Source organism: Lichenostomus cassidix, chromosome 2 (assembly GCF_008360975.1).
Source record: "Lichenostomus cassidix isolate B80296 chromosome 2, HeHo_3.0, whole genome shotgun sequence".
Taxonomy (NCBI): Eukaryota; Metazoa; Chordata; class Aves; order Passeriformes; family Meliphagidae; genus Lichenostomus; species Lichenostomus cassidix.
In genome coordinates this window covers 119,434,405-119,506,493 of record NC_139482.1, presented here as the reverse complement: position 1 = coordinate 119,506,493, position 72,089 = coordinate 119,434,405, and the positions used below count along the sequence as shown (strand labels likewise).

The following is a 72,089-nucleotide window of genomic DNA, read 5'->3' as shown; positions in this document are numbered from 1 at the left end:
ATATGTCACACATTTACAGGTAAAGTGGTGATAAATATGCCAGTACTTTTCCAGTTCCTTCCATAGAAATCAGGTAATCTGATCTGAGAGGCTCTGAAGAGAGGAACTCCAAGGACTGAAATCCAAATATTTACTTGGCAAATGGATATGCCAGCATCAGTGCAAGGTCCTGTTGGTGCTCATGCAACTCTGTTTTCCTGAGTAGACCTTTGGAGATCTCTGATTCTGCAGCACTGACAGTGGGCACACGCTGGCCTTCAGCTGCCTGCTGAGGCTGGCAGAGAGAACAGAGGTTACAGCAGGTTTTCTAAGCTGAAGAATGTCTCAAATCATCCACCTTGCCCACAAAGGCTGCAAAATGTGAGTTGCAAATAGCTCTCAATATAGTTTGATCCTAAAGTCAAAGAAAGGAAATGGCTTAAACCTGGAATCAACACTGCAGGATGACAGTTTTCATTGTAAGTACATTCAGAAAAGCGTAGTGAATTCTAAAACACCATCCATCAATCAGCTGGAGGAGGTTCAGCTTGAGTATGCCTCAAACAAACTATTTGGCTCAGTTTAAATATCTTGAAAAAAAATAAATAAAGCCAAGTATGAATGTATCTCAATTTCTAGCTCTATACTTCCACTTTGTGCCACTTTTTACTTGCAATGAAGGTGCAGAGATAAAACCTTGGGGTGGATCCTCACTGTTATAGTCACCACATTCTGAATTAATCCATTTTCTACTATGTACCTGCTCAGTTCTTAGATTTTGACTTTTGCTCTCTACCAGACTATGGAGAGGCATATTTAAAAATAGGGAGCACATGCTCCTTTTAGAAGGTTTTGATACAAATTTGTCAGCCTGGCTTGCATTCTTTTAAACATCTCCCTAACAGGTTTTTCCTGTATTAATATACTTAAGATTTTATTTGCCTTTCAAGGGCATCTTGAGGTCTCAAGAGTTTACATTAACCATGATATAAACATCATTTGGCAGACAGACCATGGCACAAAACATTTTAAGTTAACAAGATAGAAAAAGGATAGGCAAGAAATGAAAAAAGAAAATGTACTATTCCAAAATGAAAAAAATGTGGGACAGAAACACAGGGAGGTCAGACACCTGTCCGAAACCACCCAGGAAGTATGGCAGAATCAGAAATTAAATCCAGGTCTTTCCCATTCAGATCCAGAAACATGTGAGCAGGCTGACTACCATAGCATATACCATAGAATATAAGATTTTAATGTGACAACTTCTGCCAATGCTGAACATTGCACATATCCCAGCTGACACTTCCTGGGAGGTGTGCTCACATGAAAGGGAATTTTGCATCCTTTCACCATATATTCTAAAAGAATTAATTAAGCAGGCTGTATTTCAATCGTGAGTTTGCTGCTGTGCACAAAACAGCTTAGGCTGTCCTCTCATAGTTTATGATGTCAACAGGCCCCTTGATTAAAATACAGCCTTGAAATCCACCTCTTTCTTCCAGACTCCGGTATATATTATTTTTGTAGTTTTTGAAGACAGCTGTGTGAATTAATGAACTGATCTGAGAATCGAGGTTGGCCAAGAGCACCATTTAAAAGTCATGTAGATGACCTCATAAAAACTGCAAAGAATGCTTACAGCTTGCTTGTAAAACAAATCTATTCCTTAATAACTCAAAATGCCCACGTAATTCAGTACACATTTTAACCCAAGTGAGTGCTTCACAAGAGAAGATGAAAATTTCCCATGAAAAAGACATTTAACCGGTACAGGCAACTATAAACTTTAATTGATATTTCACAGTATGTACAAGTTTGCTCTCCAGGGAGTGTAGAATATCATTTTTGCACCTGCACTCCAACTGCAGTCTTATAGTATTTCAGCCATTAAACATTTTTCATTAAAGCACTTCATATAGAATTAGTATAATCTGATTTTAACAAAAGCATTCTATATATAGTTTTTTTCACACCATATTAATGCAGAACTGTTAGAACTGGAGAAGCAGTATTGTGCAGGGAAACCCCAGGTTGCTATACATGGCCATTAGTTAGGGTGGTCTGTACTCTGAGCACCATATTTGTAAAACATATTTATGATAATGTACTTGACTGTATCTGAAAAGAAAGGTATTTCTTATAAATTATGGGTTTTTCCACTTTTTTGGGGGGCTAGATTTCCCCAAAGAAATTGTGGAATCTAGTGAAATAGCAGTTTATGGTATAGCACAATGGTATCACATTCTTTACAACTTCCATCCTTGGCAGTCATAAAACCTAACAGTAGAAAGGGTGTTTGCATATTGGGCAGCAGAGGGAATATTTTTGGATGGCTATAACTTAGCAAATCTGCAGAAATATTTGTCTTATGGCTTGCATTTTATAGCTGTTATCTAGCTGGCAATCAGAGGTGAACAGCTGTGCAGTTTTAAGATGTATGATTTTAAAACAATGAACTGGAGGCCTTGCTAAATGGTTCAAATTAGATGTGGGTAGTAGCTAACATCACAGGACTTTTCACCTTGTGTTGGAGACAGAGACTGAAGTTGAAAGTGCTCTACAAAGTCAGTGAAGGTAGCACCTCCTTAGTCATTTTTAAATGACTCTGGAGAATATCTGCAGGTTTGCTAGAAAATTTTTTGTGAATCTTTAACATGCTGTTTCCCTCTCATAGTTCTCACCCCCGAAACACTTTACCCTTGCAGAAGAGCTAAACTTCATAAGCATTACTCGCCATACATTTGATAACTATTTTCATGTTTGAACAAAGGTCTTAGCTGAAAAATGGAGAACATAAGATACGTAAAAACTTGTAGGGATACACATCTTGGTGTCACATATGCCAGTAGATTACAGAGTTTCCATCACATGCAATGTATGATTTGCACAGGGCTGCAGGGAATCGTGGTTTGCCTATGCCTGTGAAGAAAATATGAGACATCATTTGTGTTTAATGGAGGTACATGGAAATATAGTTGTTTTGTATAAAAATAACTCTCTCTATAGCCCAGAGACTTGCAGAGGTGGTGTATGAAAGTGTGACTGATTGACTTGTGATAACCAGCTTTAGACCACACACAGGAATTGCTTTAGTCAAGGCTTTTTTTGGCCATAAAACAAACATAAAATATGGTTTAGGATTCACAACTGTCCAGCAAACAGTAGGCAAACACTGCAACAAAAAGGTTTGGGAGGATGGTGTAGCACAATTTCCCACATGAACATTTCTGCCATCACTTTTCTTCAAAGAACACCACTTTGCTTGTGATGGGGAACTGGTCAGATCTATGCTTAAAGAGCTAATTATTCACAGATAATTTAGGTATTCTTACTTCCCTTGTCTTGAAGAAGAATGTTTTAACTTTCACAACCACAAAGACAATGAGTGAGATCAAATTCTGCTCTGGATTTAGCATCAGATAAACTGTTTAAAATTTACAGCTTTCAGGTGATCTCCCAAAACACTTTGCAACAGAGATCTGTACCACACATAAAAAAGTACAGAAACAGCCCATGGGGTTGCAAAACTGAGCATTAGTTTTGATCTTTTCAATGTTTTCTCCCTGGCCTTGTCCTGTGCATGTGAACACTGAACAACCTTCTCCTTCCCTGTGAGTCTCCTCCTGGTGCACGAGCCAAGGTTTTATGGCATTTATACTTACTCTCACAAGATATTTATCCTTCAGGAACATTAATACCGTGTGACTTTTCACATAACATTTTTAATAATGAGTGGTTTTCTTTTAATTGAGCTTTTAACCAGTGTGTTAAAAACTGTGATCTTGCTAGGAACATAAGAAGTCTCTTCAATGTGAGAGATATGTAGAGTTAGGGGATGACACACATTAGCAACCACAGGGAGAAGCTATGCTTCAAAGCAATCCCAGTACTGTACACCACCAGTACAATTTCACACTGATCACTTCATTGCCCAGGAGTTGCTGGATTTTTCCCCTTGTTTTCAGCAGACTAACAGAAATGTATCATACTTGTGGGATTTTTTTCTCTTGTCTCAGATGGTTATTTCCCTCTGTGGGACAAGGTGAGGTTACCTATCCAAAGCTATTCTGAGGCTCACCCAAACAAGATCTCTGGGTCTGAAAGGTGAAGTGGTGACATGATTGATTGCTGTTCAGAAGAGGGGATTGCTAGGTGCTTAAGACTGGTTGTTGAGTGACACTTACTCCATCTGAAGATAACATACTCCTCAGAGCAGGGTGAGGAGAAAAGACAGGAACAGAACTAAGTTGGGGCAAAAAGCTCTTCTAGCATTGGTTCTGTGAAAGTGGGCCTTTTTGTTTTAATGCAATAAATCTTGCACAAAAGAGCAGTTAAATTTATTTTCTGGTTGAGGGTCTGATGCAGTGGTTAAAGAGGCTGGATGGGACTTGGGAAGCAGCACAGCAGGAGGCCCCCACTGCTCTCCTCATTTGGTGGTGAAAGTCCCACCCTTCAGATGTGTGATCAGACCAACTCACCATGGAGTTTGTGTGTGAGGGTTTAAGAGGGTTCTAGTACCTGGGAGCCCAGGCAAACACTCCTTTTATAAATATCACTTGTAAGGAAAGGAAATTACTTCCACTGCTCACAGAATTTTCAAACAACAAAAAATACAAATGTTGTCAAGCAGACAAAACGAGTCATATGAATATAACTAGCAGTGCAGCCTGTGGCAGCCTTTGGGAGATATTAAATTTGGGGAATTTTGTTTTGTTTTGTTCTGTCTTCTCTCTCAACCCAACAACTACAGATAAAACTAGTTCCCTAGAACACCACAGAGGAAATAAAATGTGCAAGAAAAATTCTGAAGCTCACCACTATTTATTAGCTCTTTTTCAGACAGTATCTGCTTCTGGGAGTAGCTTAAAAGTATTTTTTGTGGAAAAACTCAGATGCAGGGCAAAAAATCACAATAGCCATGGCAGCAAAATGGGATAGAGAATGTTAGGCTGTATTGCATGATCTTCAGCAAATCCCTCTGCTGCCTCTGTAACTACAATGACCTCAGTCTCCTTTGCTTAGGAAGATGATAATAGATGGAAATGATGGATTTCCAAGGCTGGATGGTCTGTCATAGCAGGTAGAGCACAGAGGGGTTCTGACTTCTGCTGGCACATCTCGGCACTAGTGCCATGTAAATGCTCATTATGTCAGTAAAAATTCATAGAGAGACTGCTGTGGAAAATCTTTAGTCACAGAAGCTGATGGAGGATGACTAAACTTCCTTGACTTCAATGGAGTCAGGATTTTAAATTTAAAATTTAATTGTTAATTGGGTAAAATATTTAAAAAGAAACTGACTTCCTTCTTAACATGGTTTAAATCTTAAATTGTGCTCCAAACCAGAGGTTAGTGTATGCAAGTCTGACTGTCTCTTGTTGCTGGCACTTATGTCACAGACCACTGTATTATCCTTTTCATGCTTTTGTGAAGACAGAGACTAGCATAGTATTCTCTTACTGTGTTCACAGACTGTCTTGAACTTCACTTGCTGATATTCCTTGGAGCAGCAATAGTATATGGATAATGTAAGGTGATCTGTGAATAGTAAAAGGAAAACAAAAAGTTAAGGAGAAAACAAAGTGTTCCTAACAACGTTTTTCTTTTTACTTGGGACACCTTTTTAATTGCATTTCTCATGCATCAAGAACAACTTTATTATTATGCTTGAAACTGAATTGATTATGTACTTATTCCCATATTTCAAATGTTAATTTTTCTTAATTATGTGTGAAATGAGTTTATCTATGGAATAATCAATCAGTTCTGTCCGTTTGTACAGTTCACATCTGTGATGGTAGCCACTTTTATAAATAAGACACAGTAAATTCCATAATCTGTGAAATAATTTTAGCCCAAATGAGCATTTTGTGCCCTTCTTTCATGGAGATTGTTTAAAACAAGGCACACATGTTTCAATAGTAACTGTACCCGTACTGAGAGAGACAAGTTTTGCATACTCTCTCAAATCAATCATTCTTGCATATTTGAATAGGACTGGGTACAGCAAGCTGAGAGCTAATTTAAGTCTAGCTCTTTTTTTTCTCAGGATCAGGAACTTACATTTTCCCCTTTACCTGATTTTTTTTTTTTTTTTTTGGCTTTAGCCACAAGTTCCTCTAACATTCCTTACAGAAATGCAGCTGCTATCTATTGAAATATAAGTCATTGTTCATGGATCACATTTATAATCCACCCTACCGGTGAGATACATAATTGTATTTGCCATATGTGAAAGCAATTAAATACTTTGTACAGAAGAATTGCCTTCAAGTGTCTGCTTGGCTAAGTAAGCCTAGCCCGAGTTGTGTATTGGGGAACAAATCTATATTTTCTTCAAAGTATCTGTTGATTCCCACTAATGGGCCAATATTGAGGACTTTAAGTGTGTGTACACACAAACAGGCTTTTTGCCATGCTGGTTTTCTTGCTACACCCATTTTTTTCCATACCAAGTTTTTGGCTTTTAGCTGACATAATTCCACTGATTCCAGGAAAGATACATCAATCTATTTCAGTTACAGGTCTGAACTCTAATACTCAGATTATATTTTCCCTCTAAAAAATTAGATTTTTTTCCTTCTGTCCTTGACTCAAGTCTTATTTCATTCTTAAAAGATGAGCTCCCTATTGATACGTTTTTGATGAAGGCTACTTGTCAAGCTCTGATCTCATTTTCTCATGGCATTTCTTAGCTTGAAGATTAATTCACAGGCTTTCCTGTAAGTAGCTATACAATTTTAAAATGTCAGGAGAAAACTTTCAAAATTATCTCTTTCTTTATTTACAGAAATTCTTTGCTCAAGTCCTGTCTCAAACTGACAGGGAGTGTAGCACATGTCATATTCAGTGTAAGTAAGGGTGAGAGTTTTGATCCTCTACTCTTCTCTGCTCTTTTGGAAACAAATATTCCATAATAACACTTCTAGGGATCTTTTGTTCACTGCTTTGTAAATCACCTCGATCTTTTTAATAGGATTTTGATCACATAACTTAATACCAGAGAACAGCTCTCCTATGCTAAATATGAGTAGGTCAAGGCTTTACATTTTAATGCATCCTTTATGCTTGTTCTGCTCCACTGCTGTAATGATTCAGGGCATTAATATATCATGTTGCCACCTAACCGAGTATATGAGAACAGCTTTGTGGGGCTGATGTTTTGTATTATTCCATGAATCAAAAGAGATTGCCACAGTCTCTGCCATTCGCTTAGGGTGAGTTGGAATTAGATTCTCCTGGGCTTTAACCTGCGGAGTGTTGAGGAGCTTAAGCATCCAGTGGGAACCCACTGTCCACCAGAGGTTAGCAGAATGAGGCTTTTAGTTTGTTCCTGTGACAGAGTGATTAGACAGTATTAGACATAGTCCTGAGGGGGCTTCAGGTTTCCATCTATTATCTCTTTAGTTTTGTATTCAGATTAAACAATAATGATGAAAACCCTTCCCAACTGCCTAAAAAGTATTGCAAGAAGGAAATATTACTTACTTACAAGATTAAGATATATATTAGATATACTCTTGTAAGTGAAAAAGGATTAAAAGTATATCAGAAATCTATTGAATATATTTTTAAGACCTACCCCTAATAAAACAGGGCATTCTTATTTCCTAGCAATCTTTAAGACAAGCATGCACAGTGCTATAGAGAAGCTTTGTGTCAGTATACTTATGTCCTACTCATACCCAAAGAAATCTGCATTTTCTAAATCTGAGAGGCAAGAAATTAACTTTTGCTCTTTTCAAGAAACTGCATTTTTTAAAGCAAGCAAACTGCATATCCCTAGATGTGCCTCACAAGGTTATTCAGGGAGGATGAGGATGAGAATGAAAGACAAAATCACAGAGCCACAGAATGGGTCAGGTTGGAAGGGACTACTGGAAGTCATCCAGTCCAACCCCCTGCTCATGCAGTGTTCACTAGAGCTGGTTACTCAGGATTGTATCCAGTTTTTGAATATCTCCAGAGCAGGAGGCTCCTCAACCTCTCTGGGCTACCTGTGCCAGTACTCTGTCACACTTACAGTAAATTTCTTCCTCATGTTCAGGTGAAACTCCCTGTGTTTCAGAAGGTGAGTTTTCCATATTGTAAAAGATATTTTGTTAACTAAAATGACATTGAATCATTATTTCATCAGAAACCTTCTTGTGTTTGTATATTTTCATAACAAACTGTTTAATGTGTACATGCAAAAGCAGGGAGTTTTCAAAACTGGCTTGTCAAGTTACTGATCCAATTTTTTTCCCAAAGACTGACATCTGTCAGAGATCACCAAAGACATATTATGATCAGCGTATTATGAATCTCTCTATTTTGAGGCACAGCACTTAATTTGCCTTTGGATAAACTAAACAAATAACAGATAAATACTGTAGGATGAAATGTCTTCAAGCTATCAGAGTTGTGACCACAGGGTTTAATCCACATCAGAAGTGAAAAAGAAAAGAGAGCTAAAAATTGTGACAAAAGAATTTTATTTGTTGGTGAGTTGGCAGTGAGAGATTAATGCCACTGTCAGTGGGCATTAGAAGGGCTTTTCGAGAGGAAACACTGCAACTGAAGAGCTTGGTTTAAAACACTCCGATTTCTTCAAAGAAATTATTTAATGAATGTTTGTGTCATAACTAAATTAGAAGCATTTTTTACCTACATTTTCACGGTGAGCATAGTACAGGCTTCCTCCGACTATAACAATACACTGTTCTATTGCTGGACAACAGTTTGCTGCTGTGTTGCAGTTCCAGACAAAGTCTGGCATACAAATGCACTTGCAACACTGCTGCCATTTTAGTGCACAGTTGCTGCCATATCTGCAGAGCAGATTCCTCAGGGGAACAAACAGCCTCATTTTATCCTTAAATTTAGGGTCCTGGATTCTTCAGAGATAAATATTCTAAATTAAATCTGAGGAAGCCACGTGATTGTTTGCATAACAGTAAATAATTTTTAAGCTGGCAGTACTTTCAAGGCTAGTCAGCCAATTACTGCATAAAAAGGAGGCTTTAAAAAAGACTCAAAGGAAAACATAATGTTAAGAAATCTATTCTTCTCATCCATTGCAAAGTCTTGTTTACTGTTTTTAGAGGTTGATACAGTGAGAGTGGAAAAAATATGAGAAGCATGGACCTACAGAACACTTCATTCAATACGTCTGGAGTCTCTAGTGACTTCTTTCAAAAAGACTGAGAATAACAAAAAAACCCTAAACAAATTTAAAAATTATTGTATAGTCAGAAAATGCAACTATTTCAAGTTTTAAAGAGAGTGACTAATTTCTTTCTGTAAGAAAAAAATGTTGTTTTAGAGTGGATGTCTTTCTTCAGAAATTGGTTTCATATTGGAATGACTTGCAGTGGTCTGAAAACTAAAAGCTCAGTTTTGGCCGTACAGCTCTGAGTAAGGAATGCGTGTCCTGTCTCCTTGAGAAAATGCTGACAGAAAATTAAAAGGGGAAAGACAATCTCATAATAAAAGTTACCCTGGGAGCGTGAAATCTGGGCCAGGTAGAGACAGTTTCTATCCCAATCTTGCCGTTTGTTCTGCAGGTATGCAGTGTCTGGTCTGGCGTGTTGCAAAGGCAATGGTGGCTCTTGCCAACAGCCTGGCTGGGATGTCCTCACTCTTCAGACAGGGAGGATCTCTACACTGGGAGCCCTGTGCTCTCGTTTGCAACCTCGAATCCACACAGTCTGAGACAAAACCTGCTCTGGTGGAGCTTCTGCTTTCAGAAATGAAATGGAATTTGAACATTAACTTCAGTGATAGCCTGCATACTTTTAAAAATGCTTCTTTTTTGTGGACTCATTTGCTCCATCTAAAACTGTAAAAGGGTTCAGCTGTATGGAGTTCTTTGCACTAAGCAGTCTTTTCCTCCATGCCTATTAAAAGAATAAAGATGTTTTCTTTGGCCAAGAAATTCTTGGTCTTACTTGTGTGCTTTCAAATACTTTCAAGGTCAGTTCAGGCTGGCTTGTCTGAGCTCACAACAAATTTTTGATTAATTATCAGAATTCCATTTAAAGATGTTGCTAGTAATTGGTAAGGACAAATTGTATCTTTTTAAAGGAAAAATAACTACACAGCTAAAAACAGAGAAACATTTACCTTATTTCACTGAAAAATAAACTTTATGCTTAAAAAAAGCAAAAGGAAGAAGAGTGCTTATTTATGCAAACTTACGAATCTAAAAATCAAAGACTTTACAAATAATGGAAGAAAATCTCTTTGCAATTTGGTTTTATCTCATATTTTTGTTATTTTAGTGTTTTAGGCTCTATAAAACATTACAATAACCATAATTATAATGAAAATTAAATTTTGAACTGTTTCTGATAAAAAGCAGATAAACTTCTAAACTTTCATTGTCATGAAGGAATTTTGGTTTGATTGTCCAGGTCTGTTTCCTGAATTTCCCACACCAGCATAAATGCTTAAACTGATAATTTCTCAATATCAATTCTTTATGCTTATATTTAAATTTAAAAAGATCTGAACATTTTTTGTGAAGCTCAGAAATATTTAAGCCATTTGGAAGGAAAAAAAAATCATAGAAATTAACTGAGCTGAGACCTTTGGTCCCAGCTCTCCTCATATCTTTTGAAATCCCGTATTTTTAAGAGATTTATATTCTGAGACTCTATAAAACATAACAACAGTTTTGTAAACTTGATGGATTTGGTATGCAAAGGCAAATAAAGATCACATTGAAAATGTTGACTTTTACCATCTTAGGGAAGCCTGCTTTCCCATTTCTTCCTCTGCCTAATACATCAAAAGCAAGAACTCTATGTTAAATATGAATATACAGGATTATTGATAGACATAAACTGGGATTAAACAAAATCTACAGACTGCTTCTCAGCATTGCAATGTGGAGACAGCTTGAAAACAAAGTATGTGCAAATCCCTGGGTCTAATGAGGTAGAGTACTCAACAGCATTCCTGGATATATTGCCATCCAGACAGGATGCCTCTGGCACTTGCATGCCAGCCAGGGACATGGTGGTTGGAAGGAATAAGCCCCCAGAAGCATCTGCCCTTGCAGAAGTAGGAAAATGATCTTGCAGGATCCTACCTGACAGCTACAGCAGCCCTGTGAGTCTCAGTCACTCTCTCCCTGCCTCTTGGAGAGGGTGAGCAGTCTTCCCAACCTTATTTTCTGCCACCACTACCATGCTCTTACTGCTCCAAACCAAACTGGACATGCTTACCCATGCTGAGTGGCAATTTACTTCAGGTGGGCTCCTATTTACCCCCATGAGCAATGATTTTAGGAACCTTGTATCCATCCTTTGAAAATTATGACCCTATAGCACTCATAAATCAACACTTCCTATCCTACAGCTTATTTCTAAACATGCTTTTGGGAATGAGGAAGAAAACAGATGTCCAAGATAACCAGTTTATGGGAAAAAAGCAATTTTATCAATATCTCAAAATATTCCTTACATGTGAGTAGACTCAATGATTTTCCAGTCTTAGTGGTTCTACAATTCTGTGAATGTAAAGAAGATTTCTGAAAGCTAGTTTAGTCTACTCACACAAAGTTTACATCCAATATTTCATTTAAATAAGATCTTCCCTGCTGTACATGTGCTTTTAAGGACAGAAATCTTCATTCCCCTAGAGTGTTTGTTCCATTTCACAGAAATTGCTGCAGAAATTTATGCCAGAAGAAAGCCATTCCCCTACCCTGCTGCTTTACTGCCTTACAGGGTTTGATTTGGTTTATAGCGACAGGATGAACTTAGCCCAGATGAACAGAATTATTTACACAACAATTCATATGCTATAACACTTTTTTTTTTTATTGTTGTCATATCTGTAGCATGTGAGACATTTCTCTTTTATATGATGTCCCAACAGCACTCTTAAAAGTCAGCTGCCCCCCCAATTTCTTCTATCAAAGACCAGTGACGATACACACCATATTGAGAGCACTAAGGAGGTAAGAATATTGCTCTTTTACTTTCTTTCATATTATTTGTTCACTCCTTTGGGTGTCATGATTTCCTGGACAAATACTCAGAAAGCCTTTTTCCTGAAAGCACCTTATTAATCTTGCCAGTGCTGCACCTCCCTCACCTCTGCCAAGCCCAGCTTAATTTCTGGTTAGTGTTGCATTCCTTACAGCAGTCTTTCACTGCTCCAAGCCTCACCTGTGTGGAGAGTGAATAAAACTGGTACAGGTTTTTCACAACTTCCCCAGAACTGCTGGCAAGAGCACAGTAGAGCTGTTTTCTCTATCCTTGGGTGATGCTTTATGATAACTGTGAGCTATTGCTTCAGTAACTATGGTGTAAACAGGGGGATTGTTTGACACATTTCAGGGTTACTTAACTTCTCACATAATCTTCTGTTATCTTGTGACAGCTTCCTCTTTCACTTGGACAGCTGTAAATTGAGAGTTTTTTCTATTTTTCAATAGTATAAGTGAATAAAGTTTGACATTTCTCATACCTGGCTTGACTAATTCACCAACCTGGTTTAGTCTTGCACCTGCTGATGTTGAGGAATCTTCTGCGCCCATATTGGGTCATCCACAGGCACCACTGTGGGCTGGATGAACATGCTTGCAACTGGCTACCACTGCAAATCTTATCTGTCTGTACAGTAGGCAGCATCTGGCCTTTGCAGGAGGGATGGCAGGCTCACTGCTCTGCTTGATGCTGTTGCCACCATGCCAGAGCAGAAACAGCTGGAATGGTCTCCAAGCTGGGCAGACTTGGGGGATACAGCTCAGCCTCCTGTTCCTGTGCAGCCCTGTACACACAGCAAAGGGGCCTTTCCTACCTCACCATTTATATTCCTCTTTCAGGACCAGTTATACCCAGTTTCAGCAGTACTTTCAGTGGAGAGGCTGTCATGTGTTGACATATCTAGAGAAAACCAAGTTCACCTGCTTGGTGTCGTTCAGAACTCCTCTGGAAAGATCACAGGATTACACAGAATCACAGAATATTCTGAGCTGGAAGGGATCCACAAGGATCATTGAGTCAGCCTTTTAAGTGGCCCAGACCTTGGTGTCATTAGCACCATGCTCTGACCAACTGAAAAACCTAACAGCTACTCAGCATCTTTCCACAGATTCCAGGGGCCTCTAATCTCCCTGTGTTTGACTTTTTGTTGTCTGCAGGTACTAGTATCCATCTTGGGGATCACTTTACTTGGTCAATTAGTCCCACTGATTGAAAGGGACTAGTGCTAGCTCTCCTCAGCAGAGAATAAAGTCTCTGGCCATGCACAGCCATGTAATTTAGGTCCTTCTCAGTACTTTCCTTACATATTAAGCTTTAATAACCTCAGTGTGGCAGGATTTCAAATCTACTAGCTTTTAGTGTCTTTCTGAATATTAATGTCCATTTCCAGCCCTGCTGCACAGGAAAATATCTGGTAAAAATGTTAACAATTTGCAGTTGTACTTTCTAATGCATCAAACCCCATCAGGTTTTCTCGGCAGCTTTTTAATTTGCTTGTTCATGCACTTTTCATTAAGAAAATCTTCAATATAGATTTTGGTGTGTTTTTTATTCCAGTCACCCAAGATGAAATTTTGAAAATTTACAAACATCAATTCTAAAATGTACTCAGGGGTCTCATTTGCCTGCACATAAATGCTACAAATACTTTGTAAAAGCGCAGAACAGTTTGGAGTTGCACATGTGTCATTTATTGTGAGGCAGCAAGTAGGCAGTCTAAGAGAGGGTCAAGCACAGGCATGGAATCTATCCCTGCTGTGATTTTGCCCATAAATAAAGCCCATGCTGAGTTCCGTAAATCCATAAATCTTTGCATATCAAGTGGTGTACATTATGATTGATGCCTGACAGGCAACATGAAGACAAAATGAGAAATGCTACAATGAAATTAAAAATTAAATCCAGAGCAACCCTTTCAGAAGTTTTTCTTGTGCATTTAGTCCTAGTCAGATTAGCAGGCAAAGAAATGCATTAATATGTTTGCTTTCATGAAAGAACAGGAAATTTGTGATTCAATTTAAATCCACAAAAGCTAAGGAAATAACAATATAAGTCAAATGAGGAGCTCTGTCTATAAAGCTGGAATCCAGATATGAATTTTAACTAGCCTAAGCTGGCACTCAGGTGATTTTGATCTGATGCATATCCTGAAGGGAGATTTTCTGCCCCATTTATGTACACAGCTGGATTTAAATCTACACTCAGACATGCAACTCATGGCCATTTTTACTATTAAACCTAATACTCTGTGATCACTTTTCATTCATAGATTACTGTCAGTATCTCTTGTGTTGCCTCTACCAGATTCTTCATTGGGATTGGATCATGTTAATATATCTTATTATACATAAGGTATACAGGCATACATTATTTAGGCATATATGAATCTCCTATAGACATCCAAAACCAACATGAAACTACAGATACCTTAAACATTCTTCCTTTTTTTTAGCGATCTGTGACAATCTTTTGGATTTCATATTTCAACAATTATGCAAAATTATGTATCTCTGCAATATCTCTTATCAGGTAGATCCAATACAGAAGACATGACAGTGTAGAGGGCTGCTAAGCATGGTTAACAAAGCAAAAATCTGAACTTTCTAGTAAAAATAGTAGATCTATGTTTGATGCTTGTCTATGATGGTGAATGTATGTCTCTTTCTTTCTGAAAACTGATTCATAATCTCAAATTAAACACTATTTTATGTAGGTAAAATTTTAACACTGTTCTTATAAAATATTTCTTTAGAGTTCACTGGACTTTTATTTGATGTATTTAAAAATAATACTGAGAAAAAAAAGACAACACCGAAACAAAATTAGCTTATTCCTAATGACGTGCAAACTGAAATATGACTGTATTTTAATCATGATCCTGATTCTTATTTGCTAAATCAGGAAGCTCTGTCATGAATTTTTCCCATGCAATTCCAAATGAATGCAAGAATATAAATGTAAATTATTGTCTACATTGTACTTCAGAAAATAATAGGTAGAAGAGAATCTTTTCCTAATAACATATTCCTCATTGAAGTTTGTTCAAAGCATCCTGTTTTTCCATGGAATCTATGTGCAGATATTTTAAACATATTGAACATGGAAAGCAGCACAGCCAACGAGAAGGTAAGACATGGAATCAACCTATGTTAGTGTTTGACAAGATTTTCTCTCCTCATCTAATCTCCTGCCCATTTTAGATCATAAAGTAGATGCTATGGCTCATACACTAATAGACTGCCCAACTATTCATGTGTCTGTTTGTGCAGTTCCCAATGATAAACTAACCATGAGCTTTTTTTTCTCCAAGTTCTAAGCAGTTTGGAGCACCTTCATGCACCGGAGAGAAGTGAAACATGAAGGGGAATTTGGAACAAAACTTGTTGCTGTAATGTTGATGTACATCACAGTTTTAACAATGGCATCACTTTATGATATCATACACTAGTGGAAAATTTAGGAATAATGTCTACTGGAGCTCAAAGTCTGTAAATGATCTGGGAGTCCCTTCTGAAATAACCATTTCCTGCTTTTAGTGAACCCTCAGAGTATTTCTACTGTGAATGGAGACAAGAAACTTTATTTCTTATTTAATTGACATTCAGAAATCAAAAGTCAAAAGGTAATGGATTGAAAAACTAGAATTTAATTTTAAAAGATTCTGTGCTATTTGAAATTATATGTATACATGAATAAACCAAGCAAAGTTCTCAGATTCAGGGCATCAGATTCCCTGATGGTTACAACAATAGGTCTCTATTACCTGGCATTTTTAGTTAATTACTTTAAAACCCATAGGGTTATTTGTAGTTTCGATCAAATAGCACTATTCCAAATTCATGTTCATGGGCTAAAGGATGCAAATTGGTTAACTTCCATTTCCAAATCATTGAAATGGTGTTTGTTTTGTTTGTTTGTTTGCTTAAACAAAACCAGTCTACCACTGAAAAAACAAAAAACAAAAAACCCTGAAACATTATTAACTTTTCTAATATGCCTTTTAGAAATCCACAAACCTATTGATGTGACCAGTTTCAACAAAACAAAAGAAAGCATATGCCCCCTCAAAATGTAACTGAGTCACACAACTATTGCTGACTTGCTACTTGTTTATGATTCCATTTGCTAATGTGGAGTTGGAGGGTGCTGTAATTTAACAGGGCAGAGCCAAAGGTTACATTAGCCTGGTGTGGGCAGACATGGAGTTCTCAGATAGAGTTGCTGGGAGCAGACAGAACTGAAAGGAGCACCTGGTCTGGACTCCCAGCAGTGCATTAGTTAGAAACAGGAGAGAGAAATAATTGCAGCACTAATGAGCCCCAGGTGAAAAGACTATTTAGCTAGATGTGGGTCTTTTATTTTTTTTTTTTCAAATTAGAATGTTTTGATTGATGAGTCAAATTGTTTGGAATTCCTAATTGTACATTGTGGTAAAACATAGCTTTTGTGTTCATTGCCTTTAAAACTTAGGTTGCCCACTATTAAAACCCCATATAATGATTGAGGTGGAAAAAAATTCCAGACACATACTGGAAGCTGCTTGGTGAGATAAAGCTTTATATCATATCCTGTGTTTGCTGAGTGTTTATTAGTCAGAATAGTGCAATGGGATTCCCTGAGAGTTAAAAATGGCTTATTAAGCCCTTACAATACAAATTTTCATATAATTGCTTCTTCTGAGAGTTTGGATTCCTCTTTTTCTTTCAACCAAATTATTTTTTATTGTATCATTAAAAATTGCTTTTGATAGCCAAAAATATGTGTATTAAATTACTTATGTGTTGATGTAGACAGCTTTACTCTGTCAAATTATCAGTCTATTCCACATGTTTATATATGGTGTTAGTTTCTGGTTAAAACCAAAGTTTGGTACTCTTTGACACCATTTTATTATTTTTTGTTAAATTTATTTACAATTATTTTAGAATTGCTGCCAACAAAGAAAGGTGGAAAAGAATATTCCAGCAGAGGAGACTCTAAGAATGGATTTTCACTAATGAAATAAGAAAAATGTTGCATTTGTGTATCATTATTTTCCAGTGTCGTGTAGCTTTTGGCTGCTGAGAGTATCTAGATCTGCTTAAATGTGGGATAAGTTTCAGTTTTAATCACTGTGGAAGAGAATTGTGTAAATCTGTGTTAATGCCTCAGCAGACTGACAACGGGTTACCTCCACAGCACTGGAGCTATCCAGGTACATCTCTGGGGCTGAGATCAGGATCTGGCCATGGGTCTGGTTTCCAATTTCCCCAGAGTGAATGATCAAGCCAGGGCTAAATATGGGCACTTGCTTTCTGCTTTTCAAGGGCCGAGCTCTGAATCATTCCCATCAATATTTTCCTGATATTGAAATATGCAGTACTTCCCACTGTCTACTCTTGCTGACCTATGGCTAACCATTTGCACCATGTTAAACCATGTTAAGAAAAATCTCCTTGAAATAGAGTGAAAGGATTGAACATGAAAAAAGATTTCTCATTAACTTTGTTTCTGAGTCAAATTATATTTATTTCTTCTAATTCCTACAATAATTTCACTGTCTGCCCTTTAGCACAGAGAGGGAGCTCATTTTGATGGTGCCATGAACTAGAACTTATTCAGTCCAGGACTTAGGTTGTCATTGCACAGTTCCTCAGTGCCATTGGGGTAGGGAATATTTTAAGGGCGGCCTCAAAGCTAGGAGGTGTCACTGTTCTACAATTCTGTGTTTTTAGGATTCAGTTCTTAGCCAATGTTTTTTCAAAGCAGTTGTGAGTGGCAGTGAAATAATCATGGCAGAATTCACATCTGGACAGTGACACCTCAGTGTCTGCTGGCACGAGGAATCCCAGTGATAAATCAGTGGAGCCCATCACTGCTGTTGCAAATGAGGAAATGGAAACTGAAATCCTTAAAATCAAAAATGAAATCTTCATGGGACTGGGCAGATAGGAATTAAATATTAGAGAATGTTCACAGTGAAACATCTCCAGTGTGAGATTTAAGTCTTTTGCTAACACCAGGTCTAATCAACAGGAATAAGCTCAGGGAAATGCACTTTGTATTCAGCGAGGATAATCCATCATGACTCTTATAACAGACTGTATTCATTGTGAATGATTTGAAAACAAACTGTACCATTTTCAGATAGAAATATTAGGAAATGCACCTGCTGATAAGGCACTTAATTTAAATATGTCAGGGAGCTTAAATGGGCAAAATCAGAATTATGAACCATCTCTATAACACACAGCAACTTTCTGGTCTTCCCCATAGGAGAATAGTGACCATACCAAGCTTTACCAGCTTATCTAGGCTGTGCTCTGCTTCAACAAAAAACTCAGCTGCCGGACAGCTGTGAAAGATCAAGCTCATTTTTTTTCTCGACATCAAATTTGAAGGGTGAATCCAAAGGCCTAGCAGATCCATTCCATTGCCAAGGGTTAGGGGGGTTCTTTGCCAGTTGATATAAGTACACATTGGATCTTCAGAAATTTCTCATTACCATGATGTCAGTCAGCCAAAATATAATCTGCTCGGCAGCAGAACTGTCACACACTTGCTCCATTTCTGCACCAGATGGATGGGTTCACAATAAATTCTCATCTTGGTCCCTGGGCTGGAAATCTCACATAAAAAATGACTTTTTAAAGGTTTTTGTTTTTACGAGGTAGTTCATCCCAGGGAGTTTCTAGTTATCTTCCATCCGGAACAGAATTTCATGTATTCACATAGTGTTCTTCCCCTCCCTACCCATGCAAACAGCAGCTTGCTTTCTACTGCAAGCACTGAGCTGTAAGCCTACATTTTGTAGGCTCTCTACATTCATCTGGCTATTTCAGAAAAAAATTTGCTTTTCCCAAGAATGCTTGTCTTCACTTACATCCAGGCTTCTTCCCAACTTTTATTGTTTAAATCTTCAGCTTTGACTACATTGCAGCTGATGATTTTGTCTTTCTCATAACAACTTTGGATGAAACTCCCAAAAATGAGTCATCTGAACCAGATTTGCCCTTACTAATTTACTGGCTGCTGTACAGAGCTGGTTGATGTAATCTGACTGATTCAGATGTTAATGAGAGGCAAAGTAAAAAGTTAAAGATTTCTTGAAGCAGCGATTTTGTTTTTACATTGAGCAATCTTCACACAGGTAACCAAAAATCTTAGTTAAATTAAATCAGTTCTTCTTATAACAGCAATTAAAAATTCATACTGATAAGTATTGACTGTTAAAAGTGTAATGCTCACGTTTAGTTCACGATGCTCCAGGGAACCAGCAGCAAACTCCATGCACACTGCTGTGTCAGGGAATGAGCAATGAGATAGGAGATAATATAAGACTAATATAATTTAATATAAAAAATGATCCTATTAGAAGCATGATGAGATCTCAGTGCCCCTGGAAATGAGAATATATATTTACATAGAGCAATGATACGGTCCTGGCTGCTATGTTATACATCTTAATTAGATTACCTATTGCAAGAAGAATATTGAAAATGTTTCACTGGAGGATGACAAAGTGGCTAGCAGCTGGGTAAGTAAGTTCAGGCACTGACTTACATCAGAGGAGGATTTGGAGTTTGTTAATCTTTGCCTTCATGCATGAAAGTATGTTGAGAATTTGTAACATCATTTTAAAATTTTCAGGTTTAGACATTTGAAGTAGAATTCAGGATAAATTTTATTACAAAAACTGCTTTTACTTTGTTTTCATTTGTCTGTTTATATATTTCATGCTTCTGTAGATAGACTATTTTACTTGAAATTCATGACAGTGCTCTAAGATATGGTTGTGCAAGTATTGCTGTATGGCAAAGGCTGTACCTGGAGTATTTTTTTTTTTTGCCAGACTAAAAGAAAATGAATTTCAGTTTCAGCAATGATAAAAATTATTTTAACTTTAAATAAATCAATGGAATTGTAACTTAAATATATATATGCATAAATATGTGTCTAAGTGTATACATGTATGTGTGCATGTGTGTGCCTCTGTGTGTACATCCAGGACAAATTTTTCAAATATAGGAACCCAAGTGATTGCTGGTTTGGGGTGTCAGGGTGATGTAAGTGTTTTTATCAATGCATCAGATAATTGCTGTATTTGTCACTGGGCCAATGAACAGTGTGGATGTGTGTCACTAACACCATCCACTTCTGCATCAAGCTCCTCATTGTTGCACTGTGGAGACATACCTCACACAACCAAAGGATACTATTTTCTTTAAAAATCCTGAAGGAAAAGTAGGCCTAGACAAAACATCTGAGCTTTTTATAACTGTGGAATTTCTATACGGGGAGGAAAGAGCTTTGGCTGTGCACACAGACTAAGTCCCCTCATGTCTGAATGTATGTTTTCCTTATAATGAGGATAATTAGGCCTCTAGCTTTTCTTTAATGCCTACACGAATATTTCAAATGTAAACATTTTCAACAAAACTCTATTATTTAAAATCTAAAATGTAACCTAGAAAAAAGTTGGACAAACTTGCACAAAAATAAATTAAGATCACAAAAATCGAAAAGGAAGGAATAAAATATAATTTCTCAAAGGAAAAAAACCTGACCTTACTCATACTTATTTTAACTGAGCAGTTGAAAACACTATGATACAACCTTATACATAAAGGAAAACCAAACAGTCATAGGGACTTCATAGAGGGGTATTTAACAGTCCTTGTCTTGAAGATGTGTACTCAGGAAGACTTCGATATCTGCCACAGACACAAGTGTCATTATTTTTCTCCTTAACAAGAGTTCACCTAATCAGGAGCAAGCTGTTCAATCTTTTTTTTCAAGTTGCTGTAAATAGAGGGGTCAGGGAGAAGGGCATCATTTTCCCTAAGCACCTCCCTCCCTCCTTAACCTTTCCCCAGACTGCTGGGAGGTTTATACGAGTTCTGGTTCTCCTCACACTCGACACAAGGAGTTGGATGCTCCCCTTGCACATCCTACTATTACTCAGACTCTCTTTTGCTGCAGCCTCACAGTTATAAGCAGGGAGATAAGATGGGAAATAATTGAGAGTACAACAGCTGCAGCCTCTGCCAGGGTACTCAAATTTCTGGTAACTAAGTCCCAGGGAAGACATTTTTCAGTCACTTGAAGATAACTGCTACAAATGTGATCCTCCCAGTTTGTCCATTTTGAAGTCAATTTTTAACCTTTTGCTTTTAAAAGTTCTTTAAAATTAGTTTCTAGGTCTGCTGAAGGGGACAGGGATGGTGGACCAGTCTGTGAGAATACAGCATGTAAGCTCTGGAAGTTAACTAATTGAACAGCATGTTTTCCAGGGGATGGGTTTAGCTAGAGACCTACCCCAGAGAAACCATCAGATCATGGGGAAAGAGCAATCTTTTCTCCAAAGCTGAGAACTGTAACTGTTATACCGAAAGATGTTTATTTTTTTCTCATGGATCTGTTTATGCTGACTTTTGTTACTCAAGCTGCAACAGATCTTCCTTGAGGGACTTCTGACTGAAGTAGCAGTCATCTGCCTTTACTGTGAGAAATGGAGAGGAACTGGCAAAGGAGGGAGGGCTTGTATTTTCAAGCTTTGATTTAGCAGTGCAGGATGAACTCTGCACCTTCAAGTTTGGCCTCTATGAACAGAGTGACAATCAACTTCTACACTACTTTTACTCCCATTCTTTTAGCACTAGTAAGAGAATTAATAGTTCTAAACTCCAAAGTGAATGTTTGGCTCCTGTAAAGACTTTTTAAAGGACATGATGTTTGTCATTCTGTGTTTCACTCCAGTGATTTCACAGTAAATGTCCTTGTAGGCGAGTCTGAGAAACATTTGCTCATGGTATAAGTCAGGAATTTCACCCTTTAACCACACATCTTTTGCTTCCAAGCAGTTATTCTGCGATAAGAAAAAATATAGAGATGTATTAGGGGAACATATTCTGCCAATCAGATCAAAATGTAAAAAATCTGTATTTGAAAAGGTTTTTGTGTTCATTCTCCACTCTAAAAACTTGTTCTACTCAGATAATTCCCATCCTGATACATCTAGTGAAGCGTACCCTGGAGGGCTGAACTTTTTCAAATATAGACATAAAAATTAATTCAATGTGGAAATCCTGATGTCTGGCTATTTATTTTAACCAGATTGATATAAAAAAATTATCAAACAGCACTGTGACAGAGAAGAAAATCTTACTATGAAAAAACACCATAATATATTTCAAAGCTGTTGGGACTTCATTTCAACCAAGCATGACCTAATCTCATGCAAATATACTGACCCTGATTATACCTTATATCTCAGACAGAAAACTATTAACCTATTCACACTCCTTTATGCTGTTGGTCACCATTCAAGCTACTAATTTAATTTTGGATTTATTAGATAATATTATCATTACTTTTAGGAAAAAAAGAAAATTAGCTTGGTTTGGCTGAAAAAAATACCCTGAAATTTTATCTGGTTCTAATTTTGATTTTTAAATGTTGCAAAGTAAATATATTTTTACCACTACATTTGGCACCGCAAAGAATTCCCAGTTAAAGCTGGAAGGAATCAGGGTAAAGAGATCAGTTAGGAATGCAACAGTTTAATCTTAAGGGTATTTATATGGACTGGATATTTAATATTACATTTTATGGTTAGTCAGTTGTACATGCAATGCAGTGAAAACTTTTTATGATGGCCTATAGCAGTCTGTGCACAGGGTGATTCAACAAACAAATTCAAATAGTTTTGTTCTTATTTGGGTTTTTTTGTTATGAGCATGAGAAGTGTTGAACACTTTTGATTCCAATAAATGAAAATCCTTAATATCCAAGGTGTGTGTCTTGCTAGAATATTTTTTAAATAAATGCACACTGCTAAAAGTCAAATGTCTAACAAAACAAAAACTTCCCAGCCACATAAAGGATGGCCAGTTCTAAACTGAAATGCCAAGACAAAGCTCATAATTTTTTGGCCTTAGTTTGTCAATTCCATGCCAACTACCTATTCAGCAGCTGTCCTAGCTCTCTAGGATACATGTACGATACTTGTATGGAACAGCTGGATAGATCAGAAATCTTAGCTATTTTTTCCACTTTTTCACTTAAGGTTTATTGATCACTTAATACACTAGGAGTATTAAGCATACAAAGCAAGACTTTACCTTGATGGTCAGCCACAGACTGCAGAATCTTCTGGAGGACACTGAGGCAGTGCTAAAGATCAGTCTGCCTTGACATCAAATCAATGCATTTTTGCAAAATGACTAAAGACATCTGAAACTTTGTCAGCACTTGTTTTCCTTCCCTCACTCTGAAATGACATCACTTCATTCTTCACATCTAAAAGACAGGGCATGGGATTTAAAAGATCGGTGGAAAAAATATCCTACTACCTAGAATGACTAAAAAAAAAAAATCTAAGCTATATTATACACAAGAAGTTGGAAGGAATGTAGGTATATGACCTCTGGAGCTCTGTTTTGAGAAGGCCTGCTCTGTTGAGCTTTTGTCTGACGGCTTCCAGGGTCTGCTTAAATGAAACAAGTTACAGCAAAGAGGCTTCTCTAGTCATGTTCATTCATCAGCTGTTAGCACAGAATTTCTGTACCTGGGTTTTTATTGAAATTAACACTCATATAGTCTTGTTCTGCTAGTACCAGCATTTCCATGGCATGAGATTACAATGCAATGCACCAGGGAAGAATAGCTAAGAAAAAACTTCTCAATTTACCTTAAATTAAGAAAAAACTTCTTAATTTACCTTCTTAATACCTTAATACAAATTTTGTCTGTCATAAATGACCAGTGTCCTTCTGAACCTGCCACTCACCAAAACCAAGAACCACAGGTGTGCATGAAATTATCCTCCTGAAGAAGGAGCAGAAGAGAAGGAAAGCATGTGCAGAAGGAAAGAAATGAAAAGAAAAACTAACCACATCACTTTGATACAGTTCTTCAAAGTGTTTAGATTGTAAGGCTGACCTGCAGGTGTGTGATAAGCTACCTACTTGGATATTGGTTTCCTGATCATTCAGGCTGGGGGTTTGCTGGAGTGCCCCATGATGCTCACACAGCTTGCAGACCACCTCACCTTGAGTCTCATTCCAGTCCATGGATCAGCCCATGGCTTCTATGAAATCAGATTCCCCTGAGACTAAAAGTGCTCCCTGATTCTCCACTCTAAGGGCACATATCTGAATGTCTACCTGTCCATCATTCTCCCAGTTATCTGTGGGCAAATTGGAGTGTGACACAGTAGAGAAGAAAATGTCAGCTTCAAGCTTGTAGTGTTATCTACAGTAAATCACAGTGCATTTCCAAATATCTCTGTTTATGCATTTATTAAGTCTCATTAGCAATTATATGGTAGGGAAGGAAGCACAGTTCCTCAGAAATTTCTAAACAGAAACCAAAAGCAGTATTTCCCAATCTCCTGTCAAGAACTATTAGTCACCCATGCAGTGTTAGATGTAGTGTCAAGCTATAAAAAAGCATAGACTCTTTATGTTTATATGTTTTAATATTTAAATCTATGTGCATTTGATGCTGCAGATTGAGAAGCAAAATGTGAATAAACTCCCCTCCATCAGAAATAGAAAGCAATCTTTGTGGTATCATAAAAAGAGAACAAGGAAGTATGATGGCTGGGCAATAGCCTTAGAAATAAAATTTAGATTAAATATTAACTGAGTCATGTTCTTTTATTCATTCATCTCAAATGATACACTCAGTCCTGTGTAAGGCTGAGAAGACCTGATTTCTGTCTCAAGTACATGTAACCAAATGGACCAAGGGAAACATAAAGGCATAACTATCAGAGAAAAATTAGTCCTAGCAGCTTTTAAACTCCTTTGAGTTAATTTTTAATTTTCCCAGAACAATGGTCTGGTGTTTTGCAATACAAGCAACTTTCTGAAAAGGAAATTCTAGGAAGTAGATAGACCCCTTCTTGACTAGGAGAGGAGAGGAGAGGAGAGGAGAGGAGAGGAGAGGAGAGGAGAGGAGAGGAGAGGAGAGAAAATATTTTATTATATTTGGGCAGTAGCCCAGGAATATGTGGAGGAGGACATTCATCCCAGAATACACTTCAGGCACAGCCCCTAAATCTCGGTAAATTGTATCTGGGTTCTTATTTTTCTCAGTTGTAAAGTAGGCTTAGTTTTAAAGCATGACAAAAGGTCATTCATCATCTGCCAAAAAGCACTTAGTTATTGCATGGCAATAAGAGAGTATGTGCAGAGTTATTGGGACGGATGATTTTATTGGTGTGCATTTTTTGCATTTTGTACAGACATAAAGCTTCAGCAGAATCTGAAGCAAACAATTTTTTCAAATCTAGTCAAGAGAATAGCTACAGTTCATTCCCAGGGACTTGAGGATCACACGTCTGTAAAGGATAGTACCATTCTCCAGACTCTTCTCAGTACAGTCCTTCAGTTTAACTTCAACACCTGCTGTAACAGCACTCAGAACAAGTCTCAAGGGAGAATGTGTGTGTAAGATGATGATTTCCCATACATATATATATGCAGTGTGAGACAGTGATCTCCCATATATATATGGGAGCAATTCTGATTCATATATTGCTTTCTATTTACACTTACTCAGCAGAAAGAAATATTTGAATTGGTGACTTTATGTCAACAAAATTCATCACAATGGAAGTATTTAATGTAACTCTTTACATGCAAATCTTTTTCAGACCATATCCTTGCATGTTCCATAGGGCCACAAATATCACAACAATCCCTTCCAGCTTCAAGACTGGTGAATCTCATCTAGCACTCCTAAAAACCATCAGCTGTTTTGAGATAATTTTATTAGTCTTTTAGTAATTACCTATCCCTCAGAAACACTCAGGACTTCTTGTTCACTCTCTGAACAAATCCAGAGACATTGGTATGTCAGAAGTAAAATCTTAGGTGAAAGCATAAGCCAAGCACTTTTACTTTAGGTTAAAATTTTAATTTATTATTCCTTTTTTCTGACAACTTGGCATTCTCTTTTTTCAGAGGCAGTGAAAAAAATTGTCAGAAATCTTTCCAAAAATTATCACCTATTAATATCTCAAATCAAAAATTTTACCACAGTACATCCTGGGAATTATGCCAGCTGACAAAGCCTTTACTTAATTCATCATTTTATTACTCTGCCACGTAAGACTTTAAAACAATTGTTGAGACTAGTAAGTTTATTGTACATATACATATCCATTACTCTTAGCAAACTAGGACTTTGACTCTGTCAGCTCTGGTGAACCTTTTATAGATGTCACCAATGACCCAGTTCAGGTTTTCATACTTTATCTGCCTTCCTCTGTGGCCATTAGGTAAAAGGTGGAAATTATTTTGATCCCTAATGATCAGATAAAAGGCATGGGCAGTGACCATTTGCACTTTCAAAAGGAAGGATGGCCCAGCCCAAGGGGTTTTGCTTTGAATGCTGGGCTGTGGATGCCCTCTTTAGGAGTCCAACCTTACTACAGCTGTTTGTTGAGATGGACTGTAAGGGCAGGATAATTTTTTCCCGATGGAGGTGTCTACATATCAGATGCCATCCTCTGAGCTAGTGATCTAGACTCCCATTGCATGCAACTTTGAGAGACCAGCAAAAAGTGATTGTTGCACTATAGTCAGCATTGGTGCAGCCTCAGCATGAGAACTGCCTGCAGCTTTGGACGTGACAACACGAGAAGGACATAAAAATATTATAGTGTTTCCAAAGGAGACCAAAAGGGTGAAAGAACTAGAGGACTTGACTCACAAGGAGTGTCTGAGGATATTGGGTTTGTTCAGCTTAGAGGAGAATAAGGAGTGACCTCATTGTTGTCTACAACTTCCTCATGATGGGGATCAGGGAGGTGTCTGCTGTCTGGAGATGGGACTCAAGGGAATGCCTTAAAGCTGCTCCAGAGGAAGTTCAGATTGGATGTTTTTCACTGAGAGGTTGTTCACTTGGAGAAGCTCCTTAGGAAAGTGGTCATCACCCCAAGCTTCTTAGTGTTTGAACAGCACTCTCTTACCTAAACTTTAACTTTTAGTTAGTCCTCTGTTGAGTCAGAAGTTGGAGTGAACAATCCTTTTGAGTCCCTTCCAACTCAGGATATTCCATGATTTTATAGTTCTATGGCTGGCACTTTCAAATTATTGTCAACTTCAGCCTAAAGTAAATGCTTAAAAGAGGTTGTGCTTCTGCCTGTTTATCTACAATACAGAGCAAAAAGAGGGTACCAGACACATTTGCATTGCAGAGTCTTCACTTACAATTAGAAATATATTAATAGAGAGTTACAGCTAGAGCAAGAGATTTGACTTCTTCCTTCAGTTCTCAGACTTTTTTCTTTTTTTTTCTGGAAGTCCTCTTTTACGTACTCCTCATCTTGACAATGGTTAGACATTATAACATGGATGTGAACTGCTGCTTGACAGGATTTTCCATTTTTGTAAAATATGCTTCAGCAAAATTTCAAGGAGAGGCTTTGTGATCAACTCAAATTTGGTTCAAATTAGGGACTCACAGGTTAACCTGGATGATTATGTACATATATAAAATAGTTAAGTTTATGATCTTGCATCTGAGTTATCAAGAATAAAGACTATCATCTCATTTAAAGGAGGGAAATCAAGACTCAAGAACTTAGAGAAGTGTATTTTGGATGAGAGAATATAACCAGTATTGTCTAAAATATATTTACAGTTACATCTAAAGTGAAATTCTAATTTCTTATTCATCTCTACTCCTGTTCATGTCTGGACTGCTATCTAAAAGACTGGGTTTCAAATATTATTAGATTAAAAAACATAAGTTCAGTTTGATTTCTGGCTTGTTTCTTCTTTAAATTCAAAAGCTGTAGCATTGATTGTTGAGTGAACATGTTTATATTTTAGAAAAAGTAATGAAAGGGACAGAAGTTTAAAAAAATCAATTAATTACATGCAAACTTGCTGTCATTAGAACTGATATAAAGAATAGAATGTTAGTATATATATAGTCTTAATTATGATCCTTTAGCAGCTGACTGATGCAGTGACTGTGCTATAACATTCTGCTGCCTATGGAGATTTGAAATGGACACAGAGAATTTATGCACTGTTGGATATTTTCTCTCTTAATGTTTAATGACTGGTTCAGTATTTAATTGAGAAAATACTCCTATTTTTAAGGCTGTTACATGATAAAGAAGATTTAAGAGAGAGTCAGTGAAACAAGATGCTTAGATATCAGCTCCTCCTTACTTCAGAGATGACTGATCATGTTCACTTCTTTGGGACAAAGCTCCTCTTACATGTTTTCAGTTACTTTTTCTACAAAGCCCTCAATAATTTGCTTATTCCTTTGCTGAATTGTGCACCTAGTCTTTCCTTATCCCATCATATTCCCAGGCTTGGGAGCACTTAATACATATATCAAATATAGCATTTTTGCATGAAAAACAAGATCTTTGTAGGTACTTTTGTACCTCTATGAATTCTCTTTGAAACACAAAAATTATTTCCAGGATATTTTTTTTTCCTTGAGATAATTCTTTCTAATAGCTAGTGTCCTGAAGAATATGTAGGTCATGAACATCATCCACCCTGTTCCACTACAATTTCTTTTTGTTACTTGGTACCTCTAGCTCTTGCTGAAGAAATCTTTCTTCTGAATTCCTCTCTCACTGATTCTTCTCCTCTTTGTCTGTCATTCCCTGTTCCGCAACTTCTTCTTTCTTGGGTCTTGGCCAGCTTGTTCCCCTATGATCTTCTACTTTCTCTTTCATCCTCATCCCAGAATGACTCTGACTCTGTGACTGCAAATCCACTGACAGCTATTAAATATACAGCAATGCAAATCAAACCCCATGAGAAAAGCCAGCTAATTTTGTACTGACTCCCTTGCTGGTACCAAGACTCAGTTTCTCTCATCAATCATCCCCAGGACTCGCCTGATTATTAACTCCTGTTGTGTGTAGTGACTCTCCTCCATGCCCTCTTCACACACTCTTCCTGTAACCTCTTATTAATTTGCTGACATCTTCCTTTTGAACATTGGAAGATTCATGGATCCACTATTATTTCGAGCCAAGATGCAGAAGTTCAGCTTGATTTACCTTCAACCTTCTTTGGCCCATTTTAAATCTACTGCTGCACTCTGCATTCTCTGTAGTTTCTCTCTTTGCTGTTAAATCTTCCAGTCATTTGGAGACTTTCCCTTGTATTCCAGTGTTGTGAACTTTCTTCTACATTTCAGGGCATTTGGTAAGCTTGTTGTTTTGCCACATTTCTTCTGATTTTGGCTAAAATGGTGTTTCATTCTGTTTCTCTTTCTGTCTGTTTCCATCAGTCCAGGATCCATAGTACAGAAGTTTGTTTCTTTTGTCTTACAAGGGATTCAACTCACCTAAAACACAGATGTGAGCCAAAAAGGCTCAGTTTGTATTAGGCCAAGTCAAAAGCAGCTGCCGATGGGAGCTCTTGGCAAATTTCCCCAAGCAGAACAATATCCTAAAGCCAGGATCTGCAGCTCTGCGGCTGCGAGGAGCCTGTCAGTTCTCACCTGGGGCAGATGTGCAGCCCTGGGTGATCCATGAGGCTATCCCAGGGCTGGTGACACTGGGATCTCAGTGCCTGTAGATCCAGGGTGGGCACACTGTGTCATGTGCAGGTGCTCCACTGCAGTCCTGCTGCAGGAGCACTGGAGGATCCCACAGCCCCATGGGGGTTTGCTGAGGTGCTCACCAAAGTGGAACACAGACCCAAGTTTTGCCTGCTCAGCAGTGAAAATAAAACAGACAGTTTCAGTAATGGCATGGCCTGGGAGAAATTACCAGGGAACAAAACACTATATTCATTTATTTAAGAATGGCATAGTCTAAGTTTTAACTCCCTGGGAAATGGAGTTGTTTTTTGTTTCCATCATAAGCAAAATACTATTATACAAAACTTGTACACAACAGATAATTCACTTTTTGTGTGACTTTTGATTGTCATTCTGGTGACTGGTGTCAATCACTGCATTTTTACTCTGTGTATTACAGTATTGTAGGGTTATTACATTTTCATTCCAAGAGTTACTGAAGAACATTTTATCTTTTCCACAATCTTTTTTTATCTTTGATCAATGCAAGAAGCAGATATTGTGACATTGATGGGCATTTCTTGACGGCTGATGAATTCTGCTTGATATTATTATACACTTGCTAATACACAAATTATGTTAACGCTGATACCAGTGTACAGCTTTTGCAAATTCTTTGTCAGACCAAGGGATAATAATTAGGTCATTAAATCTTGAAAGATAACAGCAACAGCAAACAAAAATATGGAAGAAAATAACCCTCCTGCTGTATTTTCTCTCATTAGTCATTATGTGTGGCAGGAGTTTGTATAAATGCAGTTACTACCTTCAGGTTCACTGTTATCAAAGATAACCTCAAGGAAGATCAGATCTTGGCAGGGAATAGTTTGAGGGTAATTCACACAGCAGTGGATGTGCACTGCTGTGGGAGGGACTTCTGTTTAGTTGTGCTCATATTTAGCAGATTGCCAAGAAAATGAACTGTAAGTTGTACTGTTTCTCCCTGTGCATGCTGATCCTGGACAATACAAAAGGCTACTCATTCATCTATTTAATGGAATGGAAAAATGAGGGACTTGATACAGAAAAATTAGGTTCAGAATCTATTACTTTTGCTTAAATCGGTATAAATTGGGTGTGTCTGCAGCTGCCAAGGTTGGATTGCAGTGTATTAGCAGGACATATTCAAAGAGTCAAACCAGTATGTAAAAATCCAGAGCAGGATACAAGAACCACTGAAAATGTATTTGTTAAAAAGGCTTGCCTTTCTATCAACATCACTTTTTCTTATTTCCTGCTTTAGGATGGAAATAAGAACCATCCAATGCTGAAAAAAAATCTTGAAAGTTAATTTTAATACATTGTATGAAATGTGTATTTTCTTAATATGTAAGTGCATTTCCTGGCATAAAAAGTTCTTATTTTCCAGTCACTGAATTCTACCTCTGTATTCTATGAGGCCAAGTTACACAATGAACTTAGTTACACTAACCTTAATCAGTAAAGCACAAATAAAATTATTCTTACTATTTGATGCTTATGTCACTGAAGTAAACAAAAAGCACAGAGCAAAAGAAAATGGTGCACTAAGATGAAGGAAAAATAAGGCAAGAATGCAACACACAAGGATTATTCAAAAGCAGAACTAAGAGGAAAATGAAAGAGCCCATCTTTTCCCATTCTCTCTTCCCATCTCTTCATCTCCTTTTAAAAACTAGTAACAAAATAATGTTTCTTTCCTCCTACCTGGTAGAAAGTCAGTTCTCTGTCTTCTTTTTCCATGTGAAACAACTGAGGAACTAAGGAGAGAGATAAAGAAAAACAAAATGACTCAAATAATTTACATCTTTTGTCATAAGAACAGAAGAAAACTACAGCATAATTGTGTGTATGTAAGATAAGCATTAAACTTTCTTCATTTACTACACTTCTCAAGCTCTGCAGAAAGATCTTGTGCCTAATACTTAGGTTCTTGGGAACTGAAAACCCAGAGCCATTCTGGTTGATAAAAGCCTGCAAACTGCAGCCTTATATGACTCTGTATGCTGTTTGAACATTCCCTGATGGGATTTCTTCTTCGTTCTCATTTCACATGTATAAATCATAAAAAAATAGAAAAAGAGGATATCATTAGTTTTGGCATCCCTGGAAAGAGTTTTGTTAGGGCTGCATGGCTTGCTGACAGCAGCCAAAAACCACAGGGAATCTTACTAGAGAAACTAACTCAGATAATTAGCAGGGGCCCCTGGAAGCCTACAGAGAGATTGCTACTGACTACAGCTACAAAAAAAAATCAGTTTGGATCAGAGTGGAAATGAATTAATCTGTGTTTTTCTTGGTTCATTTCTCATGCCCAGGCATAGCTTCCCATTGGTTTACAAGTCAGCTCTGAAAACTTCCCATCCCACTGTTGTTTTGGAAAGTTTTGGATTTGCTGTGGAGTATTTATGGACTTTGTGTCCTTGGCAAAACCTTTTTCAAGTGACAGAGGCATGTCACAGAGTTGTGCCTCTTCAAAAGTCACTTGAACACAAAATGATTCAGGATCATACATATAATTACACATCTAATCTCCATGAGCTTCTGTCATAGCAATGTACTAGATGACTGCTATGAATATGATCTAGGCTTTTTTTTAGCTAAAGCATAAAAATCTGAGATCAAAATATCTACCAAATAGTTTCTACAATTCCTATATTTATCAGCTTTGATGTAGAATTATTTTTCATTACAACATGAACACATGTGTCTTTAAATAGAAGAAAAAAAAGAAAAGAAAACCCTACATCAAGGTCATCAAAACAATCCTTTTCAGGCAGTTTGCACACTTTCACTTAGGAAGTCAATGGCCTTTATAGTTTAAAACCATGATCTTCTTAATATCTTACAGTCAACCTGGGAGGAAAAATCTATCTCTGAAAATTCTTGTAGAATTTAGATAACTGTTAATAAAATAAAATCTTCATATGTTTGAAAGCATTAAGCTTATATGTCATAGTAAAGACAAACTGGGAATATACATTTCTGTCAGCAATTATTGAAGCATTCAGTATTCCCCAGAAGAAATCCACTACACTGTTATAGAGACTAAATAACATTTCAAAGTGGTTTTAATTAGATTTTGTACTTAACCTCTTCTGTGACCAGTTCTTTGTAAATCCCTTTTATTTCCTGCTACCATGCTGTGATACTGCTTTCTTATGAATGAGAGACTAAGTAAACCAGCTGTGCTGAATATGTGAGTGATTAGGGAATAGTTTACTATGAATTATGGATTGGTTAAAGGAAAGTGGTTTATACCTGTTCCAGTGTTTGAAGCAAGTATTTAAAACCTCCCCTTTAACCAGGTTCTGGGACATTACAAACTTTCAGCCTATAGAAAATACATGGCTGATAATAGGATGGGATATTTTCAAAAGCATTCACTTACATAATCATTGTTCCTGGATTAATGCTTTATTTTAAAAGGCTTATTTAACAAAGATTTGTGCTTGTATCTGAATTCTGCCATGTATCTGTTTCATCAAGAAATTCCTAAATAACCCTGCAGAAATTCAGACCTTAATACAGACACAGAGCACTGTATTAGAGAGTTCTGCTTATCTTCTTGCTTAGTGCCATGGTGCTGCTTTCATGTGAAACCTAGATGCACGAAATTTCCTATTTTCTTCACTACTGTCATTTCCATTCAAAGTAATCCCAGCATTCACCCCCCACAACCTACAGCTTTCCCCGTGCCCTGCCATTTTGGACAATCAGAAAAGCACAATAATGGATACACCCAGGTAAAGTACTGTTGATAAAAAATACATGTACTATCTACTATAAAATTTTCAGCAATACTATTGCTCATGTTAAATAAATTTTGCTGCTTCTTGACAAACTTATTGATTTCTACAAGTTTGAGGGCTTTCAGTTTTCATCTATTTATTTATTTATTAGATGAACCTCTTGAATTTAATCTTTCACATTGGCTGCCAGCTCAAAACTCTAATTCTGAAATTCGATAATAGCTCAGCATTAAGTTTTTTTTATTTGCCTTAGTCCATGCTCACCTTTTCATCTTTCATCAGTGATGGAAACAAAGGGATTCACAATGCACCCAAAGGCTAGCAGAGAAGAATTACCAAAATGGAAGATACCTCACAGCAAACTCTCCACCAGCAGTTCCCTCTTAAAGACCTTCAGCTTCATGAGTCTGCATCATCAGGAGACAGGCACTTCACTGTCAAGGGAAGTGACTTTGAGATTTCTAACTTAAAATCGAGTCCACCTAAATGCTTGAGAGAAGCCAAAGTTATCAATTGCAGGCAGAGTCTAACAGAGTCACAACACCCCTATTTACCAAACAGACTGCAATATTCCAAACTATTCTGGGTACAATGCTGGATTTAGAGTGCCTGGCACCAACCCAAGCCTGCAGTGAAAGCTGTGTGGAGAATTGTGTTAGGGAGAGCAGCAGTCACTTTGGAGCAGGAGTTGGCACCATTGGATGGAGGTGTGCCATGGCTGCAGTTCATACCTGGGCTGTCTGCACTGTCCTAGCCCAGGCTGTGCTCCAGTGCTGACTGCAGTCACTCTGGAGCAGTGCTGACTTACCTTCCTCTCCTGGTAATGTTACCTCTGCATTATTTAGATTTTAGATCTGATTCTGTTTAGCTGGCTCTTGCCTAATTCATCCAAGGAGGAGTACTTTGCTTTACTATTGTAGGCCCAGTCAGTCAAGCAAGTAAATTCTTTACTGTGGGAATGGTGAGGCACTGGAACAGGTTGCCCAGAGAAGTTGTTTTACATGCCCCATCCCTGGAAGTGTTCAAGGCCAGGTTGGAGAGGACTTTGAGCAACCTGATATAGCAGGTGTCCTTGCCCATGGCAAGGGGGTTGGAACTAGATAATCTTTAAGATCCCTTCCAACCCAAACCATTCCGTGATTCTATGGTGATGGAGATAGAGAGGCAGATGATACCAGCAAAATTAATCGACTGAAAACTGACTCTTTGCTATCCCTCTGGCAGAACCATGACAAAACCAGTCAAAGCAAGGGACAAAAGGGGTCATTACATAAAAAAGATCCATGGGTCTATATAGCTTGAAATATTGGAAATTATTTTTATTCAGTTCAACACATCAAGACAAAACCTCAACATTTCCTTTTGTCATTACTGACACTGGAAAATAAGAAAATAACCTGCACATACTTTTGAAAATCTTGCTCACAGATACAGATCTGTTATGACTCAAATGGACGTAAATCAGCTGTTGAACAAGAATCCTCAATCCCAAACTATTTCTTAGGACACAGTGTGGCTGAACCATTCAGTTTTGTTCAGCTTGTCTGGAAAGAGCCCTTAGGCTATGTCTATTTTAGTAAATTAAACATTATAGTGAATTAATAGCTTCAGAAAATCTTCCCAAGATGTCAGATTCTATAGATGTGGTTAAAGGGTTACAGGAATGGTTCTGGTCTGGACCAAAGATCATTTCCTCAGACAACACCCTGGCATCACTTGGGAAAACTTGTAGGTTGTGGGTACTTCCTGGTAGGCAGCTGTGTAAGACAGGTCAGTTTTGAAGGATTAGAGAGTTTAATAGCATGGACACAGGCTATCTGTACTAGCTGGCCTCATGGGAAGAACATTTTTGTGTAATTATCTATGATAAATAATGTCTTAGAATTTTTTGGTCTTGGAAACACCTGAGTTATTGAAATGCAGATGATCTGACAGAGGTCTGATGTCTCCAACAGGTCCAGGCCAAGTGACAGCTCAGATCTCTCCTCTTATCTCTCTCCACCTGTGACAGTAGGACTGCCAAGTGGAGAATTGTGCACTTCCCCACAGAATAGCCAAGCTGTTCCTGGCTTCCTCATTTTATATCCAGGAGTGGATTCCAGCTTCTGACAGTTCAGAAGCCCATTTCCCCCTCACAAGCCCATAACTGAAAGGCATGATGTGTTAATCTCATGTCTTATTTACCCAAAAGGTGTTTTCTGCTAGTGCTTGGCGAAGGTTTCAAGGTGTCTGGGTGGCTGAGCTGCCCTCTACCTGCAGTGGGAAGATCCCCAGAAGTCCTTCCTGCAGTTGCTCAGCTAATCCTGGCTTAGCTCCTGTAGGTCCCGTTTCAAGTCAGTCTTTTCCCAGCTACTGTTTCCCGGAATCCCTGCGGCTGCAGCAGCTGTTCACTTCGCTCCCTTTTCTGGGAGAGGTTTGTCCTTCTCACCAGCTGCCCTCTCCCGTTCCCCAAGCTATTCAAGTCTCAGCCCCACTCCCTTAGCTCTTCCCAGTTCCTCCTGCAAGTGCTTCCCAAGCCTTCTTTTCCCTCTGCAGCCAGTCAGGAGGGTGCTGGCTCTGCCTGTGTAGCTCACTCACCACCTTTGGAGCAGCACCATCTCCCTGCTGGTGCAGAGGAGGATCCCAGTCACAGTCCTGCGTGGTCTTGTCCAACATTACACACTTGTCAAGAGCATTTTGTTCCAGCAGAAAGTCCAACTGACAGAAAGGACAGCTATGTGAGGAATCTTGAAAAATAATTTATCCCTTTTGCATAAAAATTTAAGTTTAAAATGCAGATTTGCTGGTCTAAAACCTCTCGGGTGAATTATAAACTCTGCTCTAACAAGCAACACACCCTTTTTGGCTAGCAGTATTTTGCATACAATCAGAGAGCAGAAGTGTGCGACTGTGTTAGTTTTTATAATTTTTAATAATTAGAGCATAATTAACCCAGATGCTGTGAAACTTTTATGTTGCAATGAGATACCTCCTGCAAACTCAATCAAAAAAATCCAGTGAACTTAGTTTTTGAGTACAGCTACAGAAGCAAAGACATTAGGAATATCTCATAAAGTTGTTTTTAGAAAAACAAAAATATATTATCCAAGAAGGAATTTATTACACACAGTTATTTCAGGGCACAGTTATAGTTTTATCTGAAACAATTAGTTTTAAAATAACATGCTTGATTCTATTTTACTAACTTATTTCTTTCATTTTAAGTGTTTGTTTATTTCAAACTTTGCCCCATTTTAGAATATTTTTATTGTGGTGATTTGTAACTTCAATAAATGGATCATATTAATGATCAGTTAAACTTTCTGCAAAGGCAATGTATCAGGTTTCATAGTACTGTCTTCCAATGTGAGAAAAAACCAAACTGCATACAGATCTGAAGTAACCATTAATTTGTTAAATCATGTTTGCTAAACTCTGGATTAAAAAAAAGGGTCTTTTGGTCTTTGCAGAATTTAGGCAACAAGGAACATTTACATGCCCTTCATAGGTAAATTTTTAGAAGATGCACAACTTCCTGCAAAGGGCCATTTATAATTGAGGGATTCCTGAAATTAAACAGTTAGATGCAATAACATTTGTTCAAAGTTGAGAAAGAAATGGCAATTTGCCACGTTCTTAAGATCATGTAATTGAGTGAAATCTGGAATTTAATACCTCAGCAGATGACAAGTTCAAGGATGACCCTGTTTTACAAAAGCCCAGTTGGAACGCATAAAGCCATCTGATTTTGAGTTTTCATGTGAAACATTTTAGAGCAGCAGGATTAATGAATGTATGAGAATGTGTCCTTGGATTAGAATGCATTCCTTTAGAATGAGAATAAGAAATATGAGAAATATTAAAAAGAAAACAAATGCAGCATTGTTAATTTCTTGCTATGTGACTGAAACACTTGTAACTAAGGGTCTATAATATGACTTCAGTAGTGGCTCATTTTCTCACAATGCACCTGCATGTCTTGGAAACAGTTGTAAACAGTACATGATTCTGCTAAGAGACAGAGCCCATAAACTGCCATTAAACTTTGCTTAGTCTTCTCTAAGTGCTGGTAGATTCCTCTTCTGGAACTAACAAGATAATAAATAGAAGTCTTCTCACATTTCTAGTTTAGACCACAGCATTTTCTAAGAACAGACCTTTGTAAGGAGATGAAAAATATCATTTAAAGGCATGTGAGATTGTCGTGAAACCCTGTATTTAGGGAACAAAATTAATTGGAACTTTGGATTAAATGAATACAAACCACATCTGACACACAGATCTTTATCTCCACCTTACATTCCTTAGTTCAGTTAATATAAGAATACCTGATAAGCACAGGGTTGGTGAAAAATATTTTAGATCACTGCTACATTTATTTAAAAACAAAAAAAAAACCAAAAAGAAAAAGAAAAAGAAAAAGAAAAAGAAAAAGAAAAAGAAAAAGAAAAAGAAAAAGAAAAATCTAAGCCAAGGCAAAAATATCTGAATTGTGAACTTAATTTAAGTTCACAGTTTGCTTCTAAGTGTCCCAGCTGTTCTATTAGATAATTCCTTGGCTAAAGATCACTCTGTTAATAAGAATGAAAATGTTCACACTCTCTAATGACAAAGCATAACTACTGAAGAAAGTGAATTATTGCAAGCATTCAGGATGCCCACGATGCTAACTTTTTCCCATTACTCTATCTGTATCCTGAGCCAGAAAACAAACCATAACATGCTGTTGGGTTCAGTATTTTAGCAGTTTATGTCAAAAAGAGGGCAGTGTCCAAAGTAACAGCAAAAAAATTTCTGCTGATTCCAGAAAATAGATGCCCTTTACAGAGTGGATGGCTATATTTCTTTAAAAGTTGTAGGAGGTATTTACTGCCTCTTGTAATTGCCATAGGTCTAACCCTTCCAGAGTTTTTTCACTAAAGCTAAGTTCACTTTACTAAAATGCTCTATCAAATGGGAAACATCCCAGCTCTCAAAATTATTTTTTTTTGAAAGACACTACAAACACCTACAAAGTGGAAAGCACAGGAGGAGTTATGGCATCATTGGCGGTCCATGACAAAAACACAGGTGGGTGTGTTGATAAACATGTTCAAGCTGCAGCTGCTGCTGGTTCTGATGGGAAAAATTCTCTTCTGGGGATTAGGAATATACTGTAATCATGCCAGCCAAAACATGCATGACAGTTGAAAAGGAAAAGAGAGCAGCTATATAAACGGCTGTGGTAACCTAATTGATTTCCTTTACATTTTGCAAAAGAAACACCTTCTTTAAGATTTTGTCTCTTTTTCCTAATGAAAATGTCTTAATGAAAGCACGAAGAACAATTATAGTAAAATGCAAAAAGCATTTTCAGTAACTTGCTGGAAAATTATTTTAGCCCTGCTGGGATTTAATTCATAAAGTAGACTGAACTCCTGCTGAGCAGAAAACATGTACCCCTTTTTCCATTGGACTACTCAGGGAGTAAGGGCTACTCATCCTGAGAAAGGACACTGGAGTCTATTCTGGGGCACTGAGAGATGAAGCATGCACTCGTTTTTCTTTTACCACTGAAGACATTTCATACCACATATGATATGCATGGCTGACATAGAGTAATAGTATATCTACATTTTTCAAGCAGACAGAGTAGTTGATGTGTTCTTTTCCAGGGCAGATGTTTTCCAGATATGCTATTGTCACTCATTAAGATAGTAAGTAAGACTTGTATGAGTTATGGTATGGTAAATACTATATATTCCAGCTCATCCGTAAAATACTATGGATTTCTTAGATAATTCTCCTTCAGGTCAGCTTTAATAATTTCAATATGACTAGTTTCCTTATGAGCACAGCACAACTTTTTATATATACCAGTGGCAGTATAAAAACTGCAAGAGAAACAAACTGACTGGAATTTTTTGAAGTTTTTGAGTAAATGTATTTATTCTATCATGTACCTGATCATACCAATTCATTTATGTCAGAGGAAATGGAGAAAGCTGCAATATTTTAATATCTTAATTGCATTATCAGCAGTGATGAAATGGTACAATTATATCCAACCACATTGTATAGTCTAAGACAGTGTGCTTTCTTTTGCTGCCTTTGCCACAATAATTACTTCAGCACTACCTTACTGAGTTTTTTTTATTATTTGATTTTATTTTAGGAATGTTGACTCTGTTTCTGGGTAGATTCCCCCATCTGCAAGGCTGGTGCAAATATGTTTCTGCTCCACAGAAATTAAAAGTTGCTGTTCTTTATGATGGCTTTGTTGTCCCAGTTGAGGCTGTATTTGAATTTCCAAACTATGTCATTTACAACCTCTGTGCTGCATCTAGAGTGGAAAGAGATGGAAGTAGTTATTGTCCCTGGGCTTAAGGGAGTCTTGGGGAGCTGGAACAACCTTAGTTTTCCAGAGAGTTCTGTACCCTAAACTCTGAGACTGCACAACAGGATAATGTGCTCATGTTGCTGGAAAGAATTTAAACTCTTTTTAATTTTTTCAGAGAGAGGCTAAAGGATTCAGTCTGTATCAGGGCTGGGCAGAATATTAAAGCTGCAAGTGCATAACAGCCTCTCACAGATAAAAGAACATGGAGTTACATCCAGTGCCCCAGGTTGAATGCATTTGCATCCATCAAACCTGGGGACTTGGCACCTGGGACAATTTCAAGGAGTGACTCAAGCCATCCTGCTCCAAATGCCGCCCCTTCTGCAGGACAGTAATGCATGACTTTGACTCAGAGACTGGATTGCCAGCTTCCCCTGGAAAGGTGTGAGGAGCAGCTACAGAGCATTGCTGTGATATTACGGTACACATGGACTGCACAATGGTATGGTGAAGACACTTTATTGCAAAAATCTAGGGCTTTTAAACTGTTAGTTTGTTATGAGTTTACATACTTGTGAGGCACAACAAATGTGCTTAACCAACTACTGTAGATTGCTACCAGAATAGGCATTAGATGTAACTAATCACAAGCCCCATGGTGTGAGCACTTGTTGGTTCTAATAATTGTTTTACAATTATGTAACTTGTTTTTTTCACCCCTAGTTTAGCTGAGTCATTCCCAGAATGCTTTTCTGGTTAGCTAAAGTAACAGAAGTGAGCAAGGATTTTACAAGGGTGACAAGGCCTTCATTTTGTAAGGCCTTTCTGTTCTGCAACACATTGCCTTCCTTCCTCCCTTTCTCCCTTTCATCCTGGAGATAACTAGGGGCTCAGAAGACTGCCTGGCTTGACTTCCCTGTCTTAATATTTCCCTCTGTTCAGAGTTGGTGGGTCTTTTTCTGAAATGGCTGTCTCCCTATGGAAGGGAAAGGTGATCCTTTGTCTGGCAGGTTTTGTAGTTCTTTCTGGGTTAGATCACATTCAGACAGAGGCCAGTGCATGAAACATGGGATGCTCTCCATCTCTTCTGAAAATTGTCTCTGTAGTTACCACTGCAGTCTGTAGTTACCACTATATCTATGTAGTTACCACCAGATCTTTGCAGAGTCAATGAAGACAAGTACAGCCATTAAAGTGTCAGTCAGCTTGCCTATTTCAGCTGCCTGTTTCAGGAAGAAATAAATAATCTAAATGCAAAGCAAGGTTTATTATGCCCCAGAAAAATGTTGAAAGCACTATAAATTATCTTCTAATTCACTGTTTCTCCCTAAAAGGTTCCTGTATTGCAGAATTCTTGAATTTGCTTCCTCTTCCAATGGATTTTGCTCTTCCTTTTCTACTTCCTGGGTTTCTGCCTGCATCTGGTACTACCAGCCTTCCTAAAAAAATGTCCTTGAGCCCTCCTACTATACAGCAACTGCTCCCAGCCACCCACTCAGTCACTATTTGTCTGTCCTTTCCCCATGTCGCAGAGCTCGGTTTCTTTACCAGGTCTTCCAACTGCATTTGAACACACTTTCAGATGGTCCTGGTACCCCTGCAGTGTCAATGGTTAAAAAAATAAAATCTCCTCATCACCATATGTGAGATTGGGCTCTATATAATGACATTAAGTATCCCAGAGTCTTCAAATACTTTCTGAAATTCCCCCTCCACTGAAGACTGGGCTTCTTGACTCAGCTCTAAGGCACATTTCATTGTCCTTTTTCAAGCTAAAATGAATGTTCTAGATAGGATCATGCACTTTTCACAGAGCTAAAACACCTCTGCTGATCCAGTTTAAAACACAAATTGCTTTCCCAGTTTTGTCTTGCTCTTGCTGGATACCTTTTCTTTGACAAACAGAATGATAAAAATATGTCAAAGTAGTCAAGAACTATTTACTAAGCGTTACTAATAAATAGATTTTGTTCACTTGCAAGCCATGTCATTTAGCTGATTAGGCAACTTAGGCTTAATTTCATATTTAGTGGCTCACTCCATGAGAGAGAACAGCATCTCGCTGCAGAGTTTCCAGGCAGCAGAGGTTCACCGTCCCTAAATCCTGACAGGGAATGAAATATGCTAGTGCCTTTTTGTGGGTGGTGTTGTTGTTGTTTTTGTTGATGGTGGTTGTTTGATTGTTTTTGTCAGAAGAAATTATTAGCCCTTGTCCTCCTCAGTCAAAACTTTTGGGCAGTCTTTACCTTGCTGTGCATTAGTAAAGTGTGAAATTTTGTACATGATCATCCTGATATTAAGCTCCTCTCTAGAACTACACTTTCCTACACCGTCACAGAAGAAGTACAGAGCTAGAGCATCTTCCTCCTTGTAGTGGGTTGAACCCAGGAGAGTACTTGTATGGTCTGGCCATATGCAAGTCTTCAACAGTATCAAAGGAAAATTATAAAAACCAGTTGGTTGGAGTTGTTGCTATAATATTTGTGTCCTGTAAATTCACTGTAATTTACATTTTCAAGTCTGAAAATAAAATCTGAAGCTTAGTTATCACAGTAGTCTTCCTGCCTCACCCTTGCTGCCACAACACACATCTGGCAGACAAGTGTATGTTCTCAAAATCTGGGTTTTCTCAGCATGTCTCAGATCAATCTCCCAGGATCTTTAATTACTGTCAGTGCAGTCAGGTTCAATATAATTCTCAATAAACCATGTGAACCTTATTATTTGGTATTTATTTTTCAGATCAGCTTTGAAGAGTGTTCAATACACTGAACTTAGGCAAGGCCTCTGTTTCCTGCTGCATCAATAACATATCTTCAAAGTAGACACTAGATGGTGGAAAAGTCAAGTGCAGATTAGGAGGTGTTACAGATGTCCAGGCACATTAGTTTTCCTCTACATTATTTATTTATTTGACAAATTAAATTGTCATGATAATAGATTTTGAATGCAAAATTACCACTTGACGCTTCTGGTCTCTCCCACAAATTCTTGCTGTTACTTTCCTGTACTCTTCAGTGTTAGGTATGATACAGAATGAAGATTTATTACTGATTTTCAAAATCAAGACATAACTTCTAGGCTGTATACAATTCTGGCAGATGCAAGTGGCTCTAGGAGGAATAGATCATTCTATAGAAAAACATATTCTGCCAAATTTTCTTCTGACAGAAGAAATTACTAGATTCAAATTACTGGAATTTCCATAGGATAAATGTAGTAGGGTGAAAAAGTAGGTCAATAATTATAATTATAGAAAGCAGCTGCATTGCAAAAAAAAAAAAAAAAAAAAAAAAAAAAAAAAAAAAAAAAAAAGGAGTAGGACTTCTTACTCAGTTATATTAGTCTGGCTTCTTCTGAAGAGGCTGCTCAAAATGCAGGAGAGTTTTTATCCATATAATCATTGGATTATAAATCAAATGCAGCCCTCTTTGCATATGACTTATGCCTGTGACAACATCAAAAACTGCAAGTATAATTTGCCTGTAGGGGGAGGTATCAGTGTATGGCAGATTTTCATGAAGTGGGTTTGAGTGGAAATCAAGCACATATGAAGGCTCAGTGAAAATCATGTGCAGTTTGGCATTTAATTGAGCTCATTAAAACTCTTCAGTAATGTTCAGCACTTCCAGCTGTTTACAGTACACAGCTCAGGTGTATCAAAGGGCTAAACAACTAAACAATCAAGTGTTACCTAAGTGAAATCATCTTTCACTAGGGAAATCTGGAAGCTAATGGTATTAAAGAGACAGGTCACATATTGTCAGGCTTTGTACCACACAGCACCAATGATAAAACTTACATCATACCCATTGATATTATAGTAATTTAGTCATTAATATACAAGAATTTCCCATGTAAGAATTAACAAACTTCACTAACCTTTAAAGAACTCTATATGGTTGGTCAATCTTTTATCAATATTTTGTTCTACTTAAAAATATAGGAGCTACATCTGGAGCAAATCTGAGATAAAGTTGCCTATAAACTTCTCTCTATATAAATAAAAATATATTTTATTCCACTACAACAGGATAACCTACTGTATTCTGTTGCCAATTTAACATTCCCCAAGCTGCTAGTACTAGTTTTTAATCAATTGGTCCAGGGATGTAATGCAACAGATTCCTCTGACTGACAGATCCTGGACCTATATTTTGTTTTTCATTGTCCCATAGATTACTGACATTCCAGACTGCTCCTACTGTATGTACACCTACTATGTCACATGTTCTCTAGCACTCGTGGACTCTCCTTGTTAATCCTTTCCTTAGTTTGTATCTCATGAGATAAAATTAATAAATTTTCCTTAATGGTAACACAAACAGAAAAGCTCTTGGCCATCTTCTAAGTTTTTCCCTGTTGTGCTAAGGTAATATCTACTTTTATGTCCTTTACCGTTTCTCCCCAATGGCAGCCTTGTTTTTTAGTTTCACTAGAATTCATTACACAGATGAGAGATCAAGCCCTTTAAGATGGTCTTTCCTGTCTTTTTAGTGTCTGTCCTTCTTGCCTAAGGCTAGGTATAACAAATTGGAAATATAGTCAAAACTGATGTATTAATAAGGCTCATGAGTGCTTTGATGCATCATTACAGAATAATTGGCCAACAACTGAAGGTTCTTTTTTTCTCTGAGCACTGAATTTAATAAATTTACAAAAAAATCTTGATTGTTTTTTATAAACATAAGCAAGGAAGTAGAGGACCTACCAGTTCCATGTAATAAATTTCACTGCAGGTGCTGAAACACCTGCTACAGATGACAGATTTTACCACTGTAAGAAATAAAAAGAGACAAAAGCCTGATGTTTCCCTACAGCAGCACTGCTGGTCTGTACCAGCCTCAATCAAACATTCAGTGCAGGGCAGTCAGCAGCAGCCACTGTAATAGAAGCTGCTCTGCTCTCATCTTACTGGCCTGACTTTAAGAAAAGGAAGCTGAGAAAGTATGTTTAAAGCACTGACATCATACTATAAAAGCCAAGATTAAAGCTTTAGCTGACTATAATGAACTATGCAACAAAACAATCTGCAGTTTCTCTCAGCAGTACTTTCTAAGACACTGCTGAGCAAATAATAACACTGTTGCACAAACAAAACTGACACCTGAAACATAAACAGAGATATGAGGATGACTCCTTTGCTGAGAAAACAGTTGTATCTGTTTAAAAAAGTTACTGCTCAGATGGAAAATCTAGCAATTGTCACAGAGATTAGAGGAATCATTGCAAATAATTTTGAACTTTATTGGTAATGACCAAGCCAGGAGAATAGTAGTTCAGTGCCATGTGAGATTGATCACACATTCCAAAAGCTGTCAAGCACCAAATAAGCAAGGCACATCATTAATTAAGAATAAAATAGAGAGTTGTTATACTGGTGTGCAACTAACATGGAAAAAATATCTCCTAAAGAACGCAATAAACTTCTGTTTACATGCACTAATCAGACAAAATACTTTGTACAAACAACAAAGCTCTGTCTCCTGCCATTGATTAATAGACATTCAATTATACATAATCTTAACTCCATAATCTTAAAATACCTCCTGAAACCAATAAGACAGAGACAATAAAGTGTCCTATCAGGGAGGATGCTTTTTACCATTGCATTCAATGAACCTTTACCACACCTCACTACTGCATCAGCTGTCAGTCAGCTCAGGCACAGATCCTAAGTGAATTTCCTTCATCTCCTTGACAAATAGTTTATTGTAATATTGAATATGATGCCATTTCTACCAAACACAACTCCTGTCACAGTTTCACAAGTGCTTAGTAATGCTCCCTCATGAGCTTTTCTTTAAGCTACTAGTGAAAAAACACAAAATCTTAGGTAGGTCCTGAGGATGAAATGCTGAAAAACATTCTCTGTTATCTGTGCAAGACCAACACAATAACACTGTATATAGTGCATTTACAGACTACTATTCAGTAACTGACTATGCTTCTTTTGTGTGGAAATAGCAGTACATGTAAAGGAGTCTGAGATCACATTGAGTAGCTGCTAATAATAGTAAAGTCACCATTATGGTTGATGAAAATCAGTGAATGAGAACAGTCTGTGTGTGTCCCAGACAGGATGAGAGAAAGCACAATGAAAGCAGAAGGTATGCAACAGACTGAAAACACAAGGCTGAAAAAAATTATATAGATTTCTTGTCACCTTCTTGTTAAGGTACTCTCCAAAAAGCCAGTGATGTCTGTATAACCAAGAATTTGAGATTCACTAGCCATTCTTTCAGCGTAGGAATGAAAATGAATGGTCTTTCCAAAAATCCACCTGTTGCCACAGAATCCATCTGGCTAACTTGGAGAGATCTAAATTATCTCCAGATGAGAACCAGGGAAAGTAAAATACAAAATGCAGAAATACAACCATTGTAAAAGTATGAACATACATGGATGTGGAGACAGACAACACCAAGGACTCTTGAACGACACAGGGAACATTGAGGGACTGACCCTCAATGAGGGTCATTGAGGTTCCAGAAAAGGTGTTCAAGTATTAGTCCAAAATGGGAAAAAAATGTATCTTCTTATAGCAGAGAAGAAAATATAAGCATTAAAAAATATAACCACTAAAAAGCAATGACAGCAGGCCCAAAATCTGTCTGCACCACTCTGAGGGAGGAGACACAAGAGAACAGGGAAGATGAGTGTGATTCCAGATTGCCATGTGGGCAACCTGCACACTGTGTGAAGGCAGGCAACGAAGAAGGTCATGCAAGCAGTCAGGCCTGGATGTAAAGAATTCTTAAAGATGTTTTAAGCTACATATGAAACTATGGCTCTGGATTTGCTGTCTGAGGAACAGATAATGTGGTCCTTACAGAAGTTTCAGGATGGTCCCCCATATGCAGAAATTTCACTGAACTGAATTAAGCTGGGTTGACTTAGTACAGTTTAAACAGACATGTTAGAATTTACATGAATGGATAATCAAAAATCACAGCTTGATACCAGAACTGCTTTGGAAATGTAATGCAAGTCCAACAAGACATGTATCCTTACTGACAACCAGCCACAAAGACTTTATGGACAATATTTCTACAACCACAAAACATGTCCTGTTTGAATTTGGATGTGAGACACCGTTTGAGAAAATAAACTGAATGTTAGAATTTCTTGTTCTTTCAGCAGTTGGACAATACAATCCAGGATAGTTTGATGAAGCCAGAAAAGAGAAAAGGGTTTATTTAACTGAGAAAATAAAAACAGGGCAGGGTTTTTAAGTTTTGGCTTGACATTTTAATTCAGCACTCTGTGTTACTATATTTTGACTTAGCGATGATTTTGTGTGTTGAAAAGGGTTTCATGTGTCATCACAAATCTTTGTTGATGACAAAATATTTTGAAGAATAAGACTACTGTTGGGATCCAAACCAGCTTATGAAGCCACACTGACAAACAGATGTGCATATGTCAAAGATTTATATTAGGAACAGTGGTGTAGAAAGCTTTCTTCTCAGCCAAGCTCAGCACAAAAGTATATTACAAAAAAGGGAAACCCATCTCCAGAAGGAAAGATGCATCAAGTTCAGAGACATTACTCATCCTGAGGATTTGTTTGAGTCCTGTATAAATGAAACAGCTACTGCTTGGATTTCCTGAAGAGCTGTTTTTGATGCCCATACTGGCGGGACCTGACATAGGAAATTGATTTTTGGCAAGACACTTGTTTTAAGCACAGCTATTCACCCAAGCCAAGCCAAATGTTAATTTTTCCAATTCAACAAATCCTATTTTAATTTTGAAATAACAGAAGGAAAATACATCTTATGAAACTGACAGGGGTGAGAAGAAATATTGACTCTTTATTTCCTCAATTGTTTAGACCACACAAATACAAATGTATTCTACAGCTGTTTAATCATGGCTTTTTGTATTTCCCATTTCAGTTTTAACATAATCAATTTCATAAAATTGTATCTGATTAAATCTATTAATTTCATCCGAAATAGAAGTTGTAGCTTTTAATGGATAGATCACTGCTAGTAGCCCATAAATCATGCTAGTTTTGTGCCTTCAATAAAGGTGTTAACAACCAACAGAAAAGAGGAGAAGTGGATGGAGATAGAAGACAACACTGTTCAGGTGCTTTCTGTAGCTAAAATTCTGAGGAGAGTATACCATTAATTTTTACCCCAGGGAGAAACAGAAATGTGCTTATGCAAGTCATTCCACGAGTGTGGTCCTTCTTTCAAGAAGACTGCATAATTTAATATTGATGTTTTTACCATTTAATGATAGTAATAAATCCTTTTTTACTCCTTATAAATTAGTCATATAAAACATACTGAATAAATTTAAAGGAGTGAAATTAAAAGCACTTTACACCACTCACTAAATAGCACTTTGAAGTGGTGACTTCTAAAATCTGATTTCTTAGTCTGAACGAGGCTATGGACTACTTTTTAGGACTCCAAAAAGAAAGATGACTATAAAAAGTAAGTTCAGATGAGGGGATGAAGGGCACTCTCAGTCAGTTTGATGCCTTGATGGCCTTACCTAAAACAGAGGCTAGACAAAGTTAAGAGGATAAAAAGCAATTAAATTTATTGAAGGGCCTTCAAGGTGCATTGAGGGCAGACAAAGCCTACTCAAGAGTCTACACCCAAAATGGACCCCGGGTCATGAGCTTTTCATACTTTTTAAGTTCTGCCTATTTACATATCAAGCTTTAATCCTTCAGTCACCACTTCAGGCAATGATGTAAATTACTCCAAATTTGCCCCCCCCCAATTCACTGTTGTTTACATATTCTGGGTCAGAGGCAGTGAGGTGTCCTTGGATTCCAAGCTTTAGAGGAATTGTTTTGTCTAAAAATGCTGAGACCAAGAGCTTTAGCACCCTGTATGGAGTCCAGAGCTATACACTAATTACAGATAAATGAAAAATATAGAAGCTAAAATCTTAAGGCATCAAGTTTGCCCATGAGTTTTCACATGCTTGCACTCAAGTTTTATGGGAGTGTTGATCTGCTGGAGAGAAGGAAAGCTCTACAGAGGGATCTGGACAGGATGGATTGATAGACCAAGGCCAGTTGCATGAGGTCAGCAAGGCCAAGTGCCTGTTCCAGCCCCTGGGTCACAATAACTCCATGAAGTGCTACAGGCTTGAGAGTGGCTGGAAAGCTGCCCAGCAGAAAAGGACAAGGGAGTGCCACTGGTTGACAGCAAGCTGAGTATAAGCCAGTATGTGTCCAGGTGGCCAAGAAGGCCAATGGCATCCTGGCCTGGATCAGGAATAGTGTGGCCAGCAGGACCAGAGCAGTGATTATCCCCCCAAACTCAGCATTGGAGAAGCCACACCTCAAATCCTGTGTGCAGTTTGGGGTCCTCACTACGTGACAGACATGGAGGCACTAGGGTGTGTCCAGAAGTTGGTGAGAGGCCTGGAGCACAAGTCCTGTGAGGAGCAACTGAGGTGACTAGGGATTTTTAGCATGGAGAAAAGGAGGCTCAGGGGAGATATTTTCTACCAGAGAGAAGGTTGTAACAAGATGGGGCTCAGTCTCTTTCCCCAAGTAACAAGTGATAAAACAAGAGGAAATGGCCTCAAGTTGCAACAAAGAAGGTTTAGATTGGATATTAAGATACATTTCTTCACTTAAAGGCTTAGCAAGCATTGGAACAGGCTGCCCAGGGAAGTGGTTGAGTCACCAATCCCGAAGGTGTTTAAAAGTGTAGATGTGAGGTTTAGTGGTGGACTTGGCAGTGCACAGTTAATAGTTGAACACAATAGACTCAAAGGTGTTTTCCAAACTAAATGATCCTATGACTTCTGCCTCAGATCACAGCTTGGATGAGGACTCAAAAAGCAGCTGTCAGTCTGTCCTCTGTCCAGGGCTGGATGTGAAAAGTCCACTGCGCCAATCCCAGTCCAACATTCATAGAAAATATGGCACACAGGATTTACTATGTACACTCAATGCAGACAACACTGTCTGCACATCTGGTTTAGTGTATTCTGCAGTAGTCTGAGTCTCCTATGAGCTTCTTAATCCACCCTTACTCTGCTCTTAAATTAATGAAAGTGATTTCTCACCCCATGTATTTAATTAGGCTTTGCTGCAGAATATTGGGATGGTAAAAGTGTACATGGATTTCAAAGTCAGCCCATGGAAGAAAAATCTATGAGGATCCATTACATTTTAAAACTAAATATTTCACTTAGAAAATTATTGAAACTCAAAGTATTGGCTGTGGGGAGAGTTTTCTGAGGAATATCACCATGTTGTTGCTCTTTACATACACTCTTCTAGTCATTTGCTTTTAGCAGCTTAAAAAGGAATGGATTGAATGGACCCTAGGACTCAATATAATTTTTGTCCCAAATAATTGTCTTCTTAATTAAAAAAAAAAATCGTAATTTTTGATGAGCTTAAAAAAGGGTAGAGGATATTATCCTATTCCTGAATACTCTATTCTTCCTGAATTTACCTTTAAAAGGGTATCATGAATGAAAATGAGATGGCTGCTTGGAAAGAGCAGACAACACCCTCTTGGTCAGATAAAATCATTCAGCATAGCAAGGATGAGGAGAGGAACCAAAACAAGAATAAAAGTAATTTTTTTTTAATTACATAGCATTCTCTACTCCAGCTTTGCTCATGACAGCACCGTAGTGACACAGCAGACACATCACAAAGCCTAAGCACTTGCTAATCTTTGCCTCTGCTGAAAGGCAAAATTCTCCTAATAAGAAAGGTCTTTCTAATCACATTTCTGTCCACTTCAGGCATGATCTCTGATTCTGCCTGACACTGCCCAAGTGCTGATATCTTATTCATCCAAAGAACACAGAGAAAGAAATGGATGTCAGCGCGGTATTTCATTATGCTGCCTTAAGAATGCCTCCCACATTTTGACATGTCATGTAACAAATGTAACAGGTGACATTTTGATCAACAAACTGTAACTCTTGCCATTCACTCCTATCTGAGCTGTGATACCAAACTCTGAGGTGGCTGAAATCAGTCGAGATGAACTGCACCCTAAACAAGGTTTATGTTAATTTATCTACATCTCAAATGCTACACATAGCTAAGTACAAAGACACTAGCTACGTATGTTGAATAAGTGATAATTTTGGGTTAAAGAATGGCTTCTTCAATCTTTCTATCACCCTTAAACCACAGTGATTTACATAAAATCATGTAAAGGATTAGCCTTATGTATCTTAGACATGACATTATTCTGCTCACTTTTGCTGGATTTGCTCCAGACAGATGGAAGCTATAATTTTTTCTTTTAATGTAGGATAAAACTAAAAAGTAAATTATTTACATATTCTTGAAGTGAAACATCCCTTTGAATAGTTCTGTACTTCTTCACTGGAAATCATCCATCATGACCACTAGTGACTACTTCTAATTGCAGGGAATTGTGGCCATCATTTATCTTCACCTGCATCTTAGTTTGGCACCAGATGAATCTCAACTTGTGAAATCTTTCAGGTGTTTTTCATTAAAACAATCTATTATTTCACAAGAGGCATCATAAGATGTGTTTGGGCCTGACTTCCAATGTTTCTACTTATGCTGAGGATGCAGGCTTTGTTCCACATTATAGTACAACATATATTTGTTCCAAACGAATAAATTATCCATCCAGGTCCTTTCCTTTCTGTTATTATATGAATGTAATAATACAATGAAATTTCCAAACATAAATAACAATCTTTTGAGGCTACATCAATCTCTGCAGCTTTGTAAGTCCAGTCTCTATTCATGATGAGTCCTTCACAGGATACCACTGTGAAGCTTTTATTTATGAAGTCTTATGAGGAGCCATACCTGTATCCTTCCTGCTGCCTCCTGCAATGCTTTTAGCAAGTTGAGCACTTAATTTGTCTTTCCACAAGGTGATGAATAGCAACCTTGAATATAATAGTTACACCTTCAAAGATCTGTTAGTTGGTCTGTTTGTTCCTTTCTGCTCATCTGGAATGCAAGAGCCTGACTTTTTTACCATAAAGTGATGTCATAGGTTTTTTAAAAGCACCTTTTTCCACTCACAGAAGTGTTCAGTGTTTGAAGGACTGATTATAGGTACCTATTTGGGGGGAGGTTTATCCACATTCTCCTACAAGTTTGGGAATCTGAAGAACTCACTGAACCTGGTGATCATTCCCCCAAGTACTGTAATAAACTATCTGCTGTATCCATGCCCTGCCAGTTCCTCACAGACCTGGAGTCAATCATCTTGCACCTTACACTTTTGTTTCTTGCCAATAGCAGCCAAAAAGCACAGCCTTTATCTCATATTTGGTCTGTGTGTCAAGTGCCCACAGAAGCAGAATGCACAGCAGTAAGATCAGGACCAAGACTGCATTCTAGAAGAACCATGTCTATTATATCTAAAAATCATTATCAGAACCATGTCATGTCACAGATCCAGAATTAACTCAGTAGTGATGGATGTGGTCCCTTGTAATCTTATCAATTTAAAATCTAGGTGCACTATAGGTCCATCAATTTAAACAGAAGGAAAATTGAATATTATACCCAGATGCACAGTATTCTGTGAGGGGGAACAAAGCACATACAAAGTGATGCTATCTCTTACAAGAGGAAAAGCATCCATCCCAACAGGGCCTGCACTTGGAGCCAGACCACTGCTGAGGTAAGGTGTGGCAGCTGTCCTGCCTCGTGTTCAGGAGGCTGCCTAAGTGCTTTCCATAGAAAATCTGTTCCCTAGAAAAAAAAAGGAATAATTTCACTGACAACTGAACATGAAGCTGCTGTGACTGCAGTCTGCATGCACTGTGTGCCCTTTGCAGCCTTCCTTTAATGCAGTTAACAATGTGATGCTAGAGCACCAGAGTTTTCTTTGACTCTGGATAACTCTGGGCAGTGATTTCCCTCCGTGTGTCCCCGGATGAGAGCCCCTACTAGCTTCACTAGCAGTTCCTGGGGTAGCTGCACTCCTCTCTCTGCTCTGCTGCAGCCCAGCCAAAGCAGCAAGCGTGCTGGAGCGTTTAAGTATAATGAAGTGCTGTAATGGTGTTATCTCTCCCCATCTCTTCCGTCTTGCTCTGGTGGGCTTCCCTCTCAGAGTGAAACACAAGGAGGAGACTAACACAGTGCTTCCTCTTGCCTGATGTTTGCTTGTTATTCCAGCTAATTTGCTCCAAGAGAAGAAATAAACTGTATTTGAAAAGCACCGTTATTCTGATACTTTTAGACCAATATGCATATCTCCTGGCACCATTAAAAAATAGAATTATTGAAAAAATACTTTTCTCTCTCTTTTTTCTTTTTTTTTCTTTTTTTAGTTAAAGGAAACCCCCATCTCCCCCTCCTCAATCCCCTTCCTCCCCCCAGCTGATTGACAAAGTGAGCAGAATCCGTGTTTTCACACCAGTGGGTATCTATTACATGAGAACTTTCTTCTGGCGCCAGGAGGTATTTAGAGAGTTTGCCTGGCTATTCCACAGGGGAAACCCTGCTGAAAGTTGGGGATACCTGAGCAAAATTCACTGCTGGCCAAAATCCGGGCAAAGCAGTGATCTCACTTGATAATGTCTCGTTATCGTTATTACACTAAAAATGCTGGGGAGGAGAAGCAACAACAGGGAGCTGTTTCTGTCCTCGGGGAAGATGTGTTCATCTCGTGCCTGCGGGGCGGGATCCCCTCCGGGTGAATTAGCGGCTCGAAGGACAAACATGCGGCGGTTTTTGTTTGTTTGGTGGATTTTTGGTTGGTCGGGTTAGGTTTTTTGACGGTGGAAGTGTTGTTTTTTCCTCTTTCTGTTTTTAATTTTAAAAGCATGTCCCCGCTTATACTCAGGGTTTCTGAGCGAGAAGCGCGAAGCCTCACCACAGCCTGGGCACTAAAACCAGCCCCGCAGCCGTGGACGCAGGACATCAGCGACTCGCTTCACTCATGTCGCCCCGCACCCCTCAGCCGGGTTTTCCTCCTGGAGCCGAGAGCTTCCTCCTTCCGGACCGGCAATCGCCCAAGAACAGACTGCCCCGACGGCAGGGAGAGCGCTGCCCGCCCCTCACCCGGAGGTGGCCCGGCAGGCTCCCGGGAGGAGAAGCGGGATAGCCCCGAGCCGCAGGATGGTGCCCGGGGAGCGAGGAGAGGGGCGGAGAGGCGGGATTTAACCTCGGTTGGTAGCCCTTTCACCAAGTGAATCATCGAGCATGTCCCTTGATGCCAAGGTTTGCTCTCGCTAGGCAAAATAAATTCTAGTAAATAAGTGTTCTGTTTTCCTTCCAGGGGTTCATTTATCATCTCCTGTTTGCTTTATTTGACATGGCTTGACCCACAGAGTAGTTTTTAATTTTGATATAGGGTGGAAAGCCACTTTTTAGGGAAGTCCCTCCTGCTCCCAAGACACACACGCTCATTTCCAGTAACTGCTCGGTTCCTGCCTTCCCCCGTGATGATTTCAGGATCCACCCCCAGCTCCAGAGGAGCTGGGCTAGCTCACACGGAGTATCCCCCGTGAGGCAGCTGCCAGGGCTCCAGGACATGGGCACCACGGGGCTGTCACCTTAGGAACCGACAAATAAGAAAGGGAATCCTTTAATGGTGCCGCGAGCTGTGCTAGACCTCTGGCTAAGGACAAGGAACCCAGGCACAGGCTGTAGCAAACAGCATTCCAGGTGCAGGCTTTTAAGTGGAGGCAAGATTGTTGGGGGAATGAGGGACAATCACACACTTCTCCCTTCATTCAGTGCCTTTACAGGGAAATCTGAGCCAAGCAGAGTCGTCTTTGCTCTAAGTAGCATTAAGCAGAGATCATAATTAATCCACCTGCTATTTCTACTAGACCAGCCATCTTAAGCATCCATCACTTCGTGGCAGAAGCCTTGCACGCCCTTCACACAGCCTGGATGTGTGTTGTAAATGCTTCTGAAGACACGAAGATAAACACGTTTGCCAGACACTGTCCTCCTCTCCTCCAGACATCCCTCTTTTCTCCATCACCGCGGGAAAATTCATAGAAACGCCCTTTTAGGTCTTTCTGAGAGGTGTAGCGCACCTCAGGTCGGGGCGAATTCGGTAACGCTGCTGAGTTCGAGGAAAGCACAAATGCCAAAGAAAAGCCGTATTTAAAGCCCTTTATCGAGAACACATCATCTCACTCCTCCACCCTGCTTTGTCGCTGCCAACACCCCAGAGGATCAGGGTGAAAGACTCGGGGCTTTTGGCAGTTCGCCCTCCCATTCTCGGAGATAACCCGCGTTTTACAGACTTTGCCTGCGGTCATTTTTTTTTCTCTTTTGTTTCTTGCTATAATTTGTTCTGAAACTTAAGGAAGGAAATTAGAGGATTATACTTCCTATGCCTCATCACAGGCACTCGCCGGGTTGTTAGGGCCGCGCTTTTGCCGCGGGGGCGGTGGCTCTCGGGCACAGGCACCTCCCGGGCACAGGCACCTCTCGGGCACAGGCACCTCCCGGCCTGTCCGGGGATGTTCTCTGTCCTCGCCAGTCCTCAGCTGCGGCCCGAAACACCCTCACTTGCTACAAAAAGCAAAGAAGAGGTCTGGTTTTCTTGGACTCCTCTTTGCTTGGGTGGGTTGGTTGCATTTATTTACCAAAATGCCTCGTGGAAAAGTGCGAGAAAAAAAATCCCATTCCGCCCCAGTAAGCCTCACCAATTCAGAGATCTCCCCTCAGTGGAGAAAATCTGATTTTTGTGTCCTCAGGACCAACAACGGTGTCAGAGGCAGAGCTCCCTGGGGGAGCTTCTTCTCACGCAGGAGCTGTTCTAGCTGCTGCTCCAATCCCTATACACACACGCGACAGACTTTGCAAACCCAGGGTGCCCCTGCACCTTGCCCAGGGGCAGGGATAGACCGTGAAACAGGGAAGGATGCTGGCCTCGGAGTTCGGGCACAGTTCGTGGTTTTATCTTTTAACGGAGAAAAGGGAAAGGGGCTGCACCTGATAATGGTGAAGTGTAAAATGCTGCCTTGATATACCAGGGGCTTTTCCTGCTCAGCTCACAGAGAGCAAAAGGATCAAAGTCTTGACAAATGGAAGCATGATGTAATACCCTGGCCCCATCAAAGACTTTATCCTGAAAATGATATCTTCGTCAGGGTCGCAGAAATTAGCGGTTTGATAGATGTGAGAGGAGTCAGGTCTGCTCGGCTACATTGAGTCTAAATCCGAAGTAAACCCTGACTTTCACTTCAGATTTACTCCACTGCAGTTCCCATTTCCTTTACTAACCAAGAAGTAGGCAAAGACCTGAGAATTTCAAAGATCTGAGAATTTGGCTACTCTCCCCGCCCCCAATAATTTCATTAATCGAGTCAAGGTGTCCATGATGTGTCACCTTTAATCCGCCGAGGCAGAGGTAGGCAGGAAAGGTGAGATTTTCCATTGTGGCTTTTAAGACTGGGTACCATTTTCTTCTTTGCTTAAAGAAATTCAGCACTTTCTCCCATTAATCTTTAGCAGGGAAAGCGTTCAGCCCGCACCTGTATAAACAACCCAGATGAGGGGAAAAAGTAAACCTATATCTCTTCCCCTGCAGTATCTTTATGTACATATATATATATGGATAATGTAGTCTAACTGGGGAGAAAGTGCAACCCCCAAGTCCAGCGTGCTGCCCTTTCACCATGCAGCGTGTGGGACCCAGCCTGAGCATCGATCGTAGTGTCAAACCAAGTTCAAGAGATCCAGTTGCAAGATCAGCTGCCTGTTTAGGTGGTTCAAGAAATGTCAAGTTTCACTTGGAAAGGCTGCCGTTAAACCCGGCTCTGATGTGGTTCTAGCCCCAGCGGGTGAAGTCGGGGTTTGCACAGCGTTAAGTGGCCCCAGTGAGCCCGCAGGGCTGGCGGGGAGGGGAGCAAAACTCTGAGCCCAAAGGCGGCCGGCGGTGCCAGGAAAGTTGTGTGGCAGCAGCCGGGAAGGTTCTGCTCGGTAGGGAGGGAAATGGAAGGGAAAAGCCGTAAACAGAAATTGCGGGACAAGATCGTTCCACCTGTTGTAGTCATTAGGTTCTTTTCTGAGAACTGAATTTTTATTCGGGTAAATCGCATCCAAGTTGTGAAAGCCAGCAAGGAACCAAATGCTTGTTCTTCATGTGCAAAAAAAGGGAGGTGCGAGGGATACAAGCTGTTGGTTGATTTTTATTTTTTTTTTTAATTTATACCTCTTGAATTTGTATGTCAGCATTTCCATTGGATGCGGGGTCCTCCACTCACCCATGGACTCTATTATAAAGTTGTACTACTGAATTTGTTTTAAAAGCCTGCAAACAGCTCGAAAAGCTGTCTCGTTTAATTTGATCTGTGACTGAGAGCTGTTCATAGCCCAATTAAACGTGTTTTAATTAATTACTCTGAGGACGCAGAAACCCTCGGACAAGTTATACTCTCTCGCTACTGTCTGGAGCTTCACTCCAAACTAACGACCCTGTCAAACCACGGTACGCACGTTCCCAGCGACCTTTTTCATTGCTCCCCCCACACCGCACACCCAGCCCCGGGTTCCGCGTCTCCTGCTGCCTCCGCCCGCTCCGGCGAGGGCACCGGGACTGCACAGCCGCTCCCGAAGCGGACGGAGGTCCCGTCCTGCTGCACCACTCGGCTGTACGCGGGTTCATACCTTGGGAAAATCCCATGCCCTCGAAGCAAAGGCAAGAAGAGAAAGAGCGCGTGTAGGTGGGCTGGGAGCAGAGTCCCAGGTCGCGCTTAGGCTTTAAACACAGGGAGCGGTGCGCTCCTCCCCGCGAAAACACTGGCGGGACCAGCCCTGGAGGTATTTTACGTCCTCCGGAGCGAGGAGACGAGTCTGTCCGGTGGGAAAGGCGTGACTCCCAAGAGCACGCGTGCCTGTGTACCCCCATACGCGCGGGTGTACCCCATACAGGGGTCTGGCTCTGCGCACCGCCGCACCAGCCGCGCCGCGGACCGCGGGCCAACGCGGAGAGGCACCGCCCCCGACGCGGGGCTCCGCCGGGCCCGACCCCCGCCCCGCGCCCCTCTCCTCCCCTCCGCCCGGCAGATGGTTCGCTCCGCGGACACCCGATATATAGCGCTGTCAAGGGGCGCATCCCCCCTCCGCGCCCCCCCGCGCCCCCGCCCCGGCACGGACTCTCCGCGGCGGGGCCGCCCCGCTCTGGGCCGCCTCGGCTCGCCCGTCCGCCCCCGCCTGCCTGCCGCGCCGCCCGCCTCCCCGCCGCCCGCCCGGGGCCATGTCCACGGGCTCCGGGAGCGAGGCGGAGGAGCTGCCCGAGATGGACCTGCGGGCGCTGCAGCTGGACTACCCTCCGCCGCCGGCCAAGCGCCAGCCCCGCGGCGAGCTCTACCCCTCGGGGGACAACTCCTCGGCGGCGGAGGAGGAGGAAGAGGAGGAAGAAGAGGAGGAAGAGGACGGCGAGGGCAGCTGCGCGGCGGGACCGGCGGGCAGCGGCTGCAAGAGGAAACGGGCGCGGGGCGGCGGCCCCGGGGGCAAGAAGGCGGCGTCGGGGCCGCGGGGGCAGCCGCCCGAAGGGAAGCAGTCCCAGCGCAACGCGGCCAACGCGCGGGAGCGGGCGCGGATGCGGGTGCTGAGCAAGGCGTTCTCCCGGCTGAAGACGAGCCTGCCCTGGGTGCCGCCCGACACCAAGCTGTCCAAGCTGGACACGCTGCGCCTGGCGTCCAGCTACATCGCCCACCTTCGGCAGCTCCTGCAGGAGGACCGCTACGAGAACGGCTACGTCCATCCCGTTAACCTGGTACGGCATGCGGGGCGGGCGGATGCGGCGAGGGCACCCGCGGGGGAACCCCCGGGCGGGGCGGGCAGCGCTCAGGCCGTGCCGCCCTGGAAGAAGCGGCGGGGCGCCTCTGGCTGCTTCGTAAATCCCCAGGCGCCCTCGCATCGTGGGTGACTCCAGGGCCTCGCTTGGCCTGCGGTGATGGCGGGTGTGTCAGTCCTGGGGAGTCGGATTAGGGACCCTAAAGATTACATTCCTCGGGTATTAGGCAAGCTTAGTGTCCGAAAAAGGAGCAACTCGCTTTGCGGGCTGGCCTGCAGCACAAGCAAAGCGTCATGAGTTCATCGGTACAAAACCAAACGCCCGATGCTTGTCACAGGGGTAAAACGTTTTCTTATGTACAGCAGAGTGATTGTTTTGGAATAGTTTATATGCTTTTTATGTATTAAAATGTGCAAACAATTTCAAAGCAAGAGAAACATTGCAGTTTGGATGAGAACGCTCTTAGTAACCATTGCAGACCTTCTGTGGTGCATTTAATTATAATGAAAAACGTAATGAAAATATTTGTTTGAGGAACTCAGCTCTCTGTGCTTCCCACAGGGACTAAAACATGATGACGTGTTTGCAATTGAACCAGAGTTAGACATCTATCAGTAATAAAGCTCCAGTTTCATATGAGGATAAACTTTCTTTTAATATGAAATACCTTATTTTTTTGCTTACAGACTTGGCCGTTTGTGGTTTCAGGAAGACCTGACTCTGACACCAAAGAAGTTTCTACTGCCAGCAGATTATGTGGAACTACTGCATAGTCAGAGTAAATCAGGGACTTTTTTCTTGTTGTTGATCCTTTTTTTTAATGGGTTGGATATTTTTAGGAGCTGTGATTCATCAGCTCAGGACTAGAAGATGGGGTAAACCGCCATCTCTAACAGTGTTAAATCTGTACCCCTCATCATTCTTTCTGCTTAGTGTTCTGAGGGCAGATTATTTAAAGCAGTAAAGAATGGAGGTGGTTGAAATTCAGAGTTTTTATGAACTGACTGCAGCAGCTGAAGTCTAAGACTTGGCTTCTTCGCTGTTACCACTGCCTGAGGACCTGCTGTTCTGAGGCTTTTAAAGTAATGGAAAAGGAATATAATGATATAGAATTAACAGCATGGACCAAACTACAACTCTACAAACTAACCCCAAACAGTGTTATTTGTGTTGTAAAGCAAAGCAGTGTTTTAAAGTAGCTTTGAAAGTCAGATAGATTTATAATATATTTTGATGGCTTTTGTATTCATGGATCTGGTTTACTGCAACTATGCAATTAGTCATACTTTTTTATTCTTTTGGTCCCTTTGACCAGAGTTTTCTTAAAAATGTGTAAGTGGACACATTCTGCATTTAGGCTACCACCCACTGGAATTAAAGTAATTCCTTTGGTTATGTCTTGAAATGCCATATAAGAATGTAAGAATGTGGGACTGTCCTAGAAATGTTGCAGAGTTTCTGTGCCTTAATCTGGAAGGGAATTCTGCTTACTGTAAGGCCAAGGTGCATGTGTTTTAAAGAATGTGTTTGTATGATGCTGCAAAATAACAAGAATTCACAGTGTTTTAAATATTTTTCCTGTACTGTTACGCTTATCTTAGAAAAGTTTACTCTCAAATGATTTACAGTGTCCTTTCTTTACAGATTGAAAAGTTGTAATAAAAGAGGATGCCATCAAATAAGTTGCAAATGTAAATAACTCTATTTTTTTATAAATTACATTAAAAGCTTGGTTACAATTACTCACTGGTGCTGTGATAATGTGTGGCTGCATCCATATGCAAGCATCTTTGTAAAGCATGTCCTTGAAACCCACTATTGTAAATAACATTATCTTTCCCATCTCTTGAGAGCAGGATGTATCTCAAGCAACAGAGTAAGATAAGAACACTTTCACCCCAAAGAATTCATTCAAGGTGCAGTTCTATATCAATCAACAGGGAAAGCCACATTTTAACAACTACAGAATGCTTTGTAATACTCTCTTCTGTGAAGCAGAAGAATAAATAAATGTAGGTTAAGAAATCAATGTCATATAGTGTAGTAGCTCCTTTTGCTGTTCATTGTCATTTTGCATTTTCATCTGTAATGTGTTTTGCTTTTATCTGTATTTTTGCAGTGGGAAAATCAGATGAGTTTTCCTGTTTTAAGATTAAAACTCCTGAGATAAAATATTTTGAGAAAAAGAAAATCTTATCAGCAGTTAACTCACAGTGAGGGAGAAAACTGAATTTGAGAAGAAAAAGCCACCTCTTCCTCATGTAAGCAGTGAGGAGGAAGAAACATCTGCTTAATAAGAAACGATTTAAACTAGTTTGTTGTCAGGTCGTCCTACATCATGGATTTCTGGTTTGAAATACTGCATAGAAGCCCAAGGCTGACTATCGGCAATGTCCTACCAAGTCGGTGAACTGCAGAATATTGCTTTTCTTGTGAAATGTAAAATAAGCCAGAGACACTGCAAAATAAAATGAGAATGCATTCCAGGATCTGCTGAAATAGTTGCTTTTAGTGATTTGATGGCAAGCTGTACAGAGACCATAATATAATTCAGCTTCCATTTTTTTTTCCAGAGAAACTCTGAAGGAAGAGGGCTATCCTAATTTGCAGTTAATGTAACTGAGGTGGGTTACACCTGACCTTCTCTAGGAAGTTTTATAAAAAGAAAAGAACAAACAATAAAGAAAAAACAAAGGACCTTTAGGAAGGTGTAAGGTATGAGAAAACTCAACTAATGTTTATCTGAACCCTAAAGAAAAGATTATTTGGCAGTTTAACTAAGGTACCACTTGAGATAATCTCAGTTGTGATACGTAGCTGGTTTTGGCCTTGATCCCAGCTGTAATTGGTTAACAACTCTAGGAAATCAGAAAAACAAGGGAAGCTGGAGAACTTTAAATAGTACAGAAAGGTCCATGCAGAGTGATGGAAAAAAACATTGTGTATATTCCCAAATATGAAGTGGTTAAGTAAATACAGTAGATCAAAACTGGGGCTGAGGAGTGTGACATGAAGAAAAAACATAGGATTGCTTCCATCCATGCACCATACTACATGCTCTCAAGCACTTTTTCCTTTGTGGCTACACAATATATAAAAATACTTTCTTCATAAAGTAATGAAAGCACTTAATTCATTTGTTAGAGTACCAGACACATCTGATATGATGGTGGTGCCCCAACACACTGTCAGTGATTTTGGATCAGGAGTAAACAGTGGCCACAGGTGACATTTCAGGTCAAAATCTGGAGAGAAAATGACAGCTTTTAGGTAATGAATGTTGTATAACACCCTGCTGTTTTCTTTTACATACCTCTATACAGATATATGTGTATTAGTGGATATTTATTTCTCTTAATAAAACAATTAGGGATGTTTAGATGTCTCCAAAAAGGATCTGATATTTCAAATCATTCATTTTAATCTTTGGGTTTATAAATACTGTTTTTAAAAAGTAAATTAATCTTCTTCTCTCTTAGTGAGAGGCATTATGAGATTAGGAAAAAGATCAGGCAATCGAACAGGCTCCCTGTGGATTTGTCCTCAGATGAAGAATGTTGTCTTTCCAAGGAAAGGCCAGGTAGGTCATATATTCTGGCATTCCTCACCTATAGAGACACCCCAAAAATACATGCATGAAGTTTTGAAACCTTTTTTTTAAACTCAATAATGGATGAAATTCAGATCAATGCTTTATGTGAATGAGGTGAACAAAACATTCTAAAATGCTGGTTTTAAGTATTAACAGATTTCACTGAAAGATAATAACGGTTCTCTTTTTTTTTGTAATTAAGTCTTTGCCAACTTGATTGAGTAAATTAATTTTATCTGTAAAGTCTGTTTTGTTTGACTGGAGGTGTGTGGAAGGGAGACATAAAATGAAAGACTATCTCACATAACTACAGTTCACAAGCACAGAAGGTAAGAAATACATACATTTTTATTTGATTTGGCAAGCTTATGCTGGAGGATTTTTTTGTTACAGCAATGTTCTTTGTGCCAGGTAACAGGTGAACCCTTCTTGATCCCATAAAGTTATTCAGATCTCGCTAAGGCTGTTTTACAAATTAAATGCCAAATCACCTGCAACTGATATCCAGCCAAGACCTGCTTCATGTGAAATCTGAATGGCAGAACACCTGCACTGACTTTCAGGGCAAACAATCCGTATATAAAGAGGGACATTTGCCTCCCAACAATATCTTTGTGACTTTGGATTAATATAAATGTTGTGTGGAACGTTGTCTCTATTCTCTGTGGGAATATGATGGAGATGATCATTAGCCTCCATCACGAAACCATTCCTTTCCAATGCATGTGTTTGCTTACTCAAGGAAAATATGTTTTTCATATTGAAAATGTTAATAATTCTGATTGGAGCAAAAGAAACATAGTTTGCATTAAAAAAAACCCTAAGCATATTTTTTTCCTTTAATATCCTTAAGCATGTACTATTTAAAGAACTCAGATATGCTAAGGATTGAGACTAAAAATTTTATTTTTTTGGCTAAGTAAAGGTGACTATGTAAGCAGTACTGCTGCCATAGGGGTCTCCCAGGTGAAAGAGGGAGTTGTAGAAATTAATTTTAAGATCTCAATAAGTATCTGAAAGTCACTCTGTCTTTCTTTATTGACTCTAGAAGGACCCTAAGAGGACCAACTGCATAATTCAGTTACATATTGAATGTTTTAGTTAAATATCTAATGTTGGGAGGGATATAGACAGGTTTAAATGTCTGGACTTTATATGAGCCAAAAAAGCTAAAAAGAAGGAAGAAGGGGGATTTAGAGCCACCCAATCATAGAAGCTTATAGTAACATGATAAGCAAATAATACATACATTATTTGGATGAAATAACATGGAAAGCTGTCCTTTTTACTAAGCAATAATTACTTCTCCACAAGTAACTAATTCTATGTAATAGTCAATTTGCACTTGATGTGGCAGTGCAGATTCTCACCAAGACTTGTTGCAATTACACCTAAGAATTAGGTTCCACCACTGGACACAATTTTTCACATTCCACTCCAGCTGAAAGGTGTGTACACAGATATTTTCTCCAGTGCACAGAGGACAGATGCTGAGCTGTCTTCTGGGCCCTAAATACCTACATCCATAATTCTATTATATTCTGACATGAGGGCATTGGGATGAGAGAGACATTATGTGGAGACTTGTGCTATCCCAGTGCAGGCTTGTTAGGATTCAGGAACTAGGAAGGAATGGTTCTGAGTATCTTCCTGGGCTCTGAAAAATGTGTAAATGCAAACTAGCAAAAAATAACTAAAAATGCCTTAGTTAGAATGCTGCACATGAGAATCTTACTAGAATTAAAATTCCTACAAAAGTTAAGACAGCTGAAAAGATTTATACATCTGAAAAGATTTATCTATCCAACAAGACAAACAAAACTGAGAACTTGTGGCTGATGTAGAGATGAGGAATCACTCCTGTAATGTTGGGGTGCTGACAGTCTGGGAGGGTCTGGGACTAGAAATATGTGGTGACACTCACAAGAACTATAATTAACCTTGATGTCAGTGGAATTTAGCAAGCAAAGGAAATCACTCTATCTTTTCATTGTGGTGAAATTGTTTAAAATAATTCACATTTCCAGGGTTAAAAATAATTCAGAATGTGACAAGAAAAGCTCTCTATGACAACAAGGCAGGCAGAGCTGTGAGTCAGAATATTTACAAAAACATAATCCAAATCCAAGCAAACAGGCTGCTCAGCATCTGGGACAAAAAGCCATGAGAATAGCAAAGGATTGCATCACTTTGTAAGAGTTTATGAAGACCTGTGTAGTGAGCACAGCATATATGAAAGGCATGGAAAACAGCAGCTTTATCTTACAGGAATTTTCACAGAAACAAGAATAAGATAAATGGATAGTAATCCAAAAAGTAATGGATCACTTTTTAAATTTTGATTCTAAGTTGCTGTGGTGGTAAAAGCTATATCATTAGCACCTTAAATCCCAGAGTCAGTAAAAGATGATAAGTAAATGTAGGCATGACTATTCATAGAAAATTTGGATTGGAACAGCACAAGCAATTATTGTGTTCTTTGAATTTTGTCCCCTTTGAAGGGGACAAAAATAAAAGAGACATACATTGCTGTTTACTAGGAAAGTGATTTGACGTCCTAAAAAAGTCTTATATTCCTGTGTGACATTTTTTGTTACATATGGATATGCCTGAGATTTGTAAGGCCTATTAGGATAGCTCTGTATAACTGGAGGTTATAAGAGTTCACCCTGTGTATGCAGGAAGACCCCTGGGGCTCTCAAACCCCAGAATCACAATCAAATTTCAACACAAGAAAAACATGCATCACACTCATTTGGGTTGTACCCAATTCTTGCCCTTTTCATAGAAAAAAGAGCAAAATTTGTGGTATTTGGGGAAGGATTGAGTAAATGGCATTTTGACATGGGAAAAAGAGTGTGAAAAAAAAAAAAAGAAAATTGAATGACTTTCTGTAGGACCCCTGGATTAAAACTTAAGTGCCAAATTGGTGAAATTCTGTTCACAGGAGTAAATGGAGTCAGAATCTAACCAACCAAAATCTACAAGTAGACCATAATAAGGAACAACTCTTCAAGAGTAAATTTGTCTCCATCCATTAAAAATTAAATGAGAGCTGGAGGTACATGGAGATAAGTATATAAAATTCAACTATCTGTACAGATATTTGGATTACAAATTTAACAGCATGACAGTGATGTTATGAAGCATGAACTGAAAACTCTCTTGCAAAACAGCTCTGAGGTGTCTTATCCTGGATAAAGTGTAACTATGTGTCATATAAGTACTTTGAAGATTATTTCTCACTTGTAACCACAGGATCTGATAAAAATCTATTTCTAATAGTAACCTGGTTTGTGGTGTTTGCTCATGCTATGGTACAACCCAACCTTCATCTCAGGGAACAAAATTTCAGGTTTCTTTTCCATTCTGTGTCATTCCCCCTGAACTTGTGATGCAAATTCTCATTAACATTTTGTTCACCAGGCTTCACAAATAAGAAAAACAAATCCTCCTCCTAGGCCAGGTATAGCCCTGATATGGATGGAACTGCTGTAATTTTTGCCTTCCCTGCTCTAAGTAAAATACACCTTTTACCTCCATGTACATATTGTATCATTTGGGGATATCCACAGTTTGTAAGAGAGAAGTAATTACTGTAAACTAACACCACTGGTACTTCCAAAATTGTTATCACTTTGATCACCACTTCAAGTTTTGGAACAGATGCCAAGGAGTTGAGGGACATTTGAGACTCTCCACTCCCATGCTCCCTGTGCAAAGGGACTGCAGCTAGACTCCTGAGTTGAAACACAGTTCCCATGCATGCATATTATGATTTGTACCTTCGCTTACACTAAACCTGCCCCATGGAAATGTCAGAAGAAATGGTGTCAAGAAGCATTCCTGAGCACCGCAGCTTCAGTGTCTCCATTGTTGGAGAGGTCCCTGCATGGTTTGTGGGTTTGGTATGGGACATGTGCCATTCTCCCAAGCCCTGTCAAGACACAGCTTGTGAGTCAGCAGTGGATAGGGATCATTCACAATATACAGTTTACATGAAGTCATCTTATTCTGGAGATTGAGAGTGCACAGTCACAAGCAGTATGCACACAAACTAGCTCAGGACAGTCTTTGTAGAACAGCCCTTCATGCTATACAGTTCTTTAGACAAAACCTCTGTGTTTCATGTGAAGTCTCTAGTTCACAGAACTTCCCATGTTTTGTATGAGGTTTAGATTTTTCTCTATTTTAGATTCTTCTAGGCAGAGAAGACCATGCATCACTTCACTTTTATGTATCTATCACCAAAAAGTCTTGCACCTGATCAGGATATTACCAAACATCAGAGCAAAATGAATGAAAATCCTGACATTACACTGTAGATCCTACTGCTGAACCTGAATAGAATCCTTAAGGTTGTAAAAGACCTGTAAGACCATTGAGTCCAACCACTAACCCAGCACTGCCATGTTCACCACTAAACTGTATCCCCAAGTGCCACATCTAAACGTTTTTCTGAACACTTCCAGGAACAGTGATTCCACATTTTCCCTGAGAAAAACAGGTAAATGATTTGAGGTTTTGTGTCCAGGTCCCTTGTAATATATGCCCCAGTGTGCAAGACAGTGGCAAGTCCAGCAGTGGACTGAAAGACAGCAGATAATTTTTTTCTATGTGTAGTTTAACACTAAAATGTCATTGTGTATGAGGCATCAAAGAAACATAACAATCCCTATTTCCTCTTCCAGGTTTTCAATGTGTGTCTCAAGTAATAAATATGAAATAAAACCCATATCTATTTTTTTACTTCTGAGATATGCCTTTACACTGTCATTACTGTAAAGCCAAAAAAGCTTTTTTCTCTTCATCATTTAAGACAGAATAGACAAATTACAACCTAGAGAATTTTCCTGAAAGCAGCCACTTTGGAGACCTGCAGACACAGAAAGACATAGTTCTCAAACTTTGGTAATCCTACAAGAGATGCTCTGGCATGCATGAGGATGGGGAGACAGCCCCGGGTGGCCTTCAGCATCTCTGACTGGCATGTGTGTTTCCTCTCTGTCATTGAGACATGTCTGACTCTCTTCCGAGGTGACTCCTGGAGAAGTGGCAGCTGCCTGGGAGACATGACCAGGAGGAAAAAATTCAGGCAAAACAAAGAGAAAAACTGATTTGTAAAGGGCCTGCAGGTACAGCTAGGAGGGATATGATGGGTTTGGCAGGATTTCAGGCTGGGATGAACATACCACTTCAAAAATATTTAAATATACCTACAGAGAGGATTAGGGGGATGTTATGTAGTTACACCGGCCTAGAACCACAGAATGATAGAACCATTAAGGTTGGAAAAGATCTTTAATATCACCAAGTCCAGCTGTCAGCTTGTGAACTTGTTCACTCACTCCTAAGCATCGCTTTATTTAACAAAGGAGTATCAGCATCAAATACCAGGAGTCCTCTGCGCCCGGTGCAGAGCAGGCACCTCTTTTCTTGGCTTTGGGCAGCGCCCGTCCCCTTTTAAAGCCTTCGAGAGTGCCGCCTCGGCCCCTCGGCTCCGCTGCCTCCCAAGGCGTGCCTGAGCTGGCTGTCCGAGCCCTTGCTGCCCCCTTCCTGCTCCGGCAGGAGCTCCAGGGCCGCCGGGAAGGCGGCGGAGCAGAGCGGAGCGGATCGGAGCGGAGCGGAGCGGAGCGGATCGGAGCGGAGCAGAGCGGAGCGGAGCCCGCCCGGCCGGGAAGCGCCGGGAGCGGGGCGAGCAGCCCCAGGGCGGGGCAATGGTGCCACATGGTGGCCACCGAGCAGAGCTGCACGTCCGGAGCGGCGTTAGGATCGCTGAGCCACGGCAATGGAGGAAAAAGCTGAGTTAGAAGGGAAGGAACCCACAAGGATCAGCGAGTTCGGCTCCTGGCCCTGCACCTGCCCGAGAGCATTGTCCGAATGCTGTTTGAACTCTGTCAGGCTTGCTACTGTGACGACTGCCCAGGAGAGCTGTTCCAGTGCCCAAACACCCCCGGGGTGAAGAACCATTTTCTTATATCCAACCTAAACCTACCGCGACACAGCTTCATTCCATTCTCTCGGGTCCTGTCACTGGTCACCAGAGAGAAAGATCAGTGCCTGTCCCTTCTCTTCCCCTCACAAGGAAGTTGTAGATTACGATGAGGTCTCCCCTCAGTCTCCTCTTCTCCAAGCTGAATAGACCAACTGACCTCAGCTGCTGCTCACACAGCTTCTCTTCAAGGCGCTTCACCATCTTCATTGCCCTCCTTTGGACATCCTCCAATAGCTTCATGTCTTTTCTATATTGTGGTGCCCAAAACTGCACAGAGGACTCAAGGCAAGGCTGCCCCAGAACAGAGCAGAGCAGAGCAGAGCAGAGCAGAGCAGAGCAGAGCAGAGCAGAGCAGAGCAGAGCCAGACAATCCCCTCCCTTTCCTGGTTGGCGATGCTCTGCCTGATGCACCCCAGGACAGGGTTGGCCCTCCTGGCTGCCAGGACATTGCTGACTCTTATTCCATTTTCCATCAACCAGGACCTGCAGGTCCTTTTCTGCGTTGCCCCTTTCCAGCACCTCATTCCCCAGTCTGTCTGTACATTCAGGGTTGCCCCCCCACCATGTGCAGAATCCAGAACTTTCCCTTGTTGAGCTTCATTTGGTTGGTGAGCGCTCCCGGCATTAGGAATGATGTGAGGATCAGCATTAGGAATGGTGTTAGGAATGGTGTTAGGAATGGTGTTGGGGCCCTTGGTACAGCAATGGCTCCTTCAATAACTGGTTTAAAGCAAGCCCACAGACAGTGAGGCCTAAGGAGCCTCCCGTTGGGGGTCTGTGTGTGCACAGGCTGCCTTCAGAGCCAGTGGGTCCCTGAACTCCCAGGCACCCTGATTCCCTGCCAACGTGGTCAAGAAGAAACACAGGAACAGGAACTAGGCACAAAGGTGGCGTATGCATGATTCCATACAGTGTGGCACCAACTGTGCCTTACTCAGAACAAAATAAAAGTTTTAAAAGAAGATGGGAGGGAGAGGACACTCCCAGGATGCAGGGTCCAGCCTGCACCTACAGGCCTGACCAGCACCATGTGGCTCGCCCCTGGCCAGTTAATAGCTGTGGAATGCTCCTTGCCCCAGAAGATCTTTTGTCTCCCCTGTCAGGGCTCGGGACATCTTCTGGTGAAGGACCCTGGCAACAGCCTACCACCTGCTCATGGTGTATTTTTCCAGCACAGGCTCCCTTGAGGCATTGTCTCACTACATTGGCCATTTTATTTGGTAATTAATGACAGCCTGTAATTCCAACTGAAAGGGTCAGTATGGGAAGGGACAGATACATCTTGTGGTCAGAAGGAGAGAGACAGGGAGTGTTCTAATTTCTTGGGTTATGTAATAATATTGATCTTTTTATTTCTTTGTGCTGTGCTTGCCTGATGGTGTTTGGGTACATCTCGGGCTCCCACAGCCATTCAGACCTTCTAGGAGTAAATAAAATAAGCAAAAGATACGGTAATATTTTGTTACTATGACTCTCTTTGGATAATTAGAAAGTTACAAAAATCTACTTATAGAAACAAAGTCTTAGTATGACAATCTGTACTGATGCTTTCTCTAGACTGAGTGGTCCTTTTATTTCTTCTCTCTCTCATTTTTTGTTGCTTTAGATAAGAAGGAAAGAGATTTTCTGTGGCTCCAGTACAAGGGATCTACTTGAATAAACCCCTTTGCATAACCTTCTGAACTTTTTAATGAAATAAACACAGTGTTATACCCAAAGTACTGAGGGAGGAAAAGTGAGGCGGACCTGAGTTCAGACATTCAAAACATCCAGTAAGGAATGATTTCTCTAAGTCAGCTGTTAAAAGAGTCAGGGCCAGGACAACAGTGGTGACATGGCAGTAATAATGCAGGGAATGTGCTTGGGGTGGGAGGGACAGGAGTCAAATGCAGTCTTGCACCATGCAGCATAGTTGTTTTCAGCTGTGTGCTGAGGCAATAGGAGCAAAACTTCATAAATACCCAGACCTGAAGCTGGCAAATTTCCAGCAATGGCCAGCATAGCAGATATACAAGACACCTCATATTTCTTTCCTTTATTGCCCTAAATACAGGAATGAAAGAAATAAAACTTGTCCCATTGCTTCTTATCTGGTCTGACAGCTCCTCATCCTTGCCCAGGAATTAAAGAAATAAAACATCTTCCCATTAAAACTTATCCTACCTCACATTGGCTTATATTAAGTAGTGGCTTCAGTCTTATCTCTGCAAACACAGAACAAGGGATGCAGTCTGAACCTAGAGGAGGAGACATACCATACTTCTTAAGCCAGAAGATCTGTGTTAGATAAAGAAAAAACACAGAAGTGTTTCTTCCTCCTCTATCCAGAGACTGATTCAACAGAGAAGTAGTGACTGCAGTTAGGAAAATCTACTGCTATCAGTACCACCCTGTAGAAATAGCGGAAATGGCACTATAAGGATACTTAGATTTACTGTGTTCCTGTGTTCTTATTAAGCAACTATTCCAGAAATTTGAGATGTCTCCTTGTACCTTTACCTTTTCACTTCGACTCTGAGCTGATAAGCTAAAATATATATTGACTGGAAAATGTATTAATGAAATATTGACTTGGATGAAAATTTTGACACCACTGGGATAGGACTCCTTCTAAGAATTTAGCACTTTCAGATTTTATCTCTTTCTGCTCTTCTAGTTTATGTTAGGAGCAGTGATCCGGCTCGAAGAAAATTACTGGTGTGAAACAGAAAAGTAATTTTAGTACATCAGAAAAAAATTTGTTCAGCTCCTGAAGCAAAGCACTTCTACCTCCTTAACCTGTATTTCTTTAAAATTTTACCAGCTAAGCATCTTTAAGGAGGGCCAATTCATCACTCATCTTGGCCTGATACTTCATTGCTTGAAGTCAATCTCTACCCTGCTAGGAATGTATCCCTAATGGTGGAGAGCTATGTTTTGGACAAAAGAAATCCTATAAAGCTCTACAATTTGAATTGTGCCCTAATGTTCTTTGCACAGTGAGAGCATAGATAAAATAGAGATGAGATGTGATGACTGGGTCTCCGATTTGTTTTGGTTTTCCTTATGATTTTCTGACACCAGTTCCCCAGGCATGAAATGGAACAACTTCATTAACAAGCTCCTTTCACCTTGCCACAGGGGATAGATTTTCCCTGTTGAAAACAGTCTTCCAAAAATGGGAAATTTGTCTAGGCAGTGTTTCAGATTTTATCTATAGACAATAGATTTGGACTAAAGATCTTGACAGTCTCAGGTTGCAACAGACCTTACAGAGATGGTAGTTAGCCCCCTTAGGCAGCCCACTTTGTGTAGTCTGTGAAAGACTCAGAGCTGAAAAGCTGGGTTGCCCTGTCTGGAAAGTGAATTGGGATGTACAAAACCCTCTTCTCTCATCTGCCTCATTAGATCTTGTGCATCTTGGTCCTCTGATAACTAGATGTCTGAGAAAATGTGGAATTGCTGTTTTCTTTCCAGTTTTCTTAGGTGGTCTCTTGGTGAGAGAACAAGGAGACCAACCTTCACCTTGGGAAGGGACAAGTGTATTCTGCTTCCCAATCAATGTATCACTGCAGAGTCCCATGTCTCTGACATACAGTTCCTCCCAGTTCCAGTCTCTCCATCTCTATTCTGTGTTACCATATACTATGGACCTCAGGGTAAAACTACATTTTATCACAGAGTAGATTTTTTATAATTTGGGATGTCAGCTAAATACAGCAGTGATTGTTTACATATGCTGGTATTTAAGTTTGCTTGAAGCAATCATTCTGCCACTGTAATAAATCTTGATGTAGGATTAAACACTCATTGGAATCTTTATTCTTTTCAGTTTTAATCCAAGAAAGAATGAAAAAGTCAAGAGGACTTTCAAGTATGATATTCAAAATATAAACTGTGGGATGTCAGCTCAGTTCTTCAACAGTAGATCATCCTAAAACTGTGACTACTGAAACTGTCTTAGGCTCTAGATTTCAAAATATAAGCCTGTACCAGTGCATAACCAAAGTGCAGAAACAATTACAAGAAATTATTATTACAGAATATTTCAGAAGCCCTTTGTGCTTCAGATCATGTATTTCTCAGTCAATTCAATAAGAATTTAAAAAACCTAAAAACCTGTTGCTGAAATTTTTATGCTTCTGTGAAAACAAAAAAAAGAAGACCCTTGAAACAGCAAATTCTAAATTTACACTGTGGTTTACCCATTTCATGTAAAGTGGCACCAAGCAATATATTCACTTTTGAAACTATAGGGAATA

At 39.7% G+C, this 72,089-nt stretch overlaps 1 protein-coding gene and 2 long non-coding RNA genes across 3 annotated transcripts; 1 reads left to right on the top strand and 2 right to left on the bottom strand.

Annotated features, from left to right (window-relative positions):
- Positions 1–40,673: 40,673 nt before the first annotated feature.
- LOC146442121 (uncharacterized) lies at positions 40,674–50,075 on the bottom strand. The gene is made up of 3 exons (XR_014849558.1): positions 49,991–50,075; positions 42,505–42,658; positions 40,674–40,768 (listed from the first exon to the last, which is right to left on the bottom strand). It is a non-coding gene; the product is annotated as an uncharacterized LOC146442121 (long non-coding RNA).
- A 7,450-nt stretch (positions 50,076–57,525) lies between these two features.
- MSC (musculin) lies at positions 57,526–59,943 on the top strand. Its single transcript, XM_085053030.1, has 2 exons — positions 57,526–58,240; positions 58,948–59,943. Exons 1-2 carry the CDS (start codon positions 57,719–57,721, stop codon positions 59,032–59,034), a joined length of 609 nt encoding a protein of 202 aa, XP_084909156.1. The 5' UTR covers positions 57,526–57,718; the 3' UTR covers positions 59,035–59,943.
- Positions 59,944–60,749: 806 nt separating this feature from the next.
- On the bottom strand, positions 60,750–67,460 carry LOC146442119 (uncharacterized). The gene is made up of 3 exons (XR_014850154.1): positions 67,070–67,460; positions 66,694–66,916; positions 60,750–61,506 (listed from the first exon to the last, which is right to left on the bottom strand). It is a non-coding gene; the product is annotated as an uncharacterized LOC146442119 (long non-coding RNA).
- Between the last annotated feature and the right edge of the window lie 4,629 nt (positions 67,461–72,089).

What these genes read in the sequence shown, in the direction of transcription:
- MSC (XM_085053030.1), top strand. Translation starts at nt 57,719, where the DNA reads ATGTCCACGGGCTCCGGGAGCGAGGCGGAGGAGCTGCCCGAGATGGAC. An exon ending in ACGTCCATCCCGTTAACCTG is followed by an intron (nt 58,241 to 58,947) that starts GTACGGCATGCG and finishes TTTTGCTTACAG; the next exon opens with ACTTGGCCGTTTGTGGTTTC.